Genomic DNA, 72089 nt, shown 5'->3' with positions numbered 1-72089 from the left:
CCTGCCTGTGTGCTTACGTGTCTTGCAGATCATTTGATTTCCGAGGGGAGTCTGTTTTCCCCAAGATTTCTCCTTTCCTGAATTGCTAACGTGATTCACATTGAAACCAAAAATTTAACAAGCATCTGCAAGTTACAATATCCAAACAAGACAATATACAAATATTGTGATGACTGCAGAAAAAATAATGTCTGTATTATCAGTGCCAAGAATTTTCTTTTCATTTTTTAATGTTTAAAAAGACATATACTTTAAAGTGTTTGATGAAATAAATCAAATTGAACAGTGTCTGGCATTTCTACTAGAAGCAACTTTTATAAGAAACTCTGTGTTATCCTCCTTGTCCCAATATCACTGCCCTGTAAATTTCTTGTCACCTGATGTATAACCCTACAGCAAAGATGTGCTGCAAACCACAAGGAAAGCCCTAGAAAAGATGGCACATAGAGACCTTCATTCAGCCAAGCAAATGCTTAACTTGAAACAGGTGAGTAGTCCTATTAATGGATGATGCTCAAGTGAAGTACATGTCTATGGGCATATGTACACTGCCTTACTCATGGCTGGCCCATGTAAGCTGACTTGGGCTCGCAGCGCTCGGGCTGTGGGCTGTAAAACTGCAGTGTAGATGGGACCCGGCGAGGGTCCCAGAGCTCGGGGTCCAGCCTGAGCCTGAACATCTGTACTGCAATTTTATAGTCCCGCAGCTCAAGGTGGCCAACACAGGCCAACTGCAGGGGTTTAATTGCATTGTAGACACACCCTGTGTGTTTTCCTGAATCAGGACCAGAGAAAGAAAGAGAGATTCAAAAGATCTGGAATCTCATGCTGTGTTGAAGAACTCCAGAAACTATGGGTAATTGTGCTGACAAGCTGACAAGCTGTCCAAGCTGAAACCAATACAGCCCTGAGCCGGGAGTGCTTTATTGTTAGCCCTGGAGAAACTCAAAAGATTCAGAGGTCAAGCTAGGAGCAACATTAAAGAGTCTGCATGCTTTTCAGAACTTCAGTTGCTTTGGGCTGTGCCCAGGGGACAACTCTTGATGTGACAAGGACTCCTCTTCTCTCCGTCCTCCCCCTGCATTTCTGACAGGTGGGAACAAGGAGCACAAGTCCCATTGACTTTCATGGCTTTGGAAAATCTCACCTGGATCAGATAATGTTATTGCAGTACCGTGGACGGTACTCCCCCCCGCCCATTCCAGCCTTAATGCAAAGTTCCAAAGAAGATTTAAAACCCAGAGAGAAAGTGAACGATAACTCCACTGTCAAAGGGTCTTTCTCGGGCTTCAGATAAATTGCTGGACAATTCTCTTTACTCTAACCCGTGAGTATTTTTATACCAGTTCAGTGCACATGAGCATTGTATGTGTGCCTAATTTGTCCACCCAAGAACCAATATAGCACATGCAAATCAGGTACATTCGCACAAAAATGGGTAATCAAGTTCATTTTCATACCCAGTTCCTGGATTTGTGCACACATTCATGGTGATTATGTGGACAAATTAATAATAGTAATTCCTAGCTCTTACCTAGGACTGATTGGGGCTGGGGTGGCAGGAGCTGACTGAGGCTTCCCCAGCAGCGCTCTGCCACACACCTCCCCACTTAAGCAACTGCCCAGGGCAGGGGGGCCTGCTCCGGCCCCTTCTCTCCCTTCTTCACTCTGGCTTTTTTGTCTAGGGATTTTCTCTGTTGTCCCCTGGAGACCTGGGTCCTCCCCCTCACTAGGGTCGAGTGGTGTAGGGGCTTCCCCTCCCTTCAAGGGGGTCTCCACCCTTTTTCTGCAGGCACGTCCCCTGCTATGGCCTCCTTTCCCAACCCCCTCTATCACCCCTACCCGTTGCCAAGCAAACTGGCCTCTGACCTCCAGGGGCACCTGGGCCACAGGGTAGGGCCTCCAATCCCTCTGGATGCACTTAAGCATCATTCTTGCTCCAGGGATCAACCACTGGGGTTTCGCTAGCCCCCTTTGAATGATGGAGTGGGCCAAGGCCCTGTCCACTAAGCCCTTCCGGGGCTTCCTCCCCACTTGCACAGGGATGGTGGCCAGTCCTCGCCCCTGCTTCCTCCCTCACCATTCGTCCAGCCACAGAATTTGGCTAGCCCACACTCCATTTCTGGGCAAACTAACTGCTCATTTGCCTAGGCTTTTGTGTCCCAGCCGCCCACATCGCCAGCAGATCAACTGGCCCGGGTGACTAGGGGCTCCCTTAGCCTCCTCCTTTTTCTCTGGGTTCCTCCTGGGGGTGAGGGGAGGTCTTGGAATTTCTTTCCCGAGTTCAGGTCCCGGCCTGTCTGCCCGTCCCTTCAAGGCAAGTCCACCATGGCATATTCCTTGGTCAGTCTAACCACGGCCTCCACTGAACTCAGCTGGTGCTGCCGGACCCAGACTCAAATGTTTTCCGGGAGGCCCTTCACAAATTGCTCCAGAATCACCCAGTCCATTATCTCCCACACCCTCTGGGTGTCTGGCCTTAACCACCGCATGGCCCAGTCCATAAGTTTTAGGGCAAAAGCTCAGGGCTGCAAACTCCGAGTCCACCGGGCTGCCCAAAACTTTTGCCTGTACTTCTCCGCAGACAGTCCCATGCGGTCCAGGACTGCCGCCTTCACCGCATTGTAATCTTCAGCCTGCTCATTACTTAGGGCCATGTAGGCCGCCTGCGCCTCTCTGGCCAAATAGGGGGGCCAGTCACAGGGCCCAAGTCGCCTTGTCCCATCCGGCGCCCATGGCTACCCATTCAAAAGTACAGAGGAAGGCGTTGGGGTTGTTGTCAGGGCCCATTTGACAGAGTCCCAGCCCTGCGTGTGTTGGGGTATGTAAGGGTTAAAGTAAAGACCTGGGAGACCACTGGTCTGCTGGCATGGTATTAGGGAGTAGGCACAGACATGCACTATTCCTTCGCTTGATAGATACAGTGTCATCCTGCCATAAAGTTCCCTTCTGCTCATTAAGGATTGATAAGCATTGCAGCTGCAGAAGGAATGTGGGGATCTAAGGGATACTCTTTGGGTAAAGGAGCATTATCTCCCCCTCGCTTCCTTTCCCAGCTACATAAACGAGCTCGGGGTCATGGCCCCTTCCTCCCTTCCCTGTGAACTGCTGATCAAGGGAACTTGTAGCTGTAATTATTGCAAAGAAATGTATCTTATCTTCAAGGTAAAAATGTCTGTACAATATGTTTAATGCTGTAAACAATAAACAGGGACAGGGAATAAATCATATTCAGCTTATAGCTATTAATATTCATTGTATGGGCGTTCATATTACTCAATAAGAGGTTTGGGGGTGTTGTAGTAAATGTGGGTATTTACATCCTAACTTAAATAAAAGAGTGTCGAGGGGAACAAGTACCACAATAAAGCAACCCGTCTACTCAATCTGCCTCTGTGTCCTCCTGTTCTTCTTCTAACAGCGCCTGATTGCCATCCCCTTCCACGGGACTCACCACCCAGTGCAGGAGCTGCTGTTGTACACTGGCCTGCTCCCGGATGAATTCCTGGAGGGTCTTTTGTTGCTCAGCCTGCCAAGTGAGTAAGGCCTGTCTCTCTGCCTGGTGGGACTGCTGGAAAGCTCTTCTGCAGCTCCTCCTGCTGCTTAGCAGGTGGCCTCCATTCTCGGATTGCCACTCCCTGGCAGTGGCTTCAGATCCTGGACAAGCCCCCACGTGTAACGGGGTTCACAGCGTGGCCCTGTATATTCAGCCCATTGGCCCCGCTCCTCACAGACTCAGGGACACTCCCAGCTGGTGCAATATCCATGCTCTTTGTGTCCATTTCCCACGACCAGTTTCCCACTATATACAGGCTATTTACAGTGGCTTGGCCTAACACAGGCCTGGTCAGCAACAGAGCAGCAGGCTCCTACCTCTCTCTGAGCTCCACCCCCACCCCCAGCTTTTAGCTCCTACCTAATGAGGCTGCCTGGTGCAGTCAGTGATTAGGCAAACCTAGGCTATTGACCCAGCCCCAATCCATTTTCCCTGATTGGGGCTGGAGTGCCAGGACCTGATGGAGGCTTCCCCAGCAGCGTCCTGCCACAGTAGGCCTATACTTACATTGGCGTGTAGAATGCATGAACTGCATGCCCAGCTAACGCGGGTATAAGCAGCACTGTGGATGGTGAGGCATTGCTCAGGCAAGCAGAGTAGAGTGCCCAACAGATGCCTGTCCCTGGTGTGTATGCTTTACACATGTCCAAGCAGTGCCTCCCAGCTACACTGCTGTTTTTAGAAGCGGTGTCCTGCTGCCTCCCTGCTGCAGTGTAAGCATAGATATAGCTTAAGAAAGCCTGAAGAGAAAAATCTGTTGCCATTCAGTTTCACTGAGTTTTCCTTTGTGCTAATATCACATTGGCTCAATCAGGATACCTGTCCATTCTCTATACCTTCCCTTATACATCTGTATCATACCTCCCATGGATGGAAGGCACTATTTAAGCGCAGAGTACAGGGGTTACTGTTTGGTGCATGGAAATGCTGAAGTGAACAGCATTGTTTACAAAAAGAAAAGGAGGACTTGTGGCACCTTAGAGACTAACCAATTTATTTGAGCATGAGCTTTCGTGAGCTACAGCTCACTTCATCGGTTAGTCTCTAAGGTGCCACAAGTCCTCCTTTTCTCCTTACAATGTATATGGTAAACATCCATTTTTGCATGGTCTGTGTGTATATAAATCTCCTCACTGTATTTTCCACTTAATGTATCCGATGAAGTGAGCTGTAGCTCACGAAAGCTTACGCTCAAATAAATTGGTTAGTCTCTAAGGTGCCACAAGTCCTCCTTTTCTTTTTGTGAATACAGACTAACACGGCTGTTACTCTGGAGCATTGTTTACAATCACTCTCTGCCCCGGCTCTGTCATCAGCAGAGGTGGTCGAAAAATGGAATTTTCCTTTTGTGGGAAATTTCCACATTCCCCAAAATTACGTTCCATTTTGAATGGGAACGAAAAGTCGAAATGCCATTTTTTATTTTTTTTATTTTTGCATACTGAAAAATTCCAAAAAGTTTTAAGTCAGAGATATTAAAACAGAAAATGTAGAGATTTCCAATCGAAACAAAACTTTAAATCAGCTTCTGTACCAAATGACTGGATGATAGGTAATGTGACACCAATATTTAAAAAGGGCTCCAGAAGTGACCCTGGCAACTACTGGCCAGTAAACCTCACTTCAGAACCGGGCAAATCGGTTGAAACTATCAGACACATAGATGAACGTAATTTGTTGGGGAATAGTCAACATGGTTTTTGTAAAGGGAAATCATGCCTCACCAATCTACTAGAATTCTTTGAGGGGGTCAAAAAGCATGCGAACAAAGGAGATCCAGTGGATATAGCGTATTAAGATTTTCAGAAAGCCTTTGACAATATGCTTTGACAAGGTCCCTCACCAAAGGCTCTTAAGCAAAGTAAGCTATCATGGGATAAGAAGGAAGAAGGTTCTCTCATGGATTGGTAACTGGTTAAAAGATAGGAAACAAAGGGTAGGAATAAATGGTCAGTTTTCAGAATGGAGAGAGATAAATAATGGTGTCCCTCAGGGGTCTGTACTGGGCCCAGTCCTATTTAACATATTCATAAATGATCCTGAAAAAGGGGTAACCAGTGAGGAGGCAAAATTTGCAGATGATACAAAACTACTCAAGATAGTTAAGTCCCAGGCAGACTGTGGAGAGCTACAAAAGGATCTCACAAAACTGGGTGACTGGGCAACAAAATGGCAGATGAAATTTAATGTTGATAAATGCAAAAGTAATGCACATCGGAAACCATAATCGTAATAATACATATACAATGATGGGGTCTAAATTAGCTGTTACCACTCAAGAAAGAGTTCTTGGAGTCATTGCGGATAGTTCTCTGAAATCATCCACTCAATGTGCAGCGGCCGTCAAAAACGTGAACAGAATGTTGGGAATCATCAAGAAAGGGATAGATAATAAGACAGAAAATATCATATTGCCTCTCTATAAATCCATGGTACTCCCACACCTTGAATACTGCATGCATATGTGGTCGCCCCCATCTTAAAAAAGATATATTGAAGTTGGAAAAGGTTCAGAAAAGGGCAACAAAAATTATTAGGGGTATAGAACAGCTTCCGTATGAGGAGAGATTAATAAGACTGGGACTTTTTAGCTTGGAAAAGAGACGACTAAGGGGGGATATGATAGAGGTCTATAAAATCATGAGTGGTATAGAGAAAGCAAATAAGGAAGTGTTATTTACTCCTTCTCATAATACAAGAACAAGGGGCCACCAAATGAAATTAATAGGTAGCAGGTTTAAAACAAGCACAAGAAAGTATTTTTTCACACAACACACTGTCAACCTCTGGAACTCCTTGCCAGAGAGTATTGTGAAGGCCAATACTATAACGGGGTTCAAAAGGGAGCTAGATATATTCATGGAAGATAGGTCCATCAATGGCTATTAGCCAGGATGGACAGGAATGGTGTCCCTAGCCTCTGTTTGCCAGAAGCTGGGAATGGGCAACAGGAGATGAATCCCTTGATGATAACCTGTCTGTTCATTCCCTTTGGGGCACCTGCCATTGGCCACTGTCAGCGGACAGGATACTGGGCTTGATGGACCTCTGGTCTGACCCACTATGGCCGTTCTTATGTTCTTATGTTCTAAAATGATGAGATGAGTCACAATGACAATTATCATTTCAGTTCTCCCAGGCAGGCAACTGAAAAACTGTGTCAAAACCAACATTTTTCTGGGCAAAATGTCAGTTCCAACACTTTTCCAGAGGGAAAATTTTGACCAGCTCTCATTATTAACCTGTCACAAAATAGGTGCTGAATCCTCATGCAGAGCTAATTGTAGAAATGGACCTGAACTTTAATCCCAGATGATTAACTCCCTGAACTTTAGTGTGTGAAATTCAGACCCAGTTTTCATGGCTTGGTTCCATTCCTAGTTAGCTGTGATGTGCAACTGGACAAGGAGCTGTCTTGTGTTTCATTTGGACAGAATGCTCTTTATTAGAAACCTAAGAAATCTGTCAAAGCAGAGTTTGCTGAGGTCTTGAGTTAGGTAATTTGTGCAAGGATCCCACATTAACTTCAGTGACCCTCAAAGCTCCTGCAGGCGCGTGGGAAGATTTGGCAGATGAGTGAGTACGAGTTGCTTTTTGGGAAGTGAATGCCAGAAGTGTTATGCTAGGAACAAAGAATTAGATAGATAGATAGATAGATAGATAGATAGATAGATAGATAGATAGATAGATAGATAGATAGATAGATAGATAGATAGATGATGAGCATTTGCTAGGGAAGTGAGGAGAGGCTGAGGGAACTGGGCTTATTTAGTCTGCAGAAAAGAAGAGCAAGGGGGAATTTGATAGCAGCCTTCAACTATCTGAAGGGGGGGTTCCAAAGAGGATGGAGCTAGGCTGTTCTCAGTGGTGGCAGATGACAGAACAAGGAGCAATGGTCTCAAGTTGCAGTGTGGGAGGTTTAGGTTGGATATTAGGAAACACTGGAATGGCTTACCTAGGGAGGTGGTGGAATCTCCATCCTTGGAGGTTTTTATGGCCCGGCTTCACAAAGCCCTGGCTGAGATGATTTAGTTGGGGTTGGTCCTGCTTTGAGCAGGGGGTTGGACTAGATGACCTCCTGAGGTCTCTTCCAACCCTAATCTTCTATGATTCTATGATAACATTGCTTACCTTAGAGGCTGAAAAGGGAGTTTGTCACTGGAAATTTGGGGTCTGTTGACCCCTGGGTTAATCTTCCAAGGCAGCAGACATGGGAGCGTAAGAGTGTTAGCAGCAGTTTGAGGAAGATGCAGGAGCCTTGTGCAAGGGAAGTGCAGGCCCTTAGGTGACTACGGTCTTTTAGGCCCAGATCTACAAGCAGATTTATTTAACAAATGTCTCAGCCTGAAGGGACATAGCATTTTGGAGGGTTTCCTATTCTTTAGCAAGTATGCCCCCTGGTGGGAAATATATATCTATACTCTGTATATTCCCATATAAAAAGGATCTTCAGGAAGGGAAATAAACCTAAACAAAATGAAGCTTCAGAGATCAAGGTGGAGAAAATTAGCTTGACCCAACCAATGTGTCACAAAGAGAATGCAAGTGCCGTCACTTCAAAAGCTGCCCTTTTACCTGCTTTAGCCAAATGTACAAGCACTATGGTATTACTGGTCCTAGAAGGAGATCAGAGTCAAGAAGCTTGAGCCAAAGTCCATTACAGGCAGCGGGCCTAGCCCAAGGTGTTATCTTTACACAGTTGGTAACATACTGTGGTTTAGCTATTATTGTTGAAAAAAAACCCAATATCGACCAGCATTTTAAATGTGTTTGTGTGCCACACCGTTTCCAGTGGCTTTTCAAAGAGATATAAGAGAAAAAAGAATGCCGCTGAGAGCTTTCCCAGCATAACAATGTCCATTGAGAGGAGAGTGATCAGAATCCCTTTAGACGAAGCAAGAAGCTCCAATCTGGGATTCTTGGGCCTGACACAGCGAGAAAATGTTTGCTTGGGAAGCCTGACTTCATGTCAGATGGGGAAAGGACTCCTACCTGCTCTTCATCCCCTTTGAGTAATTCATTAGCAACAAGAGCAGGAGGACTTGTGACACCTTAGAGACAAACCAATTTATTTGAGCATAAGCTTTTGTGAGCTGCAGCTTATTGCATTAGCTACAGTACTTCGCCTGAGACCGTCACAGCTAAATCTCATTCTGGGCTTTCTTGAGATATCTAAGAGGATTCTCCTTAATTATGTCCTTTAAACATAACTAGAAAGAGCCTGCTCCAGCCGTGATCCTGCATCATGCCCGCAACTTCTGCTTGAGCTACAGCATGTAGAAATTGCTTGCATTTCACTTTTCATTCCACTAAGGGGCACTCTCCTTTCAGGTTTTTGAGCCTTTAAGGCAGTGGCTCTCAACCTTTCCAGACTCCTGTCCCCCTTTCAGGAGTCTGATTTGTCTTGCGTACCCCCACGTTTCACTTCACTTCAAAACGACTTGCTTACAAACCCAGACATAAAAATACGAGTTCCAGCACACTCGTACTGAACAATTGCTGACTTTCTCATTTTTACCATATACTGTAATTGTAAAATAAATCAATTTCAGAGCCAGAGGGTTTTAAAATCGGTCAATTTCACATTTTCAGTTGTCTACCTCTGAAATTACCTTTGTCCCAACCCAAAAGGTACCCAGAAGTGGGTCTGATTTCCCCCTACCTCCCCCACCCCCCCCAGCTACCCCCTCAGAGCTGCCATGCAAGGGAAAGACAAGTCCTGTCACTCCCCAGCACAGCAGGGACTCACAGCTAGGAGCTCCCTGGCTGGGGCACTTCCAGGAGCAGGAGGATATTGGACCCACCTCTACAAGTCTCCTCCAGCTGCAGGAACCTCCAGGGCTGGAGCTTCCTGCAGCAGGGGGAGGAACTCCAAGGTGGATCTGATCTCCCCCTGAGAGCAAGAGTGGCCTTGCAGGGGAAGGACAAGTCCTCTCCCTCCCCAGCCCAGCTGGGACTTGCAGCTCACTCCCAGCAGCAAAGGGGAGATCAGATTTCACGGGGAAGGATTTATTTCACCATCCGAGAAATTGGTAGGGCTGGGCCCTAGTAATACTGATCTGCAATCATTTCCTGTATGACCTGGGGCTCAGTGACTAGGATGCACAATGAGATAGTCATTATACAGTTATATTGTATATAGTTCTATTGGGTTACTGAGCTATGAATCTATTGATCTACTTAATAGGGAGGCTATTGGAAAAACAATCAGGAAGGCAACACAGTGAATCTACAGAAGCAACCTCCCAAAAAAACATGTGGGGGAAAGTATGAGACAATGGCTGAGATATAAGTGGTGAAGAGGCAACTTCCATAGCTGTTTCACCAAGGCTAGCAACCTGGAGATTAAAAGGACACTAAATGATTCCAGAGCCTCTCTAGAGAGAGGGAGGTGGGAATTGTCAATTGTCACACTTCTTGGTGTGAATGAACAGGTAAAATGGGACTGTCTGAAGGAGTTAGGGCCTTTCCCAGCTTCCAGAGAATGGAAAGCCGTAAGGAAAGACAGGTATGTGAAGAGGCTGTTTATTGTTTTAAAACCATTTTTTCTTAAACGATTCTAGATCAATAATGATGATGATGGGCGATCACTCGTTACCGAGTATGACCATCTTCCATGGGAGTTATGGATCCTCAGATGGCTAATAAGGCCAATCCTTGAACTACAAGTTCTATTGCAATGAGGGCAGATGTTTTCAGGCTCAGCAGGAGGCTGTTGACCATGACTGGAAGTCAGTCTCTCCTTCCTTCTGCGCCTCTTGACCTCTTCAGCTTGTTGGCAAACAAGTTCAAAATGCAGGGGACCATCACGTAGGACTTCACTCCATTTTAAGTGATCCTGGGCAAATGTTCCCCAAGCGTCAATGTCAATATTACACTTTTTTAGGTTGTCCTTCAGTAAGTCCTTATATTGCTTCTGTTGTCCACCCATGTAACCGTACCCTTCTTTCAGCTGAGAGAACAGGACCTGTTTTGGGAGGCAGTGGTCTGGCATCCGGACAATGTGACCAGTCCAGCGGAACTGTTAATGGATTTTCATTGCCTCGATACTGGTGGTCTTTGCCTTTTCCAGGACACTGATATTGGTGCGCCTGTCTTCCCATTTGATCTTCAGAATCTTACGAAGGCAGCGTTGATGGTGCCTCTCAAAGACTTTCAAGTGGTGTCTATAGGTTGTCCAATTTTCAGGCCCATACAATAGTGCTGGGAGAATAATGGCTTGATAAACAAGAAGCTTGGTGTCTGTTTAAATGTCATGATCTTCAAAAACCCTGTGCCCTAAACGAGAAAAAGCTAGACTGCCACAGCTCAGGTGATGTTGATCAATAATACTTTCCTGTAAAAGGCTGTGTGGTCTCTGGATACCACTGGTCACTGCTCCTAAAAGAAAATGACCTTGCAGGTAAGCACCTAAATCAGACAGCTTGAGGTAATCGCAGTTGGTACTTACGGACTGCAGCCCATGGTCCAGGCTGAGAGTATCATGTGATTCCATGCCAGGAAAGGTGACAGCCCAAGACTTGAGTGGAGGTGCACTGAAGGAGAGCAGGAAGAGTCAGAGATGCAGTTCCCCTGGTAACTATGACATACAGGCTTTAAGAAAAACACCAAATATCACATGACTTGGCATGCATGATAGCCTACCACACTTTACTTGCATCTAAAGCAGAGTCAGAATCACAGTCTGTTAGCAATTCAATAGTCATTAGCATTTACAGTCTACTAATTTAGGTCTCTGAAATCAGTGAAGCTTAAGTAGATTTTTTTTTCCGTTCAGGAAAAGTTTTAATTCATTTTTCTCGTGTTATGTATATTTTAAGCTTGCAAAACCGGCCAAAGCATTTATATCTACTATACACTTGTGATTTGTTACTGTCAGTTATTCTGCTTATTTGAGCCTGGCCTTCATTTTATTTTTAAAAAGAGCAAGAGAGTGAATATTTAAATAAACACAATACCAGGAACATAACAGTACTGCAATTGAAAAGCCTTAATCCTTGAACCAAACTGTCCTTTCATGCAGAAGCAAAACCTTATTCTCTGCTTTAACTGCTTTAACATTGGTTAACACTTGGGCAATTCCATGGAAGGTGATGGCATTATCTATAAAACCAACACAACAGAATGCAGTTCCAGCCCAAGGAAGCTAGCTGTGTATTTCAGCAGAAAATATCACTTGTCTTTTACTAATTTATTAACACATGCACACACCTGGGGGGTGAAAATGCTGCCATTGTGTGCATAGAGTCAGAGGTTTGAACACTGGGCACCGACTAGAGAAGACAGCATGGCCCAGTTGATTGGGCTTGGAGAAGACATTAGTGCTCTTCCTGACTCTGCCACTTATCTCCTATGTGTATATGGTTGGGCCACTTCCCCTCCCTGCACCTCTGTTTCCCTTCCCACTGTTTCTCTGTCTCGTTTATTTAGAATGTAAGTTCTTCAAGGCAGGGGTTGTCTCTCACTATCTACCTGAACACAGTGGGGCTCAGAACCTGACTGGGGATTTTAGCCATCACTGTAATATGCAAATAGTAAAAATGATGACTAATAAGTAACTTTTTACTGCTGCTCTGAAAATGTCTATAATGTCTCATGTCCCAACTGGGCTCCTGACAGGGACTTTGAACCAATCAAAGAAGCCATCACCTACAGCAGATTTGGTCCACGTTTGACAGTGGGCCAGGGACACTCTGGGACAGGATTCTGGAAGTTAGTCAATGTTGTCTGAATACTCAGGCAGTGCAGATACGATCAGTCTCATTCATAGCTATGATGTGGATGATACTAAACTGGGAGGATGGTGTGGATTGCACTCTCAGCAAATTTGCGGATGATACTAAACTGGGAGGAGTGGTAGATACGCTGGAGGGGAGGAATAGGATACAGAAGGACCTAGACAAATTGGAGGATTGGGCCAAAAGAAATCTGATGAGGTTCAATAAGGATAAGTGCAGGGTCCTGCACTTAGGATGGAAGAATCCAATGCACCGCTACAGACTAGGGACCGAATGGCTAGGCAGCAGTTCTGCGGAAAAAGACCTAGGGGTGACAGTGGACGAGAAGCTGGATATGAGTCAACAGTGTGCCCTTCTTGCCAAGAAGGCCAATGGCATTTTGGGATGTATAAGTAGGGGCATAGCGAGCAGATCGAGGGACGTGATCGTTCCCCTCTATTCGACATTGGTGAGGCCTCATCTGGAGTACTGTGTCCAGTTTTGGGCCCCACACTTCAAGAAGGATGTGGATAAATTGGAGAGAGTCCAGTGAAGGGCAACAAAAATGATTAGGGGTCTGGAACACATGACTTATGAGGAGAGGCTGAGGGAGCTGGGATTGTTTAGCCTGCAGAAGAGAAGAATGAGGGGGGATTTGATAGCTGCTTTCAACTACCTGAAAGGGGGTTCCAAAGAGGATGGCTCTAGACTGTTCTCAATGGTAGCAGATGACAGAACGAGGAGTAATGGTCTCAAGTTGCAGTGGGGGAGGTTTAGATTGGATATTAGGAAAAACTTTTTCACTAAGAGGGTGGTGAAACACTGGAATGCGTTACCTAGGGAGGTGGTAGAATCTCCTTCCTTAGAGGTTTTTAAGGTCAGGCTTGACAAAGCCCTGGCTGGGATGATTTAACTGGGAATTGGTCCTGCTTCGAGCAGGGGGTTGGACTAGATGACCTTCTGGGGTCCCTTCCAACCCTGATATTCTATGATTCTATGATTCTATGATCAACTCTCAGTGCTATTGTAAGAAGCCACCAGTGACCGAAGACAACAGTCTGCATTTCCCAAAGGGTCTGTAGACAAAACTCAGAAAGACATAGGTTGAGCAAATCTAATAACTAAAACACAAAAATGGGGATTTGACTGTATGGCACTTCTTCTTTTGTTTAATTACCTCTAATGAGATCAGAGATTGATCATTAATAAAATCAGATTTCAGTGTAATGAAAATGGTCTTCAAAACTCAGCCCTCTGCTGCTTTGTATTTATGTAAATGATTTAGGCAGTTAATTACATTTCACTTCTTATCAGTGTAATTCAGACAATGCTCTCCTTCTGGCTTCTCTCTGAATGAGCTGCAGTTTGTGTTCCTATCTGATTCCGTTCAGTCTGAACTAGAATTGTGAAAAGAAATTAATACAAAACAGGTGAGGAGGTGGCCAGATGGCACACTGGGTGAGACCTAGAGAGAGAGATTTGTGGAGCTAAAATGATGTGAGCTTTGATCTCGTGGTAGGTAAAAAATTCTGAGAGGAGACTGTGGTGTATTGAAAACTGTGTTAAAATTATATGGTATTACTTTAAATTTCTGTGGTTTTTCTAGTCCAGCTTGCAGGGTAGGAGGCTCCATGGGGAAGCCTGAGATCTGGGCCTACCAGCAATCAGTCAGCAAACAGCCAGCCTTGAGTAATGTTGGGTGAGTTGTGCCTCTCAGTTTTTAGGGAGCAGCCTGCTTTGTCTCTCTCTGTTTGGGGGTTCTCGTGTGTCATCATTACGGATTCTACAAAATAAAGTTGTGTTACTTTGCAACCTTCCATCCTCATCTCAAAGCACAGAACAGACAGAAGCAAGGGGTAGCAGAGACACCGACCAGCACATAGCAGGAATCCTGGGGTCGGATGGCGTAATTTGCTGTAAACCAAATGCACTTTGCTGCTTATCTGAGCTGGAGTAACATGTTCATCATCCACCCCCTGCCAGCCAATGTTTGCTACTGACGGCAGCGTATGTGTTCGCCCTGCATCTCGAACTATCTCCTATCGTCCTGTGGACTCAGAAGTGTGGATAGGCCTCAGTTCCCACTGATTTCATGTAATTTTTTTTTACTTCTCCCAGAGACTTCTGCGCACTGGAGGGTGAATACAATCCCTCTGGGGAAACCTGACTCTGTGCCACTCTGACTCTGTGGTTTCTACTGGTGAAAGCAAGCCTGTCACCAGTAGAAACCACTGGCCATGCACTGTCATGCACCACCTATTAGGGGGCATCTTCTCTCAGGGAAAAAAGGTGTGTTCTTAACTTGTGTTGGCTCACATGAGGTAACTAACCTGAGGTCAAATCCTGTCAAGATGAGGCAGTTTGTAGTTTTCACACATATTAGCAGGTCAAGTTTTAAATGATGAGGGAACCTAGGGTTTGCCTTGACCAGCTAAATGATGTGAAAACTAGAACCAGCCTTGTCTTCTGAAGGAGTTTACCTCATGTTAGCTAACGCGAGTTAAGAACACGCCTTTTTTCCTCATCAAGACAAGGCCTTAGTGTCCTGTACAGGGCTTTGTAATGCACCCATTTCATTGACTCCTGTGAGCCGGAAGTATCAACTGAGAGCCGCCCACAGCCCACTAGTGCACTCCAGCTATCTTAGTTGCATGCAACCCTTTGAACTGAGGTAAAGCATAGGTGGCATTTACATTGATTCGGCCTCTGTGTCCTTAATGTGATGCTATGAGGAGGGTGTGAGGTGGCCCTGGTTAGTTTGCAATGATCATAGGTAATGAAGGGTTTGATTCTGATCCAAATAATGATACTGTAATCACCACACACCAATCTTGCCAACTGCTACAAGCCAAAGGGCCTCAGTTGCTTCCTAATACATTCTAATGAAAATCCAGTGGCGGTTTTCCAGCAAAGCGCATTCAAGCTAAGCCATAGTCTGGCAGCTGAAGGAAAAAGGAGGGTATCTCATCATTACAATTTCCATTCCCAGCCTTCCATCTTCTCCAGGAAGAAACGGGGCAATCTCCCTCTGGGTCAGGCTCATTTTCTGCTTTCTTATGCTTATTCCTTGGAGGAGGTGATTATCTCTCAGAATCCTCTCCGTGGTGAAGCAAGGCCAATACATTGAAACAGCGTGATGAGAACAAATCCAAAATATCATACAAAGGCATGACATTAACATGCAGTGGGGCCACGCTTCATGTTAAATAAACATTCAACAGCAAAATCTGCCAGCCAAGCCACCACCCTGGATTGAGTTTTCACATGGACGAAAGTAAGCCAAACAGCCACTAAGCATGATTACGTATCCGCAGCATTGTTCTGCAGAGTTGAGCCAATCAATGCATCTGGGGCCGTTTGGCGCAGTCTCTCCACAAAACAGTTTGCAGAGGATGGAATCTGGAGCCTGTGGAAAGGAAAATGGTCAAAAGCAAGGCATTGTAAACTGGGGAGAGCAGGGCAAAATTTTTTTGACAGTTTTCCACCAGAAAATGCTGGTTGAATAGATTCACAACATTCCATGAGCACAGGTCAATTCCATCCCATCCCAGGCTTCCGACCTTATGGGCTGTTGCGATGTCTTGCGGCCACGCTCGCCGGCTTGTGGCTTGCCCGGCCCCCAGGCTTGCAGAACCGATATGTTTTCAGCTGCAAGTTTGGGGGGATTCCATTTTTTTTTTCATGAAAACACAGAACATTTAAAAGAACAACTGCAACCAAACAAAACCTTTTTCAGTTTGTTACCATTTTTTGCAGGAATTAAAAAAGCCAATCGGTTCCAGCTCTCATCTGCATGTGGGCCTTGCAGCGAAGGTTCTCCTGGCTGCTGACTCGTAAGCTCCCTGCTGAGCTTTTGGACTGTGTGCTCTTATCCCCATTGCACAGAGGGGGAACGGAGGCACAGAGAGGCTGTGACTTGCCCAGGGTCACAGAGGAAGCCCATGTGGAGCAGGGAGTTGGACCCAGGTCTCCCAGCTCCTCAGCTAGTACTCTAACCACTGGACCATCCTTCCCCCAGCAAGGGCTGGAGCATTGTCCAGTACTGCCAGGGAGGACTTATTACTCATCTGCAGGCTCCCAGTGGGTGTAAACTATCTTCCTCCTGTCTCTGCCTGTCTTTAGCTACATTCTTTATAAGGCAAATACTGCTCCTTCCTCCACTCCCACGGAAGGCCCTGCTGCGACTGTGTGAATAACCCAAGTACTTTAGGAGGACTTGAGAGGTGAGGCAGGGGAGTGGGGAGGGGGTGGCACTGGGGGGGCGGGAATCAATGATTACTCAGAGACGCAACTGTTGGCCCCCCTCACTGTGAAAATGGAGCAGAGGCCCCAGCAGTCCTGTGGCAGTCAGGGCTGTGGGTATCTCCACCTCTTCTCTACAGCCTGGGAAAGGCCCCTGATGACTCCCACACCAAGTCCCTGTGTTCTTGCTTGTCAAGAAGGACAAGATTTGCCCCTATACACGAGAGAGGGTTTTCTGACTGTGGCTTGCAGAGTGATAGCTGCTTTCCCCAGGACACATTAAACAGCACGGAGCCGTGTTGGTCCCAGGATATTAGAGAGACAAGGTGGGTGAGGTAATATCTTTTATTGGACCAAGACAAGCTTTCGAGCTCCACAGAGTTCTTCTTCAGGCTGCCTTCTTCAGCTTGTCTCTCTCACCAGCTGAAGTAGGTCCGGTGAAAGATATCATTCCTCCCCACCCCCCATCTTGCCGCATTAAAAAGCAAGCAGACTTCAGCAGCCCCCTTACCCGGCAGGGCTGTGGGGCAGTCATTACACCAAGGCGTATAGTTCCTGTCAGTGTAAAAACAATTCCTTCCATCCTGAAGTTGTGACTGTAACATCTGCAGAACGCTATTTGCATCAGGGAGCAATTCCCAGCAGGCCTGTTACTCAAGCCGAGCAAACTGTGGTCTGAGTGGAATTGGGAGCCTGCTCAGAGAGTAATGAAGTCTGCCGGAATGCGTGGGCGGGTGTTTGGTGCAGAGGGCCACAAGAGCTACAGCAAGGTAACTCTCCTGACACTGTGAATATGAAGAACCAATAAGCAAGAAGCAGAACATGAGCGAGGTGAATATGATCTCGGTTTGTTTCTGATATTATGGTGCACTTGCTACTCCAGGGTGTGTTTAGAGTTTCCATGGTGCTGAAGCAGGAAGCTCAATGTTTTGCCATCAGAGGGAGAATAATTGCTCTGCAGAAGAGACCGTGAAAAGGCCATCTGCATTCCCCTGCAGGTAGAGACTCACTGCCAGGTTTGAACACGCCCGTACCCGGGATCTACTCTTTTTAGGTTAAAGATGCATCACAGTGGATTTATATGATTAATTAATTAACGTCGTTGCCAAGATTTGTAACACCTCTTGATGCTATTTCTGTATTAACTATTTCAGGTATATTATGCAACCTACCCAGGAATCAGGGTATTAGAAAAAATGACATGGCAACTGTATAGCCAATATTAGGCATCATTGATTTCTTTAGCCTCAGAATTGTGCACACTGCTGAAAGCCTTTTGGCACATCCCATTTGTATTTGCAATTACTACCCTTGCGTGTACAAGGACCTAGCTAGACATCTAACTGCTCATTTGCCTGCACTCGGCCCACCATCTCTCACGCCATCACAGGAACGTCGAGTGCCAGTTAGGTACACACATTGTTATATACACAAATATGCACATGCAAGTCTGACTGCCTGGCCCTTCAAACATCAGTCCGAATAGCGACCTTTACATGAAGGGAACCCTTAGAATACATTTTAACAGTGTAGATCTATGGTGCATGTTTACAGGAATTTCTTCCTTTGTTTTGCTAGTTGTCATAAACACGTGGTTTGGGATAAGGGTTTCCTCTCTGACAGTTCACCGCCTCCCCTTATCTTGACACTGACTCTGCTCCCATACTTGTGCATCCTCCTATTATTGACTGGTTAGGACACGTCCTCTAATCCCCCACTGAAGTCCACATCAATGACTTCATCTCCTGTCACCTAGCCCATTCCAGTTCACTTCTCCAAGGTTTCCCCAGCTTCCAGACTTCACTGTGACAGATTGCCACTGCCCCAGTTCTCATGTGCAAAGAAGCAAGATCGGATGACTCCAACCTCCGCACCACACCACTGGCTTATCAGTCATTTCAGGAGCTTGCTTTCTTGATGAAGCTCTCCAGAGACTTACGTCAGCCTATCTCATGGACCTCCACCTGTCACCCCTTTTTCTAGCACTTATAATACCCAGCTCTTACATAGCACTTTTCATCAGTAGGCTTCAAGGCACTTCCAAATCTTCAATGTATTTATCCTCACAACAGCCCCATGAGGTAGGGAAGTGCTATTATCCCCATTTTAGAGATAGGGCACAGAGGAACAGAGAAGCTAAGTGACTTGCACAAAGTCTCACAAGAAGTTTGTGGCAGGGCAAGGAAATAAACCCAGCTCTCCTAACTGCTAGGTTAATGCCCTAACTGCTGAACTGTCATTCCCCTCTCAATCATTCTTCCAGCTGTTGGTATGAGAACCTTCCCCTCTGCTGCTTTCACCATCCAGAACACACCTCCAGTTCCTATCTCTTCAATTCTACAGCCAGCTACATTGTCCTTGCTGAGCACAGTATTCATGGAGTGGCACACAGAGAAAGGTAGTGCCTCATGTAGCCTCCAATCAGGGTTTTGAGGATGAGAACTATAATCTTAAATTGCATGTAAGCAATGCGGAATTAATGCAGTGTGCAGAATGTGAAAGTTGTGCTGAATTCTGCAAAGTCATAATGATGAATCTGTGCAAACATCAGCATATGCATAGCAACACAGCATGAAGTCAGGAATACATAGAGTTTCAATTCAAGATGCAGCAAAAGTAAACTCTTCTTTTTGAAGAACAAGGCTCTATTTTTAAACAAATATCTTCAGAAATATACGAAGATGTAAATTTAGAAGATGTATACAGCAGGAACAGGGCAGATGTGGGAACAGACCATGTATACGAGTGATAGCTCAACTGGGAATAAAAATAAGAACAAAGAAGAGATCTGAACAACAGAGATGCCCGCATTATAATACCACGAAGCCAAAACAGATTACAACACAACAAGAGTTTAGAATTACACTCGTAAATAAGAACCTAAGAATGGCCATACTGGGTCAGAACAATGGTCCATCTACCCCAGTATCCTGTCTTCTGACAGTGGCCAATGCCAGATGCTTCAAAGGGAGTGAACAGAACAGGGTATCATCAAGTGATCCAACTCCTCTCGTTTAGTCCCGGTATCTTGAGAATCAACACACAACAAGAAATGTCAGTAATGCTTTTTGGGACTGACATAGAAGCGGTCTGATATTTCACCTATCTTGGCAGCATTTTCAGCACAACACCTGAAACAAATTAAAGATCTTAAAGCCAGAATAGTGACAGCCAGACATGCCTATTTCAGAGTAACAGCCGTGTTAGTCTGTATTCGCAAAAAGAAAAGGAGTACTTGTGGCACCTTAGAGACTAACCAATTTATTTGAGCATAAGCTTTCGTGAGCTACAGCTCACTTCATCGGATGCATACTATGTAACTCTAAAGCCGATATGGAGAAACAGAAATCTTGTCCTCCAAACTAAACTTCAAATATTTAACACCCATTGTAAAGTCAGTTTTACTGAAACTTGAAGACTTATTAAGATCTTACTATCTAAACTCCAAGTTTTCATAAGCAGCTGCCTTAGACAATTCCTCAATATCAGATGGCCAGAAAAAACATCACAAAGAACTCTGCAGAAGAGCAAAACAGAAACCAATAGGGCAGGAAATTACAGAACAAAAATTGAGATGGTTAGGGCATACATGGAGGAAAGACCTGATTAGCATAACAAGACAGACATTGGACTGGAACTCCTAGGGCAAAAAGCGACAAGGTAGACCAAGGATAACATTGAAACGCACAACAGAAACAGAACTGAAAGCTATCAAAAAGATATGGGTAGATAGCTAAGATTGCAGCAAAGAGGGAAGGTCCTATGTTCTGCATAGAATAGAGTCATAAATGAGAGAAAGTTCTTCAGAAATCTATAGGGAAATACAGAAAATTAGTGGGAAAGTTAATGGCTTTTGCTATAGCTGATCTCTCTTTTGTTCCATTTTTTAAAATCCCTTTCTGTTTAATGTGAAATAAAAGGGATTGTAGCTCTAATCTTCTTCTGGAGAAGTCTGTTTCATTAGCATATACAAACAATAGCGATCAACTGCATTCACTTTAAATGTGCAGCCATAAAGCAGCAGTCGGTGAGAAGAATCCCAGAGTCTCTATGCACATATTATCACGTCTAGCAATAATGTATCAGAGACTGGAGTGCAGAGGCGGAGGTGCAGTTCTTTGGGGATTTAACAAATCTTCAACAGGAAATCTGAGCATTAATGAGTATTTCTGCATTAACATGAAGATCTTTATAGACTGTGCTTTGTCTGCATCAGAGGATGTTTTCACTAAGGGCGCATCTTTAGAAGAAATATAAATAATAAGCATTCTTCCACAGATAAGCTGCAGCTGTACGTTTTCACAATCAGGTTTTCTTCCAGGTACTATTCCTGTGCCTTGGGGTTTTGGTTCACTGGAATACTGAGAACTCAGTATGGGGGAGAAGTTATTACCTTTTTCATGGATTCATAGATTTTTAAGACTAAAAGGGACCATTGGGACTATCTAGTCTGACCTCCTGAATAACACAGGCCAGAGAAGCTCACCCAGGAATTTCTTCATCAAGCCCATAATTTCTGGTGGATTTAGAGCATATCTTTTAAAAAGATAACCCGTCCTGCTTTAAAGACTTCAAGTGATGGAGAACCTATCACTTCCCCAGGCAAGTTGTTCCAGTGATTAAGTACCCTCACTGTTAAAAATTTCTACCATTTCTAGTTTTTAAGTTGTGAGTCTAGTGCTAGTGAGAGATGACAGACTGCAACTTTGTGGGGGAAAATATTCCATTATCCACAGAGCAGAGACCACCTAAGAAGTGGAAGTTCCCCACCAGCATATCATCTAACCATGCCTTGACCCTGGCCTAAAGGGAGGACCATGAGGAATGAAAGTTCAGTCTAAGTCTAACTATTCTTTGTCCTTCCCACTTGGATTGCTAGTAAGTGACCTAATTTGTGCCATCTCAGGCAGGGAGAGCTCTTGGAATCATCACCAAATTCCATAGTACCAAATAAGGCAGTTGGTTTTATGGAAATGCCAGGAGATCAGATATCCGGGTGCTTAAAATGAAATACATTTTAGGGGGAAATACAAGTGTCGGGGTTTTTTTAATTTTATTTTTTTACACACTGACTTTCGTTCTTCTTTTAGAAAAAAAAAAACAAAAACAAACCAATACTGACATTTCCTTGGCTTGAGAAGAATATTGAACAGAGTGCTGATAGCAGACACGTTTCTTTATTGCATGTCTTACCAAATGATCCATCTTTCCCAGTTCCAAAGTATTAACATTCTTTCCTATAGCTAGACCAATTACAGTATGGCTACTTTTAACAGCACAAGAGCCAGAAGTGATTGGGTATGACTAAATTTTAGTAGCTGGGATTATCTTGCTTATGGAATGGCCATCTGGTTTTGTCTCTAATGACCAATCAGCAGTTGTGGACTCTTTCCCCAGTTGTACACTATGGGCCAGATCCTAGTCCATGAGATCCTTTCCATTGGCTCCAACAGGTTTTGGATCAGTCCCTTACTGATTAATTTAATGAACAGATACAGTTGAACTTGGGCTGTTAGCATCTAGCTGCCTATTTTCTATCATTTCTATTTTAGCTGTTTCGAAGTTGCCTTGCTTCAAGTGAAGTAACATAAAAAAAACTCCCGTTGACTTCAGTGGGTGTTGGGATCAACCCCATCAATCTTACTGATTGGGATTGACCCATAAATGGCTACTACCCTTTAAATATTCTGGTAGTTCCACTGTGGCAACAACCAGGCAGTTCACAGAATTAAGCCATCACATTCCACATCATTCAAAAGTGCAGGACTTTATTTTCCTTTATTAAAGCACAAGTAACCATGTAGGAAATTGCCATTTACACTGCAATAGTCATAAGCTCAAATATACCACCACAACAATTTCAGAAGATAATTAAAGGGCTTGCATTTCAGTCAGCCATGATTCTTTACTTCCAGAGGCACAGTACAATAAAGCTTCTATTGTTGTTGCAGTTGTTCTTCTTATAACAAATTCCATTGAGCATAAATCAGAATGTATAACACACTCACGGCAAAGGCCACGAATTATCCAAAAGCTGAGTAGGCAGACACTTACTGAGTACATTGTTTCTGTAGGATTGTTGAGCATAGGTTAAGATAACAAAATCATTTATGTTTAAAAAATGCCACCCAACTTTTAATATATATAAGTGTGCATGTGTCAAATGATTACTTCTCTGCATGCTTGATCTTTTACTATGGGTAATCATATCAGTCCTCATTGCTGTTGCAATTGTTTGGGGGGTAACTATCCATTGCAAAGTACTTACTGGGCCTGTCTTTTCCCCCCCTCAATTCTTAATAGAAAATATTAATTACAAAGTTTTCTACTATATCCCTTTAAATCCCATGACAAATGCTTGAGACTCCTTCTGGTTCCCAGACCATGTTCAATTTAGCATAGTTTACAAGTGGTCTGGTTCCTAGGTGTGTGATTTAGGATTTGTAATGGTTCTCCAAGCCTTGCCGAAAAAGAAAAACTTTACACAGAAATATAACATTGTGTTCTCATCCAGCATATATATAAAGAACAGTGCAGCATTAAAATGTCAGCATATCAACACATTAAAAATACATCATTTCGCAGAACAGAGCACAAGAAAATCTGTACAATCGCTATGAAGTGCAAGAATTGCTGCCTCCTTCAGTTGGAGCCTCCCGCCCCCAGCTCAAACTGGTTTTAAAAGTCCTGTTGCTTTCAGCCAGTCAGGAAACGTTTTTTTCCACTCTCTGCCGCTCCCAGTCTCCTGGTCTCTTGTGCTACAGAAAGAAAAGTTTCCATTTTCAGAGGCATCTCATGGAGGGAGGGTTGAGTGGTTTATTCTTCATAAACACGTTCATGTTTTAATGACACAACAGGGCAGATGGTTTCACTTGAGGTGACAAGTCTGCTGTGTCATAAAAGCGACGCACAGCTGTGTGGGGGTGCCCACTAGCCCAGAGCACTTGAGGAGGAAAAGGCTCCCTCCTCCAGAATTCTGTCGGCAACGCTTATCTGATTGTAGAACTGTTTGTCCATATTACAGGGACCAGAAGGGAGGATACCAGAGGAATTTGGAGTGTTTTCGGATGCCTTGCTGTTAAAATATCAGTACTTTCTTCAGGACAGCCATCATAACTAACTTGAAATGTATTTCCATATTAAGCCACTCCATTGATTTAACCTCATCTTGACTCCATTGGGAAATGCCTCTGAGAAATGTCTGGCAAGTTGAAATATTAATTATATATCTGTATAGATATGTGTGTATATATACATACACAAACACACATACACACACACACACACACACACAAAGTACAATCCATTGTTATAATGAAAATATAGAAAAAGCAATTTCAGCTCTTTCCTCTGAATTGACATTGGTTTCATTTGTCTTGCCTTCTACCCCTTCCAAGCTATTGTTTGTCATTTTTTACAATCCCTTCACACCCCTCCCGCCCTGCCGCCCACCTCTGCGGCACACGGTTTGATTTTAGTATGTTCCTTCACTGGAAGTTGTCCACTTCTCTTTAAGTGGCTTTGAGTTGAGATATCCAGCCATGCAGTGACGCTGTCCAGTCTTCTTTCTTTCCTGGCTGGAGTGTCTGAATTCCCCCCACCCATCCCAGTCATAAGTAATTCTGGAAATGATCTTTGTTTTGTTTCACCGCTGTTCCTTGCTTTGGCATCAATGAAGCCTCATTTCAGAGAGATGCTACTGGCCTAAAATTCACACACAAGCACTCGGTAATCCATATTATTTGATGAGCCACTGAAATAACTCAACCAAGAAAAGTTATTAGCATTTTGTCTGCTTTCCAGCAGCAATGGCAAAATAAGCCTCAGGAGCAAAGTCTGAGTTTGACTCTTTAATTCCTGAATTCTTTATAACTGTAGGCAATGTGCATGACGTTAGTGGCTCCTAGGACTTAAAGGGGGGCTGAGTTAAAATATAGTACTTAACGGGGAGAGTGGTGTAATAAGAAAGGTGTCAAAATGGCTCACTTTTCTGCATGCTCTTGCAGTTCCTTTATTTGCCCCCTAGGTTTCCAGTCTCCAATTCTGGGTCCGAAAGCTCCTGCTAAAGAGCTGTTATCTGAGTTAGCTCTGAAGTGGGGGTCGTTGGGCTCTGCTGGCTGACAGCCACCATGGGAATTTCCATGCCTAGTCATGCTGGATTGTTAGTCCCCTCTGAGTTCTTGCAGGCATAAACCACATCTTTTGCAATGCTGCACATCCTGTTGGACATCTGGAGCTCTGTTCTGAAGGCGGTGGGGAAGCAGAACTTTCTGAAGCATGTCTTGAAGTTCTCATCCAAGAAAGCATAGAGAACAGGGTTCAAGCTGCTGTTGGCATATCCCAGTGCAGTACAGAAGCATGAGATGGCTAACTCGAGCTCGCTTTCAGCCTTTGCACCCAGGCACTGGACCAGCACGAAAATCTGAATGGGGGTCCAACAAATAATGAAGACAGCAACCACCACCAGGACCATTCGAGTGATGCGCCGCAGATTCCGATCCTTCTCCTTGGAGCCTGAGAGGACGCGGACATTCTTAAGACGCCGGATCATAAGGCTGTAGCAAATGGTGATGATCAACACAGGGATCATGAAGGAGAAGAGAAAGACACAAATCCCAAATACTGGATCCCAGTAATCCACAGGCTTAGGGAGCTTAATTAGACAATCAATCTCTGCAAAGAAAAGAAAAAGACAACAACTTGTATTGAGAACAACATGGTACCATCTGTAAATCCGATAATTCACTTGCAGTCACTTTTGTTGCTAATTTCATTTATTTTATTAATGCTCAATACAGCTCAGGGCCTCGTTGCACTAGGCTCTGTACAAACACAGAGCAGGAGTCAGCCCTGCCCCTAAGAGTTTACAATTTAAGCAGACAAAGGGTGGGAGGGAAAACAGAGGCACGGTGAAGTGATTTGCCCAAGGAGACATAGCAGCTCAGTTTCAGAGCTGGGAATAAAACCCAGGTCTCTGGAATCCCAGTCGAGGGACCTACCCTTTAAAGCATGGTGCTTTCTATGGGCAACTAGGCACAGAGAGATCGATAAGCAACTTGCCAAAGGTCAAACAGGAAGTTTTCACTCCTTCTCTCTTCCAGCACCCTTTTGTCTCACTGTAACTGTCTTTAAACTAGAAATATCAGTATTCCCAGAGAATGTTTTTGTTCAATATCTTCATTAATGATCTGGAGGATGGCGTGGACTGTACCCTCAGCAAGTTTGCAGATGACACTAAACTGGGAGGAGTTGTAGATACGCTGGAGGGTAGGGAAAGGATTCAGAGGGACCTAGATAAATTAGAGGATTGGGCCAAAAGAAATCTGATGAGGTTCAACAAGGACAAGTGCAGAGTCCTGCACTTAGGACGGAAGAATCCAATGCACCGCTACAGACTAGGGACCGAATGGCTAGGCAGCAGTTCTGCAGAAAAGGACCTAGGGGTTATGGTGGATGAGAAGCTGGATATGAGTCAACAGTGTGCCCTTGTTGCCAAGGCGCCTAATGGCATTTTGGGATGTATAAGTAGGGGCATTGCCAGCAGATTGAGGGACATGATCGTTCCCCTCTTTTAACATTGGTGAGGCCTCATCTGGAGTATTGTGTCCAGCTTTGGGCCCCACACTTCAAGAAGGATGTGGAAAAATTGGAAAGAGTCCAGCGGAGGGCAACAAAAATGATTAGGGGACTGGAGCACATGTCTTATGAGGAGAGGCTGAGAGAACTGGGATTATTTAGTCTGCAGAAGAGAAGAATGAGGGGGGATTTGATAGCTGCTTTCAACTACCTGAAAGGGGGTTCCAAAGAGGATGGATCTAGACTGTTCTCAGTGGTAGCAGAAAGAAAAGGAGTACTTGTGGCACCTTAGAGACTAACCAATTTATTTGAGCATGAGCTTTCGTGAGCTACAGCTCACTTCATCAGATGTTTACCGTGGAAACTGCAGCAGACTTTATATACACACAGAAATCATGAAACAATACCTCCTCCCACCCCACTGTCCTGCTGGTATTTATTTGAGCATGAGCTTTCGTGAGCTACAGCTCACTTCATCAGATGTTTACCGTGGAAACTGTAGCAGATGACAGAACAAGGAGTAATGGTCTCAAGTTACAGTGGGGGAGGTTTAGGTTGGATATTTGGACTAGATGACCTCCTGAGGTCCCTTCGGACCCGGATATTCTGTGATTCTATGATTCTAATGTAAAGGCACTCCAAGTGTAATTCATTAACAAAGCCATGTCTAAAGGATGATACCCTTTGGGCTAAAACTTTCCTTGTCACACTGAGAATAAATGCACATGTAGGTGATGCAACTGCTGCTGTCTCAAAGGAGCTTTAAAAAAAAAAGAGATGTCATGTTAAGGAAGAGACCCTTTCACCAAATTTGTGAAAGCATAAGGACAGCTAACAGCTCTAGGCATCTTGCCTTAGCATTCAGCTTCCCATGTAGCCACAAATTAGGACAAGTGCTTAGGAAGAATTTTAGAAAGTATGTTGATGAAATGCAGAGACACAACTTGGGAGAGATAATATGTTTTATTGGATCAACGTGTGCTGGTGTGAGGGACAAGCTTTTGAGCTACACAGAGCTCTTCTTCAGGTCTGGGACAGGTAGTGAGAGCGTCACAGCTAAATAAAAGATTGACCCGATAGTTTAGCATAAGTACTGAACACATATTCGAAAGGGACCATTCAAGATCATGAAATGTGTCAGGTTTAATTGACCAGAAGTTCATGAAATATGATTCATTGCGTTTTATGGCACCACAGATACAGTCTCTTCCTCCTCCTCAATTCCAAAAATTGTGCTGATCATTTGAGTTGCATGCTAAGGATGGTATTAAAGTGAAAATTACAACCCCAGAAGCCCAAGATTTACCCACCTCATTTCAAGCTGGGCAAGCAGTCAGGAAAGGTCATTGGTCCCTTGAGGCTTGTGGGCAAGTGGAAAGAACGGGCTGAAGATAATGGTCTTTTCATCATTCTCAGCCTACTTGAAACGAGAATCGGCAAAGGCCGGAGCAATGATTTTATTTTATTTTTTAATTAATTATTTATTTGTTTAGAAAAAATAGTCTGGGTGCCAAGATAAGGATTAGCTTCCCTGGCTCAGTAATTGTTATGGTTTCAACAGTGTGGACATGGCAACTGCTGGCTGCAGAGATTTTAAAGAGTGATAGAGTAACCCAGACGCCTCCTGGCTGTGGTGTTCTACCCCATCTAGTAGCACACAGAGAGGTCCCAGGTTCGATCCCGCCCACCAATGACCGGGGTCTGCCGGCGTTACAATAGCTTCTGTGAATACTGACTATCAATGTCGGTGGGCTCTGAAGGGATCCTGCATCCAGCCCCCTTCAGTTAGAAACGTAGTGGCTGTGATAGAAAGCCTTTCAGGGAAAGAGGGGTTAAGTTGTGGGAAACCAAGAGGATTTTCAGAATTTCCAGGAACGGAAAGATTCTAAGGAAATGGGCTAGGAAGACAGCGGTAAAGGTGTTACATTTCTGACTCTCACCCGGCAGCGATTGCTTTGAGATTGTCATTACATTTTTTGATTGGTCAGGATCCACCAGCTGAGCTGCCAGACAATTACTTCCACCATGATGTATCCGTCCATACTAAAGGATCACAATTAACACTCTTTTTTTAAAGGACCCTCTGTAAGATTGTACGAGGGACTCTTGCATGCAGGAGGGTGGATAACAGATGCATATGTAACATTAGGGAAATCAAGTCTCATGCTTCAGATTGTAAACTGAGTGCCACTGGGGTAGGAAAGGATTATTTTCCCCAATCACCTGCAGCATTGCTCTCATCACCAGAGGATAAAAGCCTACTACAGCTACTAGCTAATGGAACTAGTACTTTATCTCAAGTAATATTTTGTATTGTGGCGATGAAGATTGTGGTTCAAAACATAACTCTTGCCCAGGAGGGAAGGGCTGTTACAGTACCAGACTTAATGAGCTAGAGACTGTGGGACCCTGTGCACCTATCACATGGTTGCAGAGTCCTAGTTTGGAGAATATCCCGTTAGTTCACTTTTACTGACCATTATTTTCATTCTCTGCTGACCCCATCACCATAGCTGGGATACCGAAGACTGAAGCCAGGGCCCAGATGCAGATGTTGACCACTTTGGCCTTGTGGGGGGTACGGATATCCAGTGCTTTGATGGGGTGACAGATGGCGATGTAACGATCCACGCTCATCATGGTCAGGGTGAAAGTGCTGGTGAACATGTTGTAGTAATCAATGGAGATGGCGATCTTGCAGAGGATGTTTCCAAATGGCCAGAACCCTAGGAACGTGTCCGTACCCTGGAAGGGTAAGGTTATCAGACACAGGGTATCGGCCAGGGCGAGATTGAAGATGTAAATGTTTGTGGCTGTCTTCATCTTGGTGAATCTAAAACAAAGGAGAGATCGATATACAGATTTCCACTTGATTTCCAGCCCCACTGCTTATGATAGGACTAGCATCGGCAATGAGTTACACTTATTCCAGAAGGAACACAAGACCATTTACAAATTGTGACCTGGATCGTGCAATCAAATCCACATAGGCAGAGCCCTGTGCCTGTGTGGATTCCCGCTGGTATCAATGGGACTGTCCATCCAGATCCATTCAGGATCAAGACTTATACCTAAAACCTCCTTCCCAATGCCCAGCCCAAATAACCCAGCAGGAGACACCTCTCTTCCTCCCAAAGGTTTGCTGGCTTCTCCCAAGCACAGTGTTGATTAACACACTTCTAGATTTTTAAATTCCAATGCAACACCAGATCGGAAGGAGAGGACTTAAGCCCCTGCCATGTTTGCAAGCCACAGATGTCAGTGCTCTAGTGCAAGAGAACCAGAAGATAAAACTGACCCATCTATTTTCATTGTCTCCCCAGGCTAATTGTAGTGCAAAATATAAACAGCATAAATGGTCAAAAGCAAATGATATTTTTAAAAATCTATTTTCCGAATCTAAGGTATTATTATTAAAAGGAGTGAAGAAATGTGCTTTTGGGGGGATTGATCCTGTTCCATTGAAGGCAATGCCCAAATTCCCATTAACTTCATGGACAGCCAGATCAGGTCTAAAAATGTTTTAACCTGGGCATCCCACATTTTGGGTTCAACATCTCCATTTTAAATCTCTATTTTCAAATGTATAATTTCTCTGTAAAAATGCACTCAGGGCTGAAATAACAGTGAATCACAACTAGCTAAGGACTTGGAAAAATCAGTGGTTTAACAGAAAAGGCTTTCCAATGAAGGTACAGTAAACTGTGCTTATCATGTTTGTGGATACTTTGAGGGCAATCTCTTAAGACAGAAGGTTGCCCATTAAGCGGCATCCTCTGTACAGGGGCTTCTAATTCCTTCAGCAGTTTTAGGCTCGTTGCAGGTTTCATTAGAGATCTCCAAACACTCCATTCAATGCAAAGCAAATATGAATGATAATAGCTCAAAATACTGCTTACTTGTGGACTAATAACCTACAAATCCCCAGCTTGGCCTAAGTGTGGTCTGTGGACAGTTTGTTACCAAACGCAAACATCAAATTGTCAGATGCTGGCTTTATGTTTGCATTTGCTACTAATCAGTGTCAAATCATATTTATGACTATAGAGGACTTTTTAAAGCAGACGATGTTCTGGAAATAAACCTCTTTCATCTGTTGGCATTTAAATCTTGACAGAGAGATTAAAAATAAAATAAAAACCTTGGCAGCCTCTTCTAGAAAGGGAAGAACATGAATATGTGGCGAATTTTAGAAATCAGCGCTGCTAATTCTTGTGAGCATTCTTTGTGCTCAGTATTTATAGCATTGTATTTATTAAAAAATGTTGTGGAAATCAGAAATCACCAAGCCTACAGCTGACTATCCACTCTAACCACGAGGGATTGGGGGAGCCAGAGGTCTCAGAATGGACAAAAGCCAGGACTTTAAAGCAAGGACGCTGGAGCCTTTCTAGAATTGGGGGGCAAGGGCAAGGCCAAAGTGACCCCTCTCTCTCCTCAATTGGCTGCTCTGGTAGTGAGCCAGCTGCCCTCTTTCCTGGTGCCACAGCAGCCCCTGTTGGGCAAAAGATATAATTGCAGCACCTCCCCAGCAGAATTTGTTAATCTGCTGGGGGGGTGGGAGGAATCTACGGGGGACATGACTTCTGCGCTTATGTTTCTTTTGTTAAAAAGTGGGGGCACCTGGCCTTCCCAGTTCTGGTGCTTGTGCTTTTAAGGTCCCAGAAAGCCTTATAGGATTTCCCAGGACAGCTACCTAAAAAAGGGGACAATCCTGGGAAAACTGGGACAGGTAACAGCCCTAATAGAAATTGATTTCTTCTTTTTGTTTTGGAGCATGTTTAGATCTGACTCTGACATCGATGAAAAGTTTAGCAGTTCTTCAAACTAGAGGCAGTGCAAAGCAGCTGAAAGTAAATAGTGGTAACAGTGGTAAGGCTCAAGGGTGTTTAGACTTTTCACTGATTGCAAGCACAAACAGCTGTAGACAGTGAGTGAACTGAGAACTAATCGGCTCAGGTGTGAACCACAAGTTCCCACTGGACCAGTAACATTTCCTTAAGCCTGGAAATCATCTGTATGTGATGCAGAAATATGAAAGGGCTTGGGAACCATGAACCAACAACTGCTGGTGACCTGTCTCGTTTTGCTCCCTTGGAAAGTAAGTGTAGGTGGCACTTTTTAATCATTGTTTTCTCAGGCTGATTGAAAAAACAGTAAACATGTCTTGAAATGGTTTTGAAAATTGAAACGTTGCACCCAGCTCTATTCATGTTTAGTGCTGGTGACAGGTGCTGGAATAACAGCTGTATATAAGGAGAGCTATTAAAGAGTAAGTGCTGTAATTTTGGGGAGGATAAGCTGTGTTTTTTCATATATAACTACAGGTTGACTCCCTCTGCATTGCACAAGACGTAACCTTAACTATGGGGCTGCAAATGGCACCTCCATAATTAGCTACAGGGGCAGTGAAAGCACTTTTCCTGTAGAACGTCAGCTGCAGCCTAAAGCACCTTGAGTTCTGGAGCACAATGGAACTTTCTTCCACATCTGTGCAGGAAACAGAGCTTTCTTGGAGGCTTGTCCGAGCCTATGGAACAAACTCCCAGAGGAACCAAGGACCGTCACAAACGTCACAATGCCACTCACAAGGCAAGGCATATTTCTCTGACCTGCCTTCTCTCATGTAGACATGGAGCACCATGGACATACAAAGAAAAAAAGACAAATAGCCTACCATAACACTACGCTGCTCTCATGAACCATGCGTGACAGATGTTAGTTGTGTCACTTATGCACTACTGGAAAACTATCAGATGCTATGTTGATGAGGGTGATAAAAGAATGCATGTAGAACAGAATTTGAAGCTAGAAGTCAAATACTTTGCATGGTATTTTCATTCATTCTTCATTGTATTCAGCCATTCATCCCCCAACATACTTCAATGTATGTAAAGTATATGTACAATACTGCACAACCTCAATCATCCAGAAGGCTCAGAAAATACCAGAAAACATTGGAAAATAAGGGCTTTGGCTGGCTCTGCAGACTCTGAGGTCTATGTTTCAAGCTCTCTAATTGATCGTAGCCTTGAAGGCCCTGAATATTGATGGACTTTGCCTACACAGCTAAATGTCCTACTTTATATATATATCCTGTCTATATCTGCATGCATGCAGTTAGCACATGACCATGCCTCCCTCAGACTGTCTTATGATTTCTCACTGATGGATTTCTTCACAGGATATTGAAGTTGGAGGTGCATGTTACTCCACAATCAGGAGCCAACAAGCTTCTTGGTCTGACCGGTTTTGCATTAAAAAGTAGAATTTTGAGTCCTTCTGCGGGTGGTGATTAGATCAACAAATTCATGGACACCTACATCCGCCTCTGTGAAGGTTACATAAAAAAGCCACAACTGTATGTCTTGCACCATTGTTGCAGACCACTATGGATAGAATTCGAGTGTTTTAAACAATGTCAAGGGGCATGAAGAAATAATTTGCGTGGCTTTTTTTTCTGGTTATCAAAATTAACTGGCAAGTGCTGTGGGAGGTACAGCCCATTACCAGCCTCAAATATGACATAATTTTATCTTCAAGCTCAACTGCTCCCTGATCAATTCCCAATTATTTAGTAGTTTATTTAATAGGAACCTGTCTATGCATCTAAATTATTAAAACCGTTCCGGAACACTGCAAAGAGCTTATATGAATTCTTTTTTTTTTAAAAAAAAATGCAATTGTGGAGTGTAATGAGATAACTAAAGGTGGGAACATGTTCCAGTAATTTGTAGTAACAAACAGATTTCCATGGAGAGGAATGTTGTTTATAGATTCTCAAGCATCAGAAAAAGCAAAAAGACAACAGAGTTTTGGTATTTATTTCTGCTTCAAAATTCTTTCACCTCTTTCCTATGGGACTAATTTTACTGTCTGACAGCTAAGAAAAATTGAAACGCCCCCAAAGGCTCTGACTTTTTCATTTTTGACTAAATATTCTAAAAGCAATAATAATAATTAAGACAAAATATTAAATTGTTTTTAACTCCAGTGAGATGAGCCTGGAATTAATACTCTCCCATAATAGAAGCAGTTTTAGATGGAATATCAGCAGCTTTTCTAGCTTATGCCCACCAGTGAAAGAGGGGGAAACCCACACTAATACTATCAGCCAAATAAGTCATTCTCCCCCTATCAGACAGGTGGAATTAATCTCTCCCAGTGTTAGGAAAGGATTGATGGTAAGATTCAATCACAGGGGACTTTCAGATCATTTGTGGGGTTTGATTTGGGTAAGATCCCCTTATTCAGATCTCATCCAAACTATTCAAAACCTCCTGAGTTTGCAGAAGTGGGCTGGAAATATTGAGAGAGCCATCTCATGGGGTGCCATATATCTCACAGCTGCCCCAGGCATTCTTTTGCTTTGGGGTTCATCATCAGGGATCCTAGAAAACAATTTGCCCCAGAAAAACCTGGGATTTGCATTTTTACAGAGAATCTTTAGTTTTAATATTTTGTGAAAAAATAAAAACACATACAGTAGAACCCCTTGCCACCAGCGCACACATAGGAATATGGGAAATTGACCCAGGCGGCAGGGCTTGGACTGATGGCTCCAGGGTCCCAGACAGTGGGGCTTCTCCAGCTGTTAGCCCCAGGTGGCGGGGCTCCAGATGTCAGATTTCATTTTAATTGCGGAAAAACATGGATTTTTATATTTTTATTGGAGAATTTGGGGGGAGGATATCACAGAAAACTAGGACCCCTGATCATCATGCTCATGTATTTATGGTGGGTATCCCCGATATCCCAATGGATAATGTATGCATTGTTATGGTGTAAGGGTGACAACCAGCTGATTTCACCCCCATCACACTCTCTTTCAACTCTCTAATAAATAGGAAGGAAGGGTGAAGCAGCTCTGAAGACAGACCTGTTCTCCCGAATACATAAGCCAGTTATATACTCTGAGATGAACTCCACGAACAATACACACACACAAACATGAGCCTTCCCCAAGTCTCCCTCAGTACTACCAAATGTATTCACTGCCAGCATGCCACAATGTACTGACACAGCAAGCACATCCCGGCCAATGGTAAACTGGGTTACCACCAGTTGAGAAGGCTCAGGTGACTTCTTTTGAAAAATGACTAAGGGCATCTCTCCACTTGCCATTTAAAGCGGAAAAAGTCCCTTCTTAGCCCAAAAACCGTGGGAGCGTCTACACTTGCCAATGACTTTTTGCAGTGAAACTCCGAAAGAAAGAAAACCACCTCCACGAAAGGCAGACGGCTCCTACTGGGGATGCTTTTGTGGTGATGTGCGAGTGAAGACATGGTCTTCCTGTTTACAGAGCTTTTAACCTCTGCAGGATCTCCCACAGTGCCTAGGTGACCACTCTGACGCCAGGTAAACAGACATCCACCCCTCCCCCTGCAAAGCCCCAGGAACTTTGAAACTCCCCTTCCTGTTTTCTTGGCAAGTGCTCACTTATAATCTGGCCAGGTGACAAATCTTGCTCCAGGGAGCAAAAGATCCCTTGCTTGGAGCAATGCTGAGCGACTGGAGCTGATCAGGGTTTGGGAAGAGGAGACTGTGCAGGGACCCAGGATGCCCCGCAATCACCCACCCCCCTTCCCACAAGACCCATCGTCAAAATGGGAGAGCTGCACTGTGGGATAGCTGCCCTAGGGCGCTGCTCTCATCAGCGATGGAAGTGCTGCAAATGCGAACACCCTCTGATGCCTGTGGAAGTGAGAACACAAACCAGCACTTTTCTTTGACCGGTTCACTATCACTGGTGAAACTGACAGCGCAAAAACTCTGCAAGTGTAGACATAGTCTCAGTAAGGCTTAAGCCAGGATTTATCACATATCGCACAGGTAGGATAATGCTGCTCTGAATTTTACCCGATAAGCTATCTGCAAGGCAGCAAATGGCTCAGAAGTCAGCAGCTTGGCCACTAGCTGAGCTGAAATAGCTAAACAACGCCTATGATTATTTCTAGTGCCACTTCATTGGCTCACTGGTAAATAAAAGGCAGGCTCTAATCATTTATCACAAAGGCAGGGCAGCATTCCCCCACAGCCATCCTTTCTGCAGACTTAGATTCGGTTAAATGGCGTTCTCAGTAGCACTGTCCCTTGGTTGCGTTTCCGAGAATGATCTGACAGCATTCAGCAAGGCTGAATGGCCAGTGCTGTCTCTTAGGCACGAGGAGTAACACTTGAAATGCGGGGGTGGGGTTTGAAACAGATCTTCCTTTGTTTCCACTCATTTTAATAGGCATTGTTCTGGATAACTTCTGCAGGGATTCTTGTACATTAGGGGCTTGATCCAAAGCATGTAGAATTCAGTGGCAATCTTCCCATTGATCTCAATAGCCTTCAGATCAGGCTCTTGGTCAATAGTGAAATGATTAACATAAGAATTTAGTTGATCTAAAGATTACAGGTGTTAAATTCAAATTTTGGGATGAACAAAACTTCAAATTTGGTAGTAACTGATCCTAAACTAAAGATTGCATGTTGGAGCTATATGCATTTACCATCTGCCCCCCTTACCAATTCTCAGCTGGGGTTATATTTCATAGAATCATAGAATATCAGGGTTGGAAGGGACCTCAGTAGGTCATCTAGTCCAACCCCCTGCTCAAAGCAGGACCAATCCTCAACTATTTCCATGTTAAAGGTTCATAAACTGCTTTACTTTAAAAGGAAGAGAGGCCAGTATCATGCCATGGAAGAAACATCTCCTGGAGATTACAAACGCCTTGCTTCACGATCCACAGAGCAGAGCAACACAACAGGATAGAAAGTCTCCAGTTGCAGATGAACGTGGGCTGCTTCTTCCCAAAACACAATTTTTTCACAAACAAATATCTCAAAACAAATCCGACAAACGATTTCTATGCACTTAAAGGGCCGTTCCCTCCCCTTTAACAATGGGCAAACACCCCAGCAGATCCTCTTATGAAATAAAAATCCTCAGCCCACCACCGCCCTGCACCACTCATGTCATTTAGGAAAAACAATGGCCATCTAGAGAGCTGGCCTATTTCTCAAGGTCCTGTACGTCGGTTGTTGTTATACACAGCGAGCCAGATGCTCAAATGCACTAGTGTGTGACCCAGCACAGCTGAACGGAAAGAGAAGGCAAAAGTACCTTCAAGTGAACTTTGCGCTCTCAGGGGTAGCTTTGGCCTCCAAATACATTTAAGAGAGCCTTGGAACTTTTGTAGAAGGAATCTATGGGATGCCCATGCACCATTAGGGCAAGCCTCGGCATCAGGCTTTGCATTCACTTTACATAAGGTCACGGCCAAGGTAATGGGGGTTTGATCATTTTTAAAGTCCTCTTTGTTTATAGCCTCCTCCCACCTTGAAAACGTGAAACTGAAGATTATTGCTTTATTGAAATGTGTTTTCGTCCCTCAGGTACACACCCAACAGCCCCGTCCATCAGGCATGCACCACTGTCCTCACAGGTGCGATATTTAGGTTTTTGACTGGGTGCTTTGGCATTCACTCTACTTGGCCCCTTTTAGTCTCCTCTTGTAAGACAGATTTCCCATGCCCCTGAACATCCCAGCAGCCCTTCTCTTTACCTGTTCCCAGTTGAATTCATCTTTCCTGAACACGGGTGATCGGAATTCCAGATGAGGTCTTCCCAGTGCCTTGTACAATGGCATTAATACATCCCTAGCTTGACCAGAAATACCTCGCCTGAAATATCCTATCCCACACACCCTCCTGAACGCAGAACTCCTGAGTGCAGCACCCTAACCACAAAACCAACTTCTCCTTTAAACAATGACAATCCTAATGTAAGGTTTTAATCCTACCAATCTGAAATGAGTCCTGTCCTGTCCGGCCATCTGCCACACTAATGGGTGTTTGCTGCATCATTGCCTGTTGGTAACAGACAGAATAATGTGTGTTATTAACCAGCGCATGCTCCTTTCCCCATTTTGTTGATACTGATTAGCACCTCAGACCAATCTCTATCTTCAAACAGGAAAGGAATGTCAGAAGGCAAAGTAATAATATCACGACAAGGGTGCCAGAGATGAGAGTGAACCTTTGTTCCCCTATGCTCAAGAGGCTTCAGGTAATCAGAAGAGGCTAAAGTGATTTACACTTGTCTCATTTTGCTACAACCGGATCAATGGGAAACTGAATTTCCAACAGGCTCTCTATTCTTGTTTTCAGTTACAAATGCATAGCTTGCCTCCCAGTGATTGCACAAAGGAAGAAAGCTCTTAGCTACACATAAGTTTGATACATAGAGTGCGTTCTGCTAAGTGGCTGTTTGGCAGCTCTTTGACAAACTGGAAAGATTTTCACCTGCTCAATAACCTACAGAAGGGAAAAGCTTCCAGCTACCTCAGCGTCAATTGCATTTGGAGCCCTGACTCCGAAGCGTACTCCCTCCAGTCCTGAATCCCATTTGGGAAGATATATACCGATTTTAATTAATGATACTTTTAAAGGGGACCCTATGTGTTTGCTGGGATGGGGAATAGAGGGTGTAACAGGGTGGGATGGCCATTTAAAGGCCAAGAGACTTGGGGCTGGCCAACCCTGTTTAATTCACCCAGCCCTGCCACACCTGTGCTGGGTGTGGGACTTTAAAAAGGGAGAAGCCCAGCAGTTTGGGACTAGCTGTGGAGGACAGCCAAGCCACAGGAGTGGAACTAACTCCAGGAGCCAGGCTCCAGGGAGGCAGTCCTGTGGATGGTGTTTTTCAAGAGGAACAGGGAACCAAGGAGAAGCCCTGGAGGGGTGGAAGACCATGGTGGTTATGGATGTACTTGGACACCCAGTGGGGGAAAGCCCTGGGAGTCAGCATTCTGATGAGAGTGAGAAGAACTGTGAGCTGAGCCCAGAAGAGGCAAAAGAACTTGTGTTCATGTCAACTTGTGTTTGTGTTCCCAAAAGGGGAATCCTGCTGGAGGGATCAGCTACATGAACTCCGGGACAGACAGAAAACCCTGGGGAGGAGGAAACTGAGGCAGGGAGCACCAGCAGTGCCACACTCAGCCAACAGGAGGTGCTCTGTGGCAGCCACACTACATGAGAGGGCTAACACATGCTGAGGGTGGGACATCCCCCTGCCACATCACTTGGCAGGGGAAGGGAGCAGGAGGTATTCCGATATGCCAACAGATGGAAGGGAGGATATGTTGGTAAATTCCTAGGGACATTAACACTTGGGGAGGGGAAGGATCAGGGCTATTTCCCCCACCCCCCAAATGGACACCTGTTCTGGGGACATAAACTGACAAGGGAAGAGGACATGGCTGTTATGGTGTCACACTGTAAGCCCTTTCAGGGAGGAACTGTCTTTTAATTCTATATTTGTATAGCATCTAGTTGAGGACAGTTTTCCAGCTCATTATATAGCTCGTCTAAAGCTAGGTTTCTTGCCTTTCTGACTGCTTGCTTTCCTGTTCACGTGGAGGTCCTATAGGCAGCAAACTAAAACTGTGGCCTCAAAATTAGTAAAGAAAAGACTGAAGTCCTGTGGGCGACTTGTACAGAACCAAGACAGATAAAATGTCAACCCTGAGGGCCAGCATCTAAATCAGGTTTCTGCTTTTAAATACCATGGGGACTGGTTAGCAGCAAATGGAGAAAGCAGCAAAACTGCAAGCAAATCTGCTGAACAGAGGGGAAGTCTGGTGCAAGATAAGTGGAGTGATTTGTGATAAACAGATGCACATAGAGTCTAAGCTATCTCTATACAAAACCATGGTAAGATCAGCTCTTCTGTACTGATCAGAGACATGGAGGACCAAAGAAAGGCACTTGCAAAAACTCAAAGCCATTGAAAGGAGATGTTTGAGGGCAGTGAAAAGAGGAAAGGAGTGACATTGCTGAATGCTTGTGGAATGATGTCATCAGGAGTGAGACCGGGGTCAGTGGTATGAGAGAGAAGCTGCAAGAGAAGAAGCTGAGATAGCATGGGCATGTATGCCAGGATAGATTAAGGGAGTCCTTTTAGGGCACCTTTTGAGACTAGAATTCGCAGGCTGAGAACAAGAGGTTGGCCAAGAAATCAACAGATAGACTATTTATGGAAGAACAGAGTAGCTATGGAGTGAGCACTGGACTGGCAAGCCTGGAAAAGACTGATCCAGTGACCTGACCCCAGCTATCTAGGAAAGGGGGAAGAAGTGGTTTTGTATTGCACCTAGAACAATAGGGTCCAGGTCCATGACTGGGACTCCTCGGTGGTACAGTACTACAGATAACAACAGTTATCATTATTAAGTAGGGAATTCACTCGTTAGTTACTAGATTTTCCCATCAGAATGATTTTCCCATGAAAAATGCAGTTTCTGCAAAATCAATATTTTCTATGGGATATTTTCTATGCAGGGGACTGGACTAGATGATCTTTTGAGGTCCCTTCCAGTTCCATGATTCTATGAAAAGAGAACTTGAAATGTCAGAATTTCCTGCAGGACAGAAATTGCAGATTTCACTCAACTTTATTAGTTACAGTTGAATGCTGATGGAAATCAAGGAGCTGACGATGTGGCCTGCAGAAGAATTTTGCCCAAAAAGCTCTGCTAATGCGTCTTAATCTTGATCTGCAACAACCCACTGGAATTCTAATCCTGGGCAGATATTGCCAGGTATCTGGCTCAAGAGATGGAACTGACACCACTAAATTCATTTTCCCTGGTGATCTGAATATGTTTTACAACCAGGTGGCCAGAGGGGGAAAGTTGCTGTATTAACCTACTTAGCTCATTTGAATTGGTGATAGCTCTATTGCCAAGGGAAATTTCCTGTTCCATAAATGTGCCTGCATCCTCCTCCTGTCCTGGGGCTCTCACCAGCCCATAGCTGTCTCTTTGGTTTCTTGTCTACAGAAATTCATTGAGCCTCTAAGGCTGTGTGACTGCCTCCTTAAGGAATGTGGCTGTATTATATTGGTCTCAACAATGCAGTCAGCCAGCATTTGCACACTCCAAAAAAACAAGTCTATTTTCTTTTTGGAGAGGGCTCTTAGCTGAGTACATATTCGATGCCAGAGCTTCATAGACTGCAGACGCTTGAAAATGATGCTTATGTGACTGTTCCTCCAACAGAAATGCAACTGAATATGGAAAAAAGGTCTTTGGCTTTAAAAAGCAAAAAGCTGTTGGCTTTAATGCTTGACTGTGATTATCAAAGGAATCTGCCAGGGAGAAGAAGCATTGGACCATATTTGGTAAGCACAAAACCCCTCTTGGTGCAGAAACAGAAACACCAAGCAAGAAGGTAGATTCTCAAGACTCCAGCTCACTTCAGATAGAGCAGTATGACTCAGATCTGCTGGGGAAAGAGATTGGTTTCTTTTCTTTTCTTCAGGGAAACAAATAAAGCTGGTTGACCCAACATATCTAGGAGGCAGGATGACCCTGTGCAGTTTGGAGCTTGCTCTGTTTCAGTGCAAGTCTATTTAAAGAAGGATCTAAGAACGCCATCCAATCTGGGGCAATCAGATCTATGGGTAGGTGTAATTTTTTTTGAAATTTGGCATGAATTTTGAAATTAATCACATTTGGGAACCAAGTTAAATTGGAAAATGGCTATAAAGATCAATGGTTCAGAGCAGGCCTAGTTCGGCAGTAACAGAAAATCACTATCATCTGTTGAGCAGTTATGTTGTCCACATGAAGTAAATTAGCAATCTCAACCTGGGATACAGGAATTTATTTCAATTCTTGATGGCAGTCTCAGCAAAAAGGTGAGTCTAGCTGCCTGGATTGTTTTTATCTGGCCCTGGAAAGTCCAATAACTTTCAGACAGATAGATCTAAAGGTCAACCTTGTTCAGATCCAGGGTTTTAGTTCAGGCCCCTCTCTGCTCAAAGGAAAAATTGTTGAGCATCCATCAAACCCTTGATGCCCAAAAAGATGGCACTCCAGCTGGCCTTTTAGACAAAGCTTCCAGAAACTGATGCGGCAAACAAATACCTAGTTTAAGATTAACTTTAACCTTGGTATTTAACAGTCAAAAGTCTCTAGAGCACAGGGTAATTTCTACTCTGAAATCACCTGAGACAGATTTGTTGTGCATTACAAAGCACGTTGCAAAAAGTCAGTGTTCTCTTGCACAATTTGGCCATGATTTTAACCATCCCTGTGCCACTCCATAGGTCAAAGTCATTGTCCTACAGTAGGTCGTCTGTCTGTTCCACTAGATTGTAACAATGACCCTTGATCACCCATCCATTGGCTGACCCAAGGCCTGGAAAAGGCTGAAGGAGACTTCTTACATGAACAGACCATAATTGACTATCCCTTGACATCTTAAGCATTCTGAGAGGGAGGAAAGCTGTCGTGTTCGGGACAGCGGTTTTTAACATCTGAAGGACGTATTTGGAAATAGCCTTGCTGAGTGATAAACCATGAAAGCTCATCCAAGTGATCTTTTCAGGGGAGTTTGTGTTTGAGGAAATTTGTCAATAGCTTAACACCGCCCTCCCCCAAATCCTTGACCTGTTTTGCAAATATTATCACTTGGAGGAATATTGTTCAGATTCATAACACCGGTATGATACAACAAAGAAAAAACACTACATTACTGAGGGGGTGGGGGAGCCATTGTTTTTCTGTGTGCACAGAACAATAATGCACCTCCCCATACTACTAGCTAGAGTGGGTCAAAAATCTAGCAGAGGTGGGGTTTGTGTCCCCATGGACTGAGCAGAGGACATAGCCCCCCAACTCCACCCCTGTCCCAAGACCCACTGAGAAATCCTGTGAGTCTCAAAGTATCCCTGGAGGACTGGTGCTTCTATATAGACAGCCAGACTCTCATTTCTACTCTCTGGTTCCCTTTCCGCCTTGCCCAGAATGTTTCCTTCTGCACTTGTGTTGCCAAAGCTCTTCCATCTGCCCCTGGCTGTTGCCCCAGTCCTTCTGAGGGCTTGTGCCAGCCCAGGGCAGAGAGCGGAACAATCAGCATTCATTCCTATGGGCATTTTCTAGAGGGGAGTCTATGTAGAACTGCTTTTCCCCACCTGTGCCCTTGTCCTGCCCAGCTATGTTTCAGTAATCCTGCAGAGCCCCCCCCCTCCCCCCCACACACACATAGAGGTGTAGTCAGAAGGGGATGATACCATATGGGTTTTCTGCCGCCAATCGAATTTTGGGGTCCCTTTAACAGGTTTCCCATACTTTCACCCTTCTGCAACAATGGACAGAGGAGACGAGAATGAATGATCATCTGGCCCAGCACTTAAAGATGAGTTGGGGAAGCTAAGTGGTTTCCGAAAGAGGAGATGGCATTGGCTGTTCTCTTACAAGATGATCAAAAAATAAAATGAATTAATTCTCACCCCATGCTAACCCAGCTAGCTCACTCTTTCTGCTTTCTGACAGCCTCCAAGAAAGCAAACATCTCCCCAGCTGACCAATGTTCGCAAACACTTCCAGAATATTCAGTGCAAGCAAAATCAATTAATCTTTTGTGGATTATTTTTTGCCAGGAACTCAGATCAACAGATCCTTAAATCTGTCCCAACAAAGGCAGAAATGAAATGTAAGATTTAAGAGATGGAGACAGTTTCCCTTATCAACACAGTCCCTGTGCAAATAAGCATATGAACACAGCTGGGGAAGGAGCAATCAGCCAGAGCTGCTGCTTTTGCATGAGATTGAACAGGAAATGTATTGAAGGGAGCAATGTTTCCACTGGCCAGAGTGAGGTACTGGGAATTCCCAGTTCTGCTACTGATTTGCTGGGTAGTTTTGAGCCAGTCATTTACCCGTCCCTGGACACCATCTATAAAATGGATGTGGTAATCAGGGGATGGTTGAACTTTCCTAGTCTACAAACTCTCAAAGTCCACAAATTGCTGTGAGGTGTTTTAGTTTTTTTAGATATGGGGGGGGGGGAATTTAGTTGATCTAAAGATTACAGGTGTTAAATTCAAATTTTGGGATGAACAAAACTTCAAATTTGGTAGTAACTGATCCTAAACTAAAGATTGCATGTTGGAGCTATATGCATTTACCATCTGCTCCCCTTACCAATTCTCAGCTGGGGTTATATTTCATAGAATCTTAGAATATCAGGGTTGGAAGGGACCTCAGGAGGTCATCTAGGTTCCTACCATAGCAACTCCAACAGCACTCTCCTAGTTGCCTGCACAGAGGGTATGGCCAGGGCATCCTTACAGTCTTGCAATCTCCAGCTGCTGGAATTGGAATGGCCCCTTGGCTCATTTCCCTAAGAGGTACAGAGGGACCAGCTTTGCCCCATTGGCTCCCAGATTGGTGGTGTGCAAAGTTAGCTCAAAACCACACCCTTCCCGAGCCAGACTTTGTTGTCTCCAGGCTCGAAGAACCACCACAAACCCCTCTATAGCAACCTGCATGGGACCTGGATGGAGGAACTCAGGTTGCAGGAAGGAAGAGTCTGGAGGAGGCACTAGGAAGTCGGTCTGTGTGCACATGGCTGGAATGTTAGCTGCAATAAATCATTCTCTTAATAAAGAGCCAGTCTAGTTTCACAAGTATGGAGTCTTCTGAGGCTATTACCCAACACACAGTACATGAAACACCCACCACCCTTTATTCCAAGCGCACTTTTTCAACCTTTTCTTCAATAACACACAGCACCGCATGCATCTGCGACAGTGGATATTTTTAAAACCCCATGCAACAATTTATCCCTGGGGAGAGAGAAGGACAAAGAAAGAATCACAGCTGGCAGATGTTGGACGCGTCAGTTAATACACTGCTGGAAGGTGCACCGGTGCTACTGTGAGGAGGTTGGGATAAGGAGCTGAAAGAAGATTCAATCAGGAGCTAGACTGGAGTTTGCCAACCTTGTCTTCCTGCAATTTTGTTTTTAGCAAGGTCATTCAATGACTAAGGAGCGGGAAGCTGTGCTATGGGTAAGAGCCCTCATGAGCTCAACCTGATTTGAGTGCAGCCCAGGATACAGTGTATCGACTCTCCCTTTTGCCCTTAGATTTTCTCTTGTCTCAGCTCCTTGCTTGCTTGCTCTCTCATTATTTTTGCTATGTTCCCTGTCCCTTTTCAGCCTATTTTTGCCTTTATTTTTCCCTCTTCTTGTACTGTTCTCCCAATATAACACTCAGACCCAAGCTTTAATTTACCACTGGGGAGGAAATTAAGATCAGGCTCATGTATTGTTCTCGCCACTATTTAAACCGAAGCTCTCAGAAGTAAAAGCCAGGTGCATTAACCTACAGCTCTGCCTCACCCCACCACCACCACCACCAAGCAAGCCCTGAACAATGTTAGACCAAAGCATGTGCGCTGGGTAGAGGTGCAGCTCACAAAGGGTCAGGCGGTGAGAGAAGATGGAAATGTCCCTTCCTGCACCTGTACTTTGAGGTCTTACCACTTTCACAGAGATGCATAATGTATCCTCTGGTGCTCTTTAGCCCATCTCCACAGCATGTTGCAAAGCTTCCTTTCTGACGGCATAGCTACCTTTCCCCACAATTACCAGCCTCAGGGCCTGTTTGCTTAGCGATCAGATCCATGAAGCCCCGTCACTGAACTAACAGCCAGGCTGCAAAAATGAGACTTCTGAACAGATTGTTCACTGACATCAGAGTCACAAACTGAATACAAATGTCTGGGGTGGGAAGAGGCAGGGGGAAGGGACAGACAGAACCTCTCGCCCTAGGGAGCCATTAGCATTACCGTTTGGCTCTGGATCCTGATTCTCTTGATTAGGTTATTCATAATCCCATCTAACTGAGACCCAGACGGTGCCATCCATCTGCATGCAGCTTGTACGCATTCCTTCCCCCACTAAACCTCTAGCTGCAATGACACGCTTCCTCTTCCCCTCCTGCGGCAGACAGTTGTGTTCAGTAAGGGCTGCAGTGTCTGGAATGACAAGGGATATGAAACAGACAAAAGAGGTCACTGCTCTTTCACATCTCTCAGCTCCATTGGCGTAAATCAGCATAGCCTCGTTGAAGTCAGCACTCCCAATTTGAATCAGCCGAGGGACTGGCCCGTGTATTTTGGGTCAGATCTTGGAAACCCTATCACATGCCATCAGCATTATCATTGTCCCATGTCATTAACTCTGGTTTCATCCCTGCTATTACTGGTTGTTACTATATGGCAGCTGTCTGTCTCAGAGACAATGGTTTACATGCCAAAGCCATTCAGGTACTAAATGTCACGCTGCAGCCATACATGGGTAAAACGCTCAATTCCCGAGCAACAGGTAATGTAGACACAAGGCACAGGGCTAACAGATGAAACCAGTGCACTAATAGTGCTTGAAGCCTACTGCTCTTTCTTCTTCACTCGCTTTGCTTTCCTCTCTCTCAACCACTCTGGTGCAGCCCAGCCCTGCAGTGCAGCCTGTTGCTAGCTACATCTGTCCAGCTTGCCATGTTGATGTTGAAAATTTTCAACAAGTCCTTCTTGCAAATGTCCTTGAACTTGAGCCTTGGCTGGCCCAGTGGCCTTGAAGCATCCACAATACAGGAGATCCTTTAGAATTGTCTATCCGTTGCAAATGGTCACACCAACGGAGAGGTCTTTGAGATCAGTGATCAGACATGGCAATTTTTCTTTCTCAAGTATTTCAGCGTCAGGAACATTGATTTCTTACTTGACATTTAGAATATGGCAAAGACAGTGGGTGTGCAGGGTGTTTAGCCTTCCTTTGTACCTGCCGTAGGCAGTCCAGGCTTCACCACCTGAACAACCGTGTCATGTTTAGAACACACATATGGTAGACCAATATCTTCATGTTCAATGTTAGTTTCCTATTCTCTCCCATGTGTTTGGTCAGTTGACCGTATGTGGTGGCTGCCTTTCTGATGCAAGAATTAAGCTTATCATCTAGAGATAAATCATCCAATACAATTGATCCCATGTAGCATTACCTGTGCACAACTTCTAGCACCATCAACACAACTTGTGCCATAACCATTGTCTTCTTTAGAGTGTTGGTTAGTCCAAACTCATCACAAGCTAGCGCGGAGCTATTGCAAGTTGCTGGAGGTCCTCTTTACTGCATGCCATGAGCACTGCACCAGCAACGAAAAGAAGTTCTCTTAGCAGCAGGAATTTGACTTTGCTTTGTGGTCTGAGATGTGCGGTGTTGAAGTGTTTTCCATCTGCTCTTGTCTGGAGATGTGCAACCTCGGTGCAAAATGAAAAAGCACGATGGAGCAACAGAGAGAAGAATGTACCAAAACACATCCCTGTTTGACACCACTGTGGATTTTTAAGCTGTCACCATCATATTGGACTATAGCCTTCATGGAAGAATTAAATCAGACTGAGGGTAATTGGGTGGCAAGCAAGTCTATCTAGCAATTGGCAAAGGTCCTTTCTGCTGACGAGGTCAAAAGCTGTACTAAGTTCCATGAAAGCCATGTAGAGAGGTTTTCCTTGTTCTTGACACTTTTCTTGCAGTTGCCCTAGTGTGAAGAGCATGAGGATAGTTGATCTACCAGCACTGACTCTCTGGATATACATGTTCAGCAAGAAATTGTAGTCTTTTGAGAATGACCTATGCAAATACCTGACCAGCAACAGTAAGGAGAAAGGTTCCTCTGTAGGTGTTACAATCACTCCAATCTCCTTTGTCTTATCCTGGCTACTACTATCACATGACTATCCTGTCCCCCAGATTTCCATCCTATTCAGGCCTGCATGGCAGTTCAACAGCACTCTGTTCCCAATGAGTGTATGGATCCCACACAGAGGCTTAACCATCCTGGACTAAGCAGCCAGATGTCGCAACAGAAACTGCCAACTTTATAGTCAAACAAGACCCAATTAATTACCTAGCTGCTTGCAATCTACTAACAAGGGTTAATGAGCCAGCAGACTCTCCATAGAAGAATGCAAACAAGCACCACTCCTGCACAAGTGTCTTCTTTACTATTAGCTTCAGAAGATAGACAAAGGACTGAATGTGCCATGAAGACCTGGCAGTTGACTCTTCCCTCTGTCCATCTCTTGGGGACAGGACTGAAATACGTTACTAGGCCAGTGCACAGGACAATTTCATTGCTCTTACCTGTGCCATGCCTGTTCTGTGGATGAGCAGAGCACTTTAATCCACAGGCCTGGCAACCAGGCCCTTTCAGAAGCGTAGACAGATGCATAACCAGCCATGTGGCACATTATGAGCCACACTGCTTTGGTTTAAGGAGTATGGCTGTTTGAAAATATTCTGTAGCAATCTACTCTCCTCCTGGTACATTTACTAGGATTCCACTTCCATCTTGAACTTGACACTTCTGCCTTTGGCCTCTGGAACTTCTTGCCACTTGACCTGAAAAGTGCTGTGGACTTAGTTCCAATTAAACAGTACTTAGAAACCTCACCAAAGTTTGTCATTTCGGTGTTTTTAGTCTGGATTTTTAACTATGTTTGGGTTTTGATGTGAGATTGCAAGTCCTACAGTGCTTTTGAAAATCCTACTCAGCCTGTAACATTCTTGACATTGAAAGCAGCTGCTGGCATACATTAGGCACCGATTTTTAACAGCACGCATGCACTTGTGTGCAACTGACTTGTGCTCACGTACATCCCAAAGACAGTGTGCGGCCAGGATTTGACCTGGATGGTGACAACCCACCAAACATGCAATACCAACAGGGACAGAACCTTTCAGCTCCAAAAGCACAGGCATCTACCACTTGAGCTAAAGAAGTAAATCCATCAGCTGGTAGCAGTGGTGGGCTATTATACTCTCCATGGGCCATCCACTAGAGGGGAATGTTAGTCATATAGGTATGTGCACATGCAAGCTGTGAGTTGCAAGCATGCATATTTCAGCCTTGATCTTGGAAAAATCAAGTTTCCTTTGCCATTGTACCACAGTAATAACCAAAAGACTTCATTTTCTATCCATTTGTGTCATTTGTATTTCTTGTTCTTCTGCACTCTTTATGGTATAATAACTTTTGATTACTCCACACACTACAGACCACTCAATATTAATTTCATTTCTATCCAAACTGCACCAAGGGAAAAGGAAAGCAAAGGACACAGAGACAGAAGGTCTCAAAGGGTTCATTCCTGTCCACTGGATTTGTGTTACTTTATACTCCGTGAAGGATAGCTTGTTAAACCATTCCCATTAGGGAGCCTTCTTGTAAGACGTCACGTAACTGAAATATTATAATTTCTCACAACGGGCCTCTGATCTTGATTCATGCATTAGGGACTGAGGGCCAGATTTTTAAAGGTGTTTAGGTATCTAAAGCTGTAGGTAAAAGTCAATGCCTACAGGTATTTTTAGGTGCCTAAATACTTTTTAAAATCTGCCCTTGAGACACCATTAATAAGTAAGTAGAACTGAAAGGCCATGAACGCGCTATTGAGTTAACTAGGCTGCAAAGGAGTCCAATTCACCATAGAAGGAAGAGAATTAGAGACCAGGTAGCAGACTTGAGGGCTGGGGAAAAACAAGTATGAGCAAACTGGTGGAAGAATTCAAGGAGTTCAGTCAAATGTCTTTACTCAGAGGGCGTGTATGAAATAGGAGCTGCATAGAAAGAAAAGAGCCCTGGAAGGAGATCAACGTTCCGGGCGACAAGTCCTAACCCATCTGAATATTCCTGGAGTTGTGGGAGTAAAAAATTGCACAGGTACTTGTGCCTAAAGCCCCGCGATTAAATAGGCACATGTGATGGTCACCCTCTTGGCCAAAACATGGGGGAGTGACCTTGGGACCTCCAGAGCTACAACAGTTACAGCTCATAGCCTCTGGCCTGGCACATAGGGGGATTCATAACATGCACTCACCAGTGGGTTACACACACAACTGGGTGTCTGGGAGTAACAGGCAATAGGAGGTCACAGAGGCTGGGTGTTGTTTCTGAATCTTCTTGCTTTGGAAGCATCATTAGAAACTGGGTTTTTGGTTGTTTTTTTTTTTGTTTTTTTCCCTTTAATCAAACTACTGGGAAATAGAAGAATTCAGGCAAGTTTAATGTGCCGACTTTTCCCTTCTCAGATAACCCTTTCCTTCTGCTGCTGCCCAACTACCTGCTTCAAATTCATTGGAAACTGTAGGGGAAACACATGCATAAGTAACACCTTAAAGGCACCAAGGAGACAGAGGGGCTGGAGGTGGGGGAGAAATTATCTGAATTTGCAGGAAACTCAAACAATGGTCAGTAATATGAAGCAGCAAGAGGCAGCCAACTTAAACCAATAGCCCTTTGCTGTAAAGGAAATAGAACTCCTATGGAGAGCCCTTTTCAGTCTTCTCCAATTAGTACAGCTCAGCAGTAGAGGTGGATTGGACAGTCATATGATTACAATACCAACAAATTAATCACTTCACCTTTTCAGTCACTCCAAATATAAGAGAGATGTAGGGTGAGCCATATGATGGAAAGTAAAACCCAGAGGAAGCTTTGGGATTTTTTTTAAACGGCTCCAGGTCATTTCGGAAACACCAAGAAGGTTTAGAATCTTCCTTCTGTATCTCAGGAAATTCATCCTCGTCTCCCCTAAAGAGATAAACAGCAAACCACCCTGTAGCCTTAACATTGCTGAAATGTGAGCATTAGAGTCTCCGTGTTCCACTAATAACTGAAAAATGGGCAAGAAGTATTCTCTGGCTCGTGATACAGTGGATCTGGGTTCCTTTCATGGGAGATGTGGAGTGACAGGGGGTTTTTGGCTAACTCCCTGGTATATATTATTTCTCAGGTACCACATGATTTACAAAAGTCTACTATGCACCTTTAAGACCAAGTAGCCCCTTGGATCCAGTAGCACAATTATCAAATTGAGAGGCAGGACATCGGGGTTCTATTCCCAGCTCTGCCACAGACTTCCTGTGTGACCCTGGGCAAGTCACTTCACCTGCCGGTGCCTCAGTTTCCCCTATATGTAGCTAATGATATTTATTCCTCTTCTTGTAAAGCACTTTCATATACAGGGGTGAAAAGTGCTATGTTAAGGGTTAAGCATTGCACTGAAAATGGGCATTGGTGTGTGACTCAATGTGAGTCATTGTGAGGATACAAACCCCACTCTTCTTATCCCATGTGATCCCCACACAACTCAAGATAAGGTGATCACATTTCAAGCTGTCAGTGGTTTGACAATGCCTGCATATCAGTGTTATTCGCCAGATTTGAGGTAAGAACAGGTGGACAGAAAGTATGAGAGGCTGTTCCTATTACTTTCCTGGGTGTTTCTCCACAGGGATAGCTATTGGGTGGACTGTGACCAGAAAAGGGGAGCCATGTGCAAACAGGATCTCTCATCACTTGGGCTATACATTTGACTTTTTATCTGCCTTAGTGTTCTTTCCCATGGCCTTATCTGAGGGACATCAATAAGCAGAGACCAAGATTCAGGTCATGCCTTTTCATGCATGATCTCTTGCCAACTAGGCCATCACCGTCTATGAGCTTCTTGTGGATGAGTTGCTGGTTCTTGTTGGCCTTATTTAGACATTGCTGGATGATTCTGCTGTCCCTGTGCAGCTCAACGTTCCTTCGCTGTAAACATGTCACCCACAATGTTCATACAGGGAAACACTTGTGTGCATTACAAGATAGAGCAGAGAAGCTTCAGTCACTGAAAATTGCAAGGAGAAATGCAAGCAGAATAATCTCATAAAATTTGGCTGTGCCAGCTTGAACGTGAGCACTGGAACAAAGAGCTTGCTTCTGCAAAAGAGTAGAGATTGGGCAAAATATATTGTTATAACTGACTGGGCTCTTATCTGCCTTTCTGTTCTCCATAAACAGAAAGACTGTGAGTGGGGGCTCACACAAAGGTTATCAAAAGCTGAATCCCGGCTCCACTAGCAAGCACCCGAATTTCAACCTATTAAAGACAAGAGTCAAGTCCTGAAGCTAATAAGCATTGACATTCTCTTCTGTCCCAAGGTGAATCACTTTTCTTGTGTCATCACAGCCATTAGCTATCTTAGGAAATGGTACAGAGCCAAACCTCTGCTTGCCTTTTGCTGTAAGCTAATTTGTCACCATAACTCTTTACAGACAAATGGCCAGCTTCCAGAGTTTGTAAATGCTAAGCCGAGTTCATCCCTGGTGTTGACTTGAGTGGCCTTCTTTATCTGACCAGCTGAGCAAGCAAATGTACTGCAAAACTTTCCTTCTGTCTAACACTACTGGCTAAGGTGCTTGTTGAAAAACCAAAGAGACATGATAAGGCCTGAGAAAGTGGGATAGATTCGTGACCAGACACGATAGAAGCAGTTTTATTTACCCACTGGACAAGGAAGCATTCTTCTACTGGACACTATCTATTATTATTAGTTTAAAAACAGGATCCTGGAATACCAGTAGATGTCGAATGAAAAGGATAAATTGGAGACAGCAGCATTGCAGGCAAATGTGCAGACTGATTTATGGTTTTCCACAACACACACACTATTCAAGAAACCTTGTCAGGGTCATTCCTTGGAAAACCAGATGATAATATAGGAAAATCTTAGCAAAGAATGGCCAAGTTTGCATCTGTCTAGTTGGGAAGGTAGAAGAAAATTTCAAAGGAAGAGGGAAGAATGTTGATTAAAAGATACAGCAGAAAATTTCAGAGAAGGGAGATATACATAATGCTGTGGGAAAATCTCATGAGGGAAGAGCTAGAAGCTCCATCTCTTGGAACATTTAAAACTAAACCAAGGAAACAATTGGATTGTAAAGAACAATCCTGGATGAGCAGGGAGATGGACTCATTGATGTATTGCTCATTTCTATGTTCTGTGAGTCTTTGTTATGATTCATGGCTAAGACCTTGTGAAATAGATAGGTTACATAGCCACAAATCATGATCACATTTAAATTCTCCCTGTTGCTCTCCTAACATAAGCAAAAATCTCTGCAGCTTTGGCTAAGATGTTCTTTGCAAGTCTCAGTAAAGGACAGTGTTTGTGCACAAAGTTGTTATTGGCCTTGCTGGAAGTTTAGTGTCAGCAGATCATGAAGCAATCTTGAGTGGCTGCTGTACCTAGAAAGAGTGAGTGCGAGGGAGTTAAAGATGTGTTCCATTTGAAAGCTCTTGTCAGAGGTGACAATGCAGCAAACCGTATATCAGTTTAGTACGAAGGCATGGAAGTATGAGAAATAAACAGCTTCAAGAACAAACACCCTGTAAACATCACAGGTGGCAGAAATTGTTTATTTGGTGCAATTGTCTGCCTGTTTAGTGGGTATGAATGAGACTGCAGGAAAGTGGCAGATTTGAGAGTCTTCATAGGGATGCAGAGCTGCTTCCAGTCACTCTCATGCCTAGTGCTTGAACCCTGTACAAAGATGTTGGGTACTTACGGCTGATTCATAGTGCTGAGACATATCCAACTAGGATATAAGTGAGGTTGGAGAATATCTAGAGACAGCGGGAAGCAGGGGTTGAGGGCAGAAAGGGAGCTGTAAGGAAACCCTAGGAATAATCAAGCTTAGGGAGGAAACTGAGGTTTGTATCACTATTTTTTGAGTTAAAGTCAATCCTCAGGGAGGGGTTAAGGATGCAATATATACAGTGTGTATATACACTATTTTCAGACTTACATTTACTTACATGCTACCTCCTCAGAACAAACATCATCACCCACTAGCCAGACGCAAATATCTATGAAAACACAAACGCGGGCAAGCCACGAAAATTCCATGAAACTATTCCATGGACCTCTGGGGAGATTTGGGCTACAGCTCCCTTTTCTAGTGTTCATGGTCTTGTATTCAGTGAAGATGGAAGGGTCACTATTGGTCAAAATATCCTGCCTCTGTTTTTCCACACCCCCTAAACAGGGAAAACATAAGCGTGCTTTTTTAAATGCATCATGCTGAGGCTCGCCTGTCTTTTTGTAGGTGCACTTTGCCTCTGAAAAATTTGCATCTGCAATCTTGGATCCACATAGCAAACCTCAGGAGCAAAATGGTGGCCACCATTTTGAAAATTTGGCCAGACATGTTTATGTTTCAGGCTGATGTTCTTCTGCCTACACTGCCTGTGAGAAATGAATGAATGAATGAATGATGTTCCTGGTTGTCCTTGTAACACTCCTTCCAATCCAGCCAATATATATTTATTACCTGCCAGGGCACAGGGATGGTGCTGACCAGGACTAGCACAATCTCCTCTGCTTCTCCTTTTTCTTTATGTGACGGTCGAAACTAGAATGGGTTGTTTCCCCCCAAATTTTCATACATTTCAGTTTACATTAGGCATGAATTGCTCTATTAGCAAGCAGAGAGAATTAGCATCATTTGCTCACATTTCCCTAAGACACAAATATGAGATGGCACTTTGCTTCAGTTAAACACAAGCTTCTTAATGGAAGAGGACTGCAGCGACATCCATGTCTGACAGGACAGGAGACCTTTCCACTGAAATTTTTGATACTCAGTCTTATTATTTCCATTACTGTAACACCTACAAACCCCAACCACAGATCGGAGATCCACTGTGCTAGGAACTCTACAGACAAATCACAGCTCACAATACTGGGGGGGATGGGGTTGTTTGTATGTCTGTTTTTAATCACCCTAAAAGAAAGGGTCATTGAAATATACTTTTTTTTTAAATTGCAAGAGTGAAGATGCCCTGGAAGAGGTCATTTATATGGTACAAATTGGAGCTGGTCAGAAAAATGGGTGAAATTGGAGGGATTCCACTGAAAATTTCAGCTGTATTTTTTTTTCAAAAACCTAGAAGCCAAAGTATTTTCAATTTTCAGATGCCAAAAGCTGAATTTTTTGGACCAAAACCGGAAATGTTTTTAGTTTTACATACACACACACACACACACACACACAAAGATAAATGATCAAGTAAAGCAAACATTTTCTGTGACATTTTTTTATTTAATCTAAAACCCCACTTTTCACTGAAAAAATGCTTTTATGGAAACTTTTCATCCAGCTTTAGCGCAACCTGAGTCAGTAGGGTGCCTGAGCTGAAGGGATCTATGTATAAAAGCCTCCCACGGACTTTTTCGTGGGAGCACGACATGTGTCCCTTCGCCAACCAGTTTAGCCAGTTCACTCCTTCTGTGCCCTGCACAGACCCTTCTCACCCCTATTGGAGCGCAGGTTTCCCTGAAGGACCCCAGAATGCTGCATCTGGATTCTGAACCTTTAAACTGCAGGGGTGTTAAGATTTGGGGTTTGGAACTGGCCATTTATCAGAATCGGGGCTCTTTGGATGTGGATTTTGAAACCCCTTCTCCAGCTCCCTAGAGTTCAGGGCTGTTCAGATCCAGGGCAGGGGTTCAGGCCCGTCTCCCGGTATAGCAGGAATATCTGGACTCATAAAACATTCCTACACATATTTTTCACTGGGAGAAGGGTTTGAACTTCCTAGGCAGTTCTTATGCGGGGGTGGTGGGGAAGGGATCCATTTCAGCAGGGAAGGAGTACAGCTTTCAAGGGCCTAAAAAACCAGATCATAAACAAATCACCTGTGCAGCCATTTCGATCCAGCACTTAGCTTGGCCGAGGAAGTAAGTGCATGGTAGTGTTAGCCAAGGCGTGGCACAGAACCTGTGGGGGACCCCTCTCCAGTTACTCAGCAGTGCAGGCAAAATGTGGCCAGCTGCACAATATCCCAGCCACAGCGCAGTAAACAAGCATCAAATCGCCTACTTCCATGTGCTCCTGCTGTGAGCCAGAGTGCGGAGTTATGTGAAATGACTGTATCGATTTGCACACCATGCAGTTCTGTGGGTGCGTCTCCTTCTGAATGTTACTGAGACCAAATTTCATCAACAGTCTGACTTTGTGGGGGGAACTCCACGGGACAGAAACCACTCCCCGCAACCTGCAGGCTGCCTTCGGTTGCTGCTCTTAGACTGGAATATTGGCTGCAGCCCCGAGCACATTAGGACACATTTAATGGCCCTGGCTTGCCCCACCCCCATGCTCCTCTTCTGAGCCAGACCACTTGGGGCCTCTGCAACCCCAACTGGACTACATGCAGGCGCTCTGCAGAGGCAATAGATGAGTGCAATTTTGGGGGGGGGGAGAACACCCGTGTACCCCATTTTGAAATGATGGTCCGAGAGTTACAGGGTTCTCTTCATTCTAACTTCAGAAGCTCTCCCAAAACTTGTCCCCATTCCCATTTCTGTCACCCGACAGTTCCTCTCCCGGCACCCTCCACTCAGTCATGCGCAGTACTTAATATGTCAGTGGATGCAGGTCTTCGTTTGCAGACAGGTCATGCAGTGAAGGCCCCAGCCTGCACTGGACGAGTTGTGCAGCCGAACAACCCCCGGGGAAGCCCCAGGAGGCACAGCCCTTCCCAGTGCAGGGACTGCTCTTGGCATGCTACAGTCTATGCCCCTCTCCGCACCCAGTCAGGGTGGAAAGGAAAAGGGATCACAGCCCTAGCCCTATCTCCTCCCTGTACCAATTGGAGTGGATTAGGCCCAGGAGGGGCACTGTGGGAGCAATCCAATGCTCCTGAAAATGCAGAGACTTCTTGATCCTGGGGCTTGCACGAGGAGAATGGGGAAGGATGCAGAAGGCCTTGCCTGATTGGCTATCAAAAAGCATCATGCCTAACTCTGGTGCTAAACAGATGGTACTGAATAATAATACTAACAACAACATAAATGGATCAGAAAGGCAAAGATTAGCTGAACACTGATCCCCTCGCAACAGACCAAGTAAACATGGTGCAGCTGCTGCACCATGGCCTCCATGTCTCCACACGCTCCAGGGTCAGCCCCTCCTGTCATGATCTCCTCCTTCCATCCACCAACTTCCCTGCCGTAAGAGCACTGAAAGGCTGCCTGCTCAGAAAAAGCAAGCCTTTGCCCTGTTCTCAAAGGTCCGGACTCATCTGAATGGCTGTGATATTTTGGGCCAGGTTCTGCGACCCTTCCTCCTGCTGAGCAGCACTTACTCACAGTAGTCCCATTGGGATTACTCACAAGAGTAAGGGCTTCTGAGCATGAATGAGAGATGCAGCATCAGGCCCAGAATAAAGAAAATATAATCATGTAACCCTTTATTTTATTTCAATAAACATTTTCCATCCTGATGTGCTCAGACCAGTATAAAATAACTCCAGCATTTAGAGCTCCAAATTCAAGGCCAGACTGTGAACACCCTCACATTAGTGAGCAGTTACTCACCTGAGTGACTCCATTCTCAATAGAAAGGGGGTCACAGTCCAGCCCTAAATAAGCAGTGACCTGAGTCAAAAGTGACACATTGGTTTTATCAACAGAGGGGATGCCCCATCTTGATGCAAATTTTTATTTTAATTTACAGGAAATGATTTGCTCTGGATTCATGGGTTGAGGTGGTTTAAATCATGGAAGAAAATGAGAGTTTTTACTCCTTTGAGTTTCTCTACATACAGAATCATCAAAACCATTGATATATTAAATATTAAAGACCAGAAACATGTCACTAAACACTGGGAGATGGACCCTGGTGGGGACAACATCTGCTCATTGCTCTCCCCCCACACACACACACACAAGTCTTTCTGCTGTAGAAAATCCATCCAATTTATCTAGAGCCGGACGTTCATCTGCAGTTAGAGATGCTGCCCTCATCTCTGGAACATTGTGTTGCATTCTATTTCTATGGCGTTTTTAAAAATAGTGACACTCGGAACTTTAGGATTTGTACCCTACAGAGATATGAGGCCACCCAAGCAATTCATTTCCCTTTTGCATAGAACCAAAGGAAGGGATTAGACTCCCTCTCCAGTCTAAATCCAAACCCTAACATGGCACAGGAGCTGCGGTGTGAAACGGGGGCGCCTGTGGTCCCCCAGGGACCTTCACAGACTGCCAGCTGACTATTTCCAAATCCTTGCTCTGCCTGCTGACAGCCAGTGCAGCGCCTTACACAATTTGCAGAGTCCACCTTTTGAAATATATTTTACCTCTCTGTTCTGTTCTCTGGGTTAACTCTGCTTCCTTTAGGAGGCACCAGAGGGTTGTTTAATATGAACTGTGGCTGAAAACCTTCATCATCCCTGATGAACCATTGGGGGTGGGGGGATTCCTTAGCTAAAATGCAAAGGAAAGAACTTGGAGAAGTGCAAGAGTTTCAAACATGGTCTCTATCACCCAGGGCATCAGTTCACTTCCACTTGCAGTCTAAAGTTACCCCACTGCCCTCTGCTCCCTCCCCACTCTCAGGAAGAATAGCGAGGGGAGGGGGGTTGGTGAGATGTGTGCATTGCCTACCTGACAATAACATACATGACCGAGCAGTTGCCCACCAGCCCCACTATGCACACGATGGAGTAGACGACCACGATGGTGATCTTGATGCCCAGTGGCAGGAAGCTGTCCCCTGTGCCGTTGTTAAACCAGTTACTGGGGAAGCTCAGGTTCAGGATTGAGGAGTCGTTCAGCAGTTTCCTCAGATCAGGGTCTTCCAAAATATGAGCAGGAAAGAGAGGATCCATCCTGAACCTATCCAGCCTGTGGCAAAGACCTGGGGCACCAACAGACCAATAATGAAAATGGGATTAATAACAATCAATAAATGTCTAGAGCAGAAATAACCATACACCGGGGGCAAACCCTTCGGGAAATAGATATGGTCAAGCAAGCGGAGCCCTGCTTCTGCAAGACAGGCACCGTCATCTTATGTATGGTTCTGTGTCACACACACAAATGTATCAACAACACACAAAAACATTGCACTCATTTGGGGGTACTGTATGTCCCTATCTACTGTAGCACCAGTCCCTTTGCATGCATACACACACACACACAGCATCTGTCTTGCCCTGCCTGTTTTTTTGCTGCAGAACTGGCTAGATGAACACCTCTGTATTCTGGCAGGTGAAATGACATACAGAAAACACATCGTTGTTTGCAATGCCCATTGTCAGCTGCTGTCTGTCGTCTCCGTTCATTGCTATGGGAGCCCCAAGCTGCCCTTGCATGCAGCCCTAGCGTAACAGAAATAATTCAGCTGGAATCTTGGACTAGGTAAAGTTAAATAAGCATGCTTGCGCCTTACCTCAATGCACACGCTTCCTTTCCCTTCGGTTAGGAAACTAGATCTTCCCCCCCTTTGGCTTCAGCAGTGCTCTGGTCCATCAATTAAATCCGGATGACAAAAGAGAAACAAAGCAAATGCAGGAGAGCTCTCCCAGCCTTCGGTCTCCCTGATTGTGAGATGCTGCTGCTGCTTTAGCAGGCGTTTGAATGTGGTGCTCACAGAGAAGGAAGATATTTCGACAGGGGGAAATCTCACACCCATGCACACGTTTCTAAACTCGGGGAGGTGAGGAGAAGTGTGAGCGGAGCAGAGCGGATCTGCTAACCAAAGCTGCTCCAGGGCCGTCTGCAGTTCTAGGTCTCCCGGTGCAGAGGGACTGGCTTGCAGTTCCAGCCTAGCTCAGTTGGGCTGTGATTTCTCCCAATGTGTAAAACACCTGAGGGGCTTTTTTCCTCCCCCTTCATTCCCATGTATAACTGTCCACCCCAGTCTGAAAGCCTTCTAGTGGGTCCGGCTTAGCTCTGCTTACATCACCTCTCTACCAGTTGCAGAGCGAAGCAAACTTGGGGGAAGCAGTCTCCTGTTGGCCAGTCACGCTGCCAGTGCACTGCAATCCACCCTCCTTACCCCTCCCTTTGCATAGTGTCAATGCATCTCTCTGCCAGCGAACCGCAGACCAGAGCTGGAGCTCAGCGCCAGACAAAGCCACACGAGGTGCTCTTCTAGGGATGGCCACCTTAAAGAAATACAACAGAGTTTGAGATGGGCCGAAAAATCTACCAGACATTGAGGGGAGAGCGGGAGACCAAAGTGGGCCCAAGAAAAAGGCTTATACAAAGTATCAGACCAATGGAAATGTCCCCATGGTTCTTTTTTAAAATTCAAATGGAAACTGGGTTATTTTTTCTTTTTAACAAATTAACATTTCCCTGCAGTGTTTCCTTGCGATTCAAATATTATGCCCTCTGCTAGTGCCCGAGAACCGGAAGCAGCATAACAAGGGGGAAGTACAGTGTCCTGGGGTTTTTTGTTGCTGTTGTTTGGTTTGTGGATTTTTTTTAAAATTGTTTTGATTCCAGTTCAGGTTTTTGTAACACAGGCCAGAATGTCTGGAACCAGATTAACAATAGCACCTGGTTGCACATGTGCACATGAGTGGCCAGCTGGGGTTGCCTCAGGCAACCCCCAAAATGCGCAAAAGTACCCTCTAAAAAATCTGGCCCCAGCAGAATACTGTCCTTTTGAAAACAACCAAAGCATTAAGAGCAAGTGGTCAGCAGATGCTTGTAAATTTGGCATTTCAACGCTGCACAACAACTGAGAGCACCATCTTACAACCTGACTTCAGTGGGAGATACCACAGCTGGAGTTGGGCAAGCTGCAGGGGTTTGCCACTCAGATCTATGGGCAGGATTAGGATCTTGTGGGATGGGCCCTTAGTTTTACTTTGATCCTAAACCAGGGACAGCGGGGTGGTATGGGCACTCGCATAAGGAACAGGATTTTGCTACTGACCTTGGTCAGTTGCCTTCCCCTCCCATCCTTTGTTTGTCTTGTGTATGATGTTTGACGTAGGTGTTGTCTCTCACTATGCCTTTACAGTCCTCTGTGCTATGGGGCTCTGATCTCCTGGGGCCTCAAAGGATACTAGAATATAAATAATAATGATTTAGGGCTTAATAGCAACTCCTAGACTCACTGGTCTCTGGACTCAGCAGCAGACATCAAAAGGGGTGGGCTCAAAACAGAGTGGGACACATCTGGGCATGTTTTCATCACATTTTCTTGGTCAGTGCATTAAAAAATGTGTGAGATAAGTAATGGGATAGCCATTACTTTAATTGTTAATGGATTGATTTTCCAAACCTGCAGGAAGGACAGTGATCTATCAGTGCAAGGAAGCAGGAAGCGCGACTGGAGGCAGGAGGTTCAGAGAAGAACACTTATGAATTCTGCTCGGCTCTTTTCTGCTGGCTCCCAATCTGATTAATGCTTTTAAGTCGTCGGATATTCATTTTATGTTAATTTATGCACCAAATACAGTGTGTTAAAGCTGTTTGGTTTGTCGCAGTTGCTTTGATTTTTGAACTGAGACTGGAGGCTATTCAGGGGGCTGAGTAAAGGGGGTTGTGTGATCTCCACCATGCAGTTGGTTGCCTGAAGTTGGGAGCAAATGATTCTTTGTAGATTCGTTTGAAGGCTTGAGTTAAAGTAACTTGAATCTATCAAGGAACCCCCCGTCCCCATTCGCCTGGCCCCTTCATCCTGCATACCCACCCTGTCTCCCATAATAATCCAAAAGGACACCTTTCCTTCTACCTTTGGCCCCAATTCTGCAAGTTGTTCCATGTGAATAGACCCTTCCACCCACATGGAACCCTAATGAAATCAGTGGGTCTCCCCACAAATGCAGAGATCTATCCACCCAAAATGGGTCGCAGGATCCGGGCTTTAGCTCTCACCAGGTCTCCTAGGACTAGCTGGGGAGCCTGGGAGGCAGCGTGGCAAGGAGGTCAGCTCTCAGACAGGGGGTATTTGTCACCTTTCCTGCTCCGTGAACATCCTCAGCCTACTTTCACTGAGCTGGGGGCTGAAGTTCACAATCACACCAAGCCTCAAACCAAAGGCCCAGTTTGAACAGGCCTGAAGGTCAGTGCCAACATTTGGCATATTTCTAGTTACACACCAATGGGATCAGTGTTACTGCTGTAGGGAATGTCAACAGGCAACAAAAAACTTTGTCCTCTGTGAAAGATACTAATGGTGGATCTAGATTAGAGAGATGATGAGGTCCAGTGAATAGGCCACCGGATTGAGTCAGGAAAACTGGATTCTGTTCCCACCTCTGCCACTGACCTGCTGTATGACCTTGGGTATGTCACTTCCCCTCTCTGCAACTCAATTTCCCTCCTTGCCTTGCCTGTTTACATTGTAAACTCTTTGGGGGCAGGGATTGTCAATTATGACACATAGTGTATATATATTGTATGGGACCTAGACCAGTGGCTCCTAATTTTTTCACAGGGGGCGGGGAGATCCAAGAGCAAATGTTTCATGAAAATAACTTAATGGAATATTTACCTTACCTTTAACTGAAATGGCAATAGACAGATGTAGACATGTCCAATGTCAACCTACAGTGTTTGACGCTCCCGATTTATAATTATCCCAAATTAACAACAGATGGCAGAACCAAGTTGTCAGCAAGATGAAATCATTTTATGGGTTATGCTTGTAAACAAATATGTACATGAATAAATGCTGATATTTGAGTTAAAGTCCAGCGCACATGTACAGGATTCCTAACAAAAACATACATCTCATGAATGCATTGAGTGCCCATTGCAACACTCATGGAAGTTAATGGAAGACGACCACTACCCACTTCAATTTGATCCAACATCAGCGTTGGATCAGGCCCGGCATGACGCAAATACTCTGATAATATGTGAAACAGTTTATTGTATAATTTTAGTGCCAAATCCATATTATCTGAGAGTCTGGCAGTCACTTTAACAAATATTTTGGACTCTGATAAAAATAACGTGCTTGAACTGACTTTTTTGGCTGTGTTTTGACTTGCTTTGTAAAGTCTCAGAAGTTTGCATCATAAAGCATGCTAGAAAAATCACATTTAGGGTAGGATTACATATTCTCTTCTATATACGTTTTTGCAAAGGAGTTTAAGTCTGTCATTAGCACCCTTTGGCAGACATGCTTACGATGCTTCTATATGGTTGTGAGACATGGACAGCATATTGCTGCCACATTAGGAAGTTTGATCAGTTTCATACACACTATCTTCGGTCTGTTTGGATGTTCAAATGGGGGAACAAAATTCCCAATATTGAAATCCATACTCATTGTCTGATATCTGGCATTCAAAGTACGTTCATGAAAGCTCAGCTGTGTTGGTCTGGACATGTGGCTGACCTAAGAACACCCAAGGCCATATTTTAGGTCAGCTAAAGCAAGGCACCCATTCTCATGGTGGTCAGTATAGACAATAGAAAGGCACACTAAAGTCAAATTTGAAAGCATATCAGATTGACCCTGGCAGTTGGGAATCAACAGCCAACACAGACCAACGCGGTGGTAGATTGGCCATGTTGCATCTTAACCATGTGAAGCAAGGTGCATTAACAGCTTATGGGAAAAACCTGAACAACGCAAGCAAGGATACAACAACCTGCACTGGTCATGAACAGCGTTAGCTGTCCCACATGTAACCATTCTGGTGTTTCTCACATTGCTCTGACCTCTCACATATGTGTTCACCTCTATTGTTTGCTGAATTCTTATACGTTGACACCAGTGTGAGACTCCATCATCATGATGTAAGTTCTTACAGAGCACTCACCACCGTACTATCTGAGCGCCTTCCAGTCGTGCCATAAGCAAGGTCACTACATATCTGTCACATGTAATTTGTTCGCTCATCCTGTCCCCAGAGGGAGAAGCATGTGTGGTGGAGTGTCTTCTTTGGGTAGGGTTGTTGCGGGAGGGGTGTATTAATGTTCCCGTTGTTCTGTGTTTATGTTAGAGGAGGCAGGGCAAAGAAACATGCCTGGCACTTGGAGCAGAAAGCGGTGAGGTTTGTGTGGTCATTAGTTCTTGGGGGAGTTCATTCCACAGTCTCAGGCCATGCCCAGAGAAGGTTTTGTGTCCTGAACAGACAGGTTTTACTCTTATCTTTGAGAGTTCCATTGTGCCAGGGATGCACAGCTGTCAACCACGGTCTTCAGAGCTTTAGATTGTCTTTTAAATATCCTAGGCCCAGCTACAGAGCACTTTGAAGATAAGGACTGAGACCTTGAACTCGCTTTGAAATTCTATAGGAAGTCAGAGCAGAGAGCAGGGGACAGGTCTGATGCACTCGCAGTAGCCTGTATAAAGCTTTAACCCCAGGAGTAGTCTTTACTCAGGTAAATAGTATCACTGAATGAGTATAGGTTTGTATCATCAGGTCCTTAATTTTACAGTGCGTCTGTATCAGACCTATCTCAAAATCGCAGGAGTTTCAATGCATAATCAAAAAACACCATACCGCCATCTGGGTTCAATGTTTAGCCAGACGAAAACTACCCAGAGAAGAAAATGTCGTACGTTTGTAGCTAATCAATCAAAATTTGCTGCCAATAACTAAAGAATCTGGCAGTTGTAGAAATAAATTTTTAAATCATAAACAGTATTCCAAAATACAGCAGATGTTTGTTACTTTTCCAGAAAACAGCTCCAACCCCCTGCAATTCACAATGGCAGCAATCTGTAGCTTTGCCTTTTTTGACCTTGCTTTTGGGAGGTGAAGATGTCTGTGTGTCATGGCTGTTTTGCCACATTTAGCACAGTTTGCTGAACTGTTAATCAAGCCAACCAGGAGCAGAGAATTAATCTTCCAAGGTGTGAAATCATTTTGCACGCAAAGATACAAGTGAGTAATCTAGCAAGAGAGGAAAGTTTATTGAGAATGCAAAGTACATCTGATCGGTTTAAAGGAAAGGTCAGAAAATCCATCTGTCTCTCTTGGATGATGGGTACCTGCAGTGTGTGTGCGGGTTGCAAATTAGCAACATCTTGCACTGCCTGCTATTGATGGTGGAAGATATTGAATTGTTTGTCATTAATCATTGCACATTATGCATCCAGCAACTGGTAAATGTTCACCTTCATAAAAATATAGACACTCAGAAAATCACTTGTCTTGCCACTGCCCACACACAAATTCCGCAGAAGCCCCCAATTACTGTTGAAATCCTGCTTCCACTGAAATCAACACCAAAAGCCCCATTAATCTTAATGAGCCCAAGATTGAGGTCCTTATCCCAGATGTAAAAAATTGCTGCATATTCTTATCATTCCAAAATCATTTCTATTTCAGTGAAATTAGGTTCATAGTAAACTATAATAACTAATAATCTCTATTTGTGATGGATTATCAATTATTTGTATTACCAAAGCATCTAGGAGGCCTAGTCATAGACCAGGTCCCCATTATGCCAGGCGCTGTACAAACACAGAACAAAAGACAGTGCTAGTCCCAAGGAGCTTACAATGGAAGTATAAGACAAAACACTACATATGGTTACAAATAGACTGATGGGGAAGGCAGGGGAACAGTGAGACAATACGGCAATACAAATAATAAATAATAACAGGCAAACATGACCAGCAGCCAAGTTTTGAAGGCATAGTGGGAAAGGGGAGTTTAAAGGCAGATAATAAGAACATAAGAACTGCCATATTGGGTCAGACCAAAGGTCCATCTAGCCCAGTATCCTGTCTTCTGACAGTGGCCAATGCCAGGTGCCCCAGAGGGAAGGAACAGAACAGGTCATCATCAAGTGATCCATCCCCTGTCACCCATTCCCAGCTTCTGGCAAACAGAGGCTAGGAACATCATCCCTGCCTATCCTGGCTAATAACCATTCATGGACCTGTCATCCAGGAACTTATCTAGTTCTTTTTTGAACCCTGTTATAGTCTTGGCCTTCACAACACCCTCTGGCAAAGAGTTCCATAGGTTGACAGTGCGTTGTGTGAAGAAATACGTCCTTTTGTTTGTTTTAAACCTGCTGCCTATTAATTTCATTTGGTGACCCCTAGTTCTTGTGTTATGGGAAGGAGTAAATAACGCCTCTTTATTTACTTTCTCCACACCAGTCATGATTTTACAGACCTCAATCCTACCCCACCTTAGGCATTTCTTTTCCAAGCTGATGTGCTAGGTTAGTGGATGTTTATGGGAAGCACCTCCCAAAATGTGAAGGGCAGTATGAGAGGAAGAACAAAGGTGCTTGTTTGAAAATTGGGTGATGGAGAATGGCACCATGGTGCTGATCAGAGGCGGGAATCAAAATCTCAATCACAAATAAAGGATGATAGGCAGAAAGGGGCTAGGTTGTGAAGGGCCTTCAAAGTGAGAGCAGTTTGTGGTCTGAAGCAATAAAGAGGTAGGAACCAGTGGAGAGATGCAAAGAGATAATCAAAGTGATGAGCTAGAAAAATGATCTTTGCAATAGTATTCTGCATGGATATGAGTGGGACAAGATTGCATTTGACAAGACCAGGGAGAAAGACGGTAATCAAAACATGATAGGATGAAGGCCTGGATGAGTGTTTTAGCTATGTGGATGGATAAGAAAGGCCACATCTCAAAGCTGTTACTCAGAAAGAATCAGCAAGATTTAGATATAGCCTGGATGTGAGAACCTAGAGAGAGTCGAAGATGATGTCCAGGTTACAGGCCTGAGTGCCAGACATGATGGTGATGTTGTCCACCATGCTTGAGAAAGGACATAAAGGAGAAGGCTAGGAGCTCTGTTTCAGCCATATTTGAGCTTCAGCTGATGGCTAGATCTCCATGAGGAACTGTCAGAGGGACAGGCTGGGATTTTAGTTTGGACAGAAAGGGACAGATCTGGAATACAGAAGCAGATCTGTGAGTTGTCAAGCATGGAGATGGTAGTAGAAATTGTGTCAGCAGATGAGAGAAGGTGTAGCAGGAGAAGAGAAGGGAGCTGTCACAGATCCTAGCGGGTACTCCTGCCTGGCCACCCACTAGGACTGCTGCGAGGGAAATCCAAGTCTCTGTGCTATGGACCCCTTGGAGTATGTTACGTTTCTGGAGCCTGAACAGAGTCCAGACATGGCCCCAATCTTTGGGTCCCTAGGCATACTCTCAGGGCCAGACCTTCCATCTGGCACCCCCTCTGAGTGTTGGGGCCCACTCACCAGCCACCTAGCCTCTTTGGACACAGTGCTGACCCTTCAGATTCCCCAGTACTTAAACACACTGCTTTCCCAGAACTCCACCCCAAAGGTGTGAAGCTTCTGGTTCACAATCTAACCTTCTCAGAGGCACAAGGAAATTGTAAAGCAGTCAATGTATACACACTTTGCCCAGTCAAACACCTTTATGATCTTTTATCCTAAATCATGTGAAGTACAGGAGAGTACAGATCATATAAAAGAACAAATATCTGAAACCCAAATGTCCCTCTGTTTCCATCTCACCCATCCCTCGTGAGCCTTTGGGGAACCACCCAGGTCCAGGAAGGAAGGAAGGCAGGCATGGTGAGTGGTCTCTCCCTCATGACTGGAGAAAATGGCCTTCAAGCTGACCAGCCTCTGCCCTTTTAAAACCTTCAACCCCCTGTGGCAGGTGACACCCTTGCCAGCTTTCCCACATGAGCACAGACCCACGTCAGGCGACTTTGCTGCTAAGGTGACTTCCCCCGGTAAACCAGTTCTTCTGGGCAGGAACCAGTCTTTTGTCCAGAGTGAATGGATTTTCAAAGACTGGGCACTTAACAGTCAGCTACCCTCTATTGTTATTCTTCTGCCACCAGTCTTTGGAATTTCCAACCCACAATGCAGGCAGAGTAGAACATAGAAAAGGCAAAAGACTGCACATTCAGAATGGAGTTTGCAGCCTTACACAGACAAATAGGGTCCAGAATCTCACTTAGAATTCATAAATTGTACAGACATATTCCCAGTTCATCACAGGGACCCAGGAGAGAGCCCTGAGAGCTGTGATGATAATATTTACAGCATAATACTTACACCATAACCTGGCAGAAGGTAGTGTGAGGTAATCCGATGTACGAGCAAGGTCGTATGGCACCAAAGTACAGCACCTCACAGAACAAACCAAGCTCTGAGAATCCCTCAGGAGCCACCAGAGCAATTTCAAAGGAGGAACTAAGGAGGCTGAGACCAGGCAAGCGTCTGGAAGTCAGATACTACTCAAAGCAACCCAAGGGAAGGCAGTGAGGGGCTTAGAACCCCACAAGGTTCCAGTCCAAAATTAACCAACCCCCCCCCCACACACACACACACAGAGGAATAGAAGTACTGCCCCTAGGCAGGGCTGGATTTCATTCTGGGTAAGATTAGAGCTGGTCAAATAAGTTAAAAAAAAAAAGAAAAAAAAAACCCTGCCACTCATGAATAAAGAGCTTGAATTCTATCTGCCACTATTCATGGGATCATATCCCCTGCTAATTGCTAATGTGTGGATGACCGTCTGCTTTTCAGCTTCACTGTTTCCTTGTTCTTCTATTAGGGGATGGGTAAAGTGAACACACCTGAATCCTTGGAAGTACAGTCTATGATATGAGTGTTGCCCCATGATGAGAACATGGATAGGAGAACCAGGAAATGGGTGTATAGAGCTGTGGTGTCTGGAGCGTGCAAGCTCATACAGATCGGAGAGGTAGGTTGCGGGTGTATTTTGTACACGGGTACTGCATTGCAGCCATGGTGAGGACAGTGCTGCGTATTCAGTCACACCTGGGATGCTTGACAAACGGAGGGTAAAACAATAGCAACGTTTCATCCCCATAGCTCTACATAAGCTTCCCACAAGGCTCACAACTCCTTTCTAGCATTACACACAAAGCTCAGGACAGTAGGACAAGAAAGGGTACATGAAGGGACCGATAAAAAGTGGCTTGTGTGGGACGCTTTACCCTCCCCTGCCATCCCCCCATGGAGCTAACATGAGTGCTTCCAGAACTTCAAATGACAACGCTTTCAAGAGACTCTGGAGTCAGTTAAAAGGTTTAAGAATACATGACAGGAGGCCATGCAATCTGGGAAAGGCGTGTAGACAGTCATGTTACCAGATGGATTCATTACACACCTCCCTCATCGCTGACAACCCTTTGGCTGCACCAGTTAGCCAAAACTTGGGCCTTGCAGGGTTGTTTCTGATAGGATCTGAAATCAATAATATGAGTCAGGTTTATTCTTTGTTGTGATCTTATTAACTATGTTGTCAGACTCCTGTTGCCCTCCACACAGCAGAAAATAACAATAGCAGGCAATCTGCTTGCTCAGAAACCACCCCAGCCTGCCACTCCAGTGAGTTCTGTGCCCCAAGAAACATTGTCTTTCTACTTCCTCTTGAGATCAAGTTCACTACTGCTTCTCCAGGCTCTCTGCTGTCTTTCTCCAGGCTTTCGGTCTCTGACACATATGGGCTGCAAAACCAATGTCCTATCGCCTGTGTTTGCAATCAGGGAAACACCTCCGCTCACATGGCTTAGCTCAAACCTACCATGTGCCTTGGGCAGTAACCTCCATTCTCTGTAGCTATTACATAATAGGGCTTAATTGCTCCGTCCATTTAACTAGGATCAAAGACTCTCCTAATGGCAGCCATTGATACCTTTCAGCTTAATAATATCTCAAAGAGAGTTGGTCATGTCTTTGCACACACAAAAAACCCTTTTAAAATGTCCTGCAGCTCTACTGATATCAAGAGTGACAGACAGGCTCTCGAATAACACCAGGTGCAGATATTTAATTTTTTCAGTCATATTTGTCATTTACCATGATTCATTCTTTTATCCCAGCTCAGATTTTGTTTTCCAATGTATAATAAATGTGTAACCTCAGCATTCAAACAACACTTTCCTTCATTATAAAATAACCCTCATCCCCCATCTACTCCTCACTCACCCTCTGCCCCACAGTCCTGCACCTCCACGCGTGCTTTTTACCCCATCTCCTCAGCACACGCTCCGTACGCATCTTTTTTTCCAACTTCTCTCTTCATTTGTCCCCATTTTATTTCTTCCTTCTCCTTAGATCATTTCCCCTTTTCTCTCCTGCCTTTTCCCATTTGCTTGTTTCTGACGTTTCTTTATTTGCTCTCTTTTTTCCTGACCCTTTTTAGTGATCTCCTCCCCTGTCTTTTGTCCTGACTGTTTGCCACCTCTCTTCCCCACTTCACTCTCTGGCTGACTTCTTTTCCCATCCACCATGTCCCCTGGTTTCTTTTGTCCCCTCATGTCTGGTGATGCCTCTTCTCTTTGTTATGTTTGGATCTTAAATAAATGAAAGACGCATCAGCAGCTGCTGGTGAGCAGCACACTCTCTTTCATTATCTCATTTCTTACTACGCTTACACTGGTTTGAGAGGGCATCTGCAGATGAGACAACCCATATTCAACCCCCCTTGGGGTTTAGCACAAGCATAGCCCTGTGTGTTCAGAACTGGGCCCTAAATAATCTCCACCATGCTGGGAACGGATCTTTTGCACAATCTGGTATCCATGAGGTTTGCTACCTTTTCTTATTTGTATTACTGTAATGTACAGAGGCCCCAGTCAAGATCAGAGGCATATAATGTATAAAACACTTAGTAAGAGGCAGTCCTCACCCTGCCGTCTAAACAGTCAAGAAAAAGGGTGAAAGACCAGAAGTTCTAGCTCCATTCTGTAGATGGGGAACTGAGGCCAAGAGTCATTAAGGGACTTACCCATGTTTACACAGGAAGTCAGTGGCAAAGAAGGGAACTGACGCAAGAGTTTTTGCATCCCAGTCTTCACAGGTACCTATCCAGACTCCATCACCCTAATAATGGAACATCTCATAGTTCTTAATTGATTTTGTCTTCATTACAGCCCTGCAAGTTTTCCCCATTTTATTTAGTAAACAACTTCTCCAGTGGCAGAGGTTTGCCATAACGAAAAAACTGCTCATACCCATGAAAGAAACCATTTAGGACTTTCTACTTTACTCTAGCGAGGTTCACTTCCTCTAGACATAGCGGGTGTCCATCAACTCTCTAGCTGTATAATTTGGTGGCTAAAGTTTCGTGATCATAGATTCCTACATTCCAAGGCTAGAAGGGACCATTGTGACCAGCTGGTCTGACCTCTTGTACGACACAGACCATAGGATGTCCCTGAATTACTTCCTGTTTGAACTAAAGCAGATCTTTACAATCAAATCCAGTCTTGATTAAAAAATTGCCTGTGATGGAGAATCCACCACACCCCTTAGTAAATTGTTCCAGGGGCTAATTACTCTCACTTAAAAATTTACACCCTTATTTCCAGTCTGAATTTGTCTAGCTTCAGCTTCCAGCCCTTGGATCTTGTTATACCTTTGTCTGCTAGACTGTTGAGTCCTTTATCAAATATTTGTCCCCCTGTAGATACTTGCAGACTTAACAAAGAGAAAGTTAAGGGGTGACTTAAGCTAAATAAAGTGAGCTCCTCGAGTCTATCACTGTAAGGCAGGTTGAATCATTCACCTGGCTCTTCTCTGAACCATCTCTAATCTATTAATATCCTTCTTGAATCGTGGACACCAGAGCTGCACACTGGATTCCAGCAGCAGTTGCACCAGTGATGAATACAAAGGTAAAATAATCTCTCTATTTCTGCTTGATATTCCCCTGTTTATGCATTCAGGGATTGCTTTAGTGCTTTTGGCCACAGTATTGCACGGGGAGTTCATGTTCAGCTAATCATCCACCATGACCCCTGTCATAAATATAAAGGGAAGTGTAAACACCTTTAAAATCCCTCCTGGCCAGAGGAAAAACTCTTTCACCTGTAAAGGGTTCAGAAGCTAGGATAACCTCGCTGACACCTGACCAAAATGACCAATGAGGAGACAAGATACTTTCAAAACTGGAGGGGGGAGAAACAAAGGGTCTCTCTGTCTGTGTGATGCTTTTGCCGGGAACAGAAAAGGAATGAGGTCTTAGAACTTAGTAAGTAATCTAGCTAGATATGCATTAGATTCTGTTTTGTTTAAATGGCTGATAAAATAGCTGTGCTGAATGGAATGTATATTCCTGTTTTTGTGTCTTTTTGTAACTTAAGGTTTTGCCTAGAGGGATTCTCTGTTTTGTGTTGTGTTTTCAATCTGATTACCCTGTAAGGTATTTACCATCCTGATTTTACAGAGGTGATTCTTTTGCCTTTTTTTCTTCAGTTAAAATCCTTCTTTTAAGAACCTGATTGCTTTTTCATTGTTCTTAAGATCCAAGGGTTTGGGTCTGTGTTCACCTATGCAAATTGGTGAGGATTTTTATCAAGCCTTCCCCAGGAAAGGGGCTGTAGGGTTTGGGGAGGATTTTGGGGGGGAAAGATATTTCCAAGTGGGCTCTTTCCCTGTTATATATTTGTTAGATGCTTGGTGGTGGCAGCAATAAAGTCCAAGGGCAAAAGGTAAAATAGTTTGTACCTTGGGGAAGTTTTAACCTAAGCTGGTAAAAATAAGCTCAGGGGGTTTTCATGCAGGTCCTCACATCTGTACCCTAGAGTTCAGAGTGGAGAAGGAACCTTGACATGGTAGCAGAGTGGTGGGATTAATGTGAAATCATTTTGAGATCAATTTTTTTGAACCAGAAGCACAGATTTGAAAAAGAATTTTTTTTTCCTTTGGGCTGCTGGAAAGCAGGTTTTAAGCTGAAAGCAGTTAGAGGTGTTGTTTTTTATCTCTGCTTGAGGGCCAGAGCAGAGACAAAAGGGAATTGTCTTTTGTGAGCTGGAGTTTTCTCTACCCAAAGGCAGGGTAGTTAACCTCCTGCAGGGAAATTCACCAGTCTTCACAGACCTGAAGTTCTTTTTTACCTAAGAGCAACTAGAGGGGTTTTCTGTCTATTTGCCTGGAGACAAAGGTGTTAGGGTTTGTTTTTTTTGGGGGGGGGGGTTAAGGATTTTTCTGTAGGCTGACAATCACTATCAGAGAACATAGGTATCTGGTTACAGCACAGCAAAATTTTACAAGCCAAGTTTTTTGTTTGTTTTATTTCTAACTCTAGGGTGTAAAGTTAGTTAAAAACAGAGAGACAAACATGACAGAAACCAAGACACAACACAAATTGGAGTTAACCAGACTGGAGGCAACAAAAGAGGCAGAAAAAGCCCTTGAAGCTGCCCACAGGAGAGCTATGGAGGCAAAGGACAAAGAAATGGAGGCAGCGAAAGAGGCAGAGAAAAACCAAGAGGCTGCCCACAGGACAGCAATGGAGGGACATCGGAGCACAAGTGTCGGCTATCCATGCTTCCCTATTTAATCAACCCAGAGATCCAAGTGACAATTCAACCCTTCAAGTCAAACTCTTTCAATTTGCCTACAGCCAAGTTGCCTGTCCAGTACAAGGGCTGATCAGGAACATGGACTTTTGCAGTCTATGATGATTATCCCATCCCCATGCTGTTGCGGGAAGACTTGGCCAATCAAGTGAAGCTAGCCAAGAGGGTGGGAATGGTCACCCACAGCCAGGCTAAACAAGCCATCATGCCTAGCTCTATTCCAGAAACTTCTACCAGGCCCCGGTCAGAGGTGAAGGACCTGGATC

The 72089-nt window shown here is 44.5% G+C and overlaps 2 protein-coding genes across 2 annotated transcripts in view; one reads left to right on the top strand and one right to left on the bottom strand.

Moving 5' to 3' along the window:
- The window catches only part of NPBWR2 (neuropeptides B and W receptor 2), a 3125-nt gene extending 2920 nt beyond the window's left edge, over positions 1-205 (top strand). Inside the window, exon 2 of the mRNA XM_073308915.1 lies at positions 1-205. This exon is cut by the window's left edge and continues 2260 nt beyond it. The gene's annotated coding sequence lies outside the window, so the exon portion shown is untranslated.
- A 22058-nt stretch (positions 206-22263) lies between these two features.
- OPRL1 (opioid related nociceptin receptor 1) lies at positions 22264-58608 on the bottom strand. The gene is made up of 4 exons (XM_073308999.1): positions 57998-58608; positions 57211-57463; positions 28569-28924; positions 22264-25188 (listed from the first exon to the last, which is right to left on the bottom strand). The coding sequence occupies exons 2-4, from the start codon at positions 57432-57434 to the stop codon at positions 24665-24667; spliced, it is 1104 nt and encodes a 367-aa protein (XP_073165100.1). The 5' UTR covers positions 57435-57463; positions 57998-58608; the 3' UTR covers positions 22264-24664.
- Between the last annotated feature and the right edge of the window lie 13481 nt (positions 58609-72089).

The sequence above is a fragment of the Lepidochelys kempii genome, chromosome 13, assembly GCF_965140265.1.
Source record: "Lepidochelys kempii isolate rLepKem1 chromosome 13, rLepKem1.hap2, whole genome shotgun sequence".
NCBI lineage: Eukaryota > Metazoa > Chordata > Testudines > Cheloniidae > Lepidochelys > Lepidochelys kempii.
The sequence above is the reverse complement of the archived record's forward strand: the minus strand, read 5'-3'. Positions and strand labels throughout refer to the sequence as shown.

What these genes read in the sequence shown, in the direction of transcription:
- OPRL1 (XM_073308999.1), bottom strand. Translation starts at nt 57,434, where the DNA reads ATGGATCCTCTCTTTCCTGCTCATATTTTGGAAGACCCTGATCTGAGG. An exon ending in GTCATGTATGTTATTGTCAG is followed by an intron (nt 28,925 to 57,210) that starts GTAGGCAATGCA and finishes CCTTTGTTTTAG; the next exon opens with ATTCACCAAGATGAAGACAG. An exon ending in AGCAGAGAATGAAAATAATG is followed by an intron (nt 25,189 to 28,568) that starts GTCAGTAAAAGT and finishes TTTTCTTTGCAG; the next exon opens with AGATTGATTGTCTAATTAAG.